This window comes from Solanum lycopersicum, chromosome 12 (genome assembly GCF_036512215.1).
Source record: "Solanum lycopersicum chromosome 12, SLM_r2.1".
Lineage (NCBI taxonomy): Eukaryota > Viridiplantae > Streptophyta > Magnoliopsida > Solanales > Solanaceae > Solanum > Solanum lycopersicum.
In genome coordinates this window covers 45,346,147-45,418,235 of record NC_090811.1, presented here as the reverse complement: position 1 = coordinate 45,418,235, position 72,089 = coordinate 45,346,147, and the positions used below count along the sequence as shown (strand labels likewise).

The window sequence follows — 72,089 nt, the reverse complement described above, 5'->3', positions numbered from 1 at the left end:
AAGAGTTTCCCTTGGTCTATGAACGGAAAGGATAAAAGCCAGTCAGTAGGCTAATTCCTCATCTGCAAATTAGCCCTTCCCATTGGTTCTTTTCTAAAAGAATATAGAATGGGAGTAGGGAAATCTTTATATAATTTGAAAAAGCAAACGATGAAATGTTCTACAGAAGCTAGACTAAGCAATAGCATACCTCGTATTTTTCCCTCTGCCTCAGGCTGTCTCATGATACCCTCTATAGCTTGACCCGCAATAGTAACTTGACCAACTCCAGGTCCAATAGAAGCAAGCCTTACGAACAATCCAGCAGCAATAACGGAAGCAGCAGAAATCAGTGGATTCACAACAAGTTCCTCGTACTAAAAAAAAATAATGATACAATCAACAAATGAATTATGACTTAAATGTTCCCTCACTACGACTCATCCTGTCGAAGTAGCTATGAAATTCGTATTGAAGTAATAAGATTATTGAATCATCAAAACAACTTTGATATATCTTTTTTGTTTTTTAGCCACAGAGTCTTTGTGAATCCATAGGACTATTGTTCTTCCATTTCTTGTTCTTGGTTCGAACTGATATTTTAATTATTTCTTGATTTCATCCATTTATTCATCAATTCACAATCACAAGGGGCTTGAAGGACTTCTAGTCTATTAGAATCCCCTAGAAAAATATATCTTTAGTTCATTTCATATATAACTTAGAACTAGGCAATATCTAAAATCACATATACATGTCTTTCTTCCATAACGTAAACCAAGCATTCATGTTAGATTCAATCCTATTCGAGAATCAAGTGTCAAAACATCTAGAAGGGTTCACTTTTAGTTATTCAAGTACGGATACTTCGCTCCCCTTTCTAAAATACTAAAAAAGCTTTTCAAAAATTCTTCTGAATCTTACCTTTTTTTATTATTCCACCTAGAGAAATCAAAATGCACAAATTTATTAAGACGACAAATTCCATAGGTATAGAAATACCATTATTTGATTGATCTAAGTTCATGAACTTTATTAATAAAAGTGAATAAAAAAATTATTCATTTTCATTATTTATTTGTTATTAATATTTTAGTGAATCAATGAATAAAATCCACTAAAAGGGAAATCATTTCGCCCTTATTTTCATTTAATTACACCTCATACAGCTATACAACAAGAACTATTGACAAAAATTCTTACAGGAAAAGCTCAAAATAGTTTCTTACCTTTGGGCTAAGGCTCAAAGTGATTCTTGAGTTTTCAAATGAAGCATTAATAGTCCCTCATGTTTGCAATATTAGTGCAAAGAAAAGGGACTAGTTTGATCCTTTCCTCAAAATTCTTATTTTCAAATTGTTTTAACAATGAACTAATAATTAGATGGACTAAGTAATCTAAAGTGAATATTCATTGAGACGAAGTATGATATTACGTGAAGGAAAGGGGAATGTTAGGAAAAAGATCTTTGTTTTTAAATCTTTTCCCTTACTCTTTAATATCATCGTAATGTTTTTGCTATCACTCTAGATTGTATATAGCATAGTTGTATATTTAGATTCCTCTATTCTATTCAATAAGTTAAGTAATTCGCTTGAGCCACCCACCATATACATTTATACACTATTATGGGCTAAGCTAAAAAAGACTATTTCAATTGTAGCCCTCCATGGATTCACGTATATTAGACGTGGCTAAAGTTGCAAAAATAAGAGCTTGAATACCACTTGTAAGTAATCCAAGGAGCATGACAGGTAAAGGAACTACTAAGGGTACTAAAGAAACAAGAACAACAACTACTAATTCATCAGCTAAGATATTCCCAAAATGTTGAAAACTAAGTGATAAAGGTTTTTTAAATCTTCTAAGATGTTAATGGGTAAAAGTATTGGAGTTAGTTGAATATATTTTCCAAAATAATCTAATGCCCTTTTTTGTAAGACCCGCATAGAAATATGCCACGGATGAGAGAAAAGACAAAGCAACATTAGTTTTTAAATCATTCGTGGGTGAGGCTAGTGCCAATAAAAGGAACCTATTGCCCAATTAGAAGCAAAAATAAATAAAACCATAGTGCCAATAAAAGGAAACTATTGCCCATATTCTCCTCCAATTTGACTTTTCGCGGGCGAATATTTACTCTATCAATCTCTATTTCATTTGTAAGGTTAACTCGTGACTTTTCAGATCTCAGAATACATGAATTAATAAATGGTTCGTTCCTTCATCCCAACTAGTGAATCATTTAGATTCCTTTTTCAATAGGATCTTTTGCATTCCCAAGTTCCGCCGTTCACATAACTTTTGACTTAATGGTTAGGTCTGAATTCTATAATGAAGCTCAGTATCAAATTGATTCTTCAGTGAATCTTCCCTGCCTTTATTGGAGCGAAGCTCTTGATTTTTTGTTCTAATTCTATAAGAAAATTATTTTTAGTATGTTATGAATGTGTATTGATACTTTATTACACTTCCTTTTATAAGATCACTCATAGACCTAAAATATTGGAATTTTATATCATTGGTATTCTTTTTCTCTCTTTCTCTCATTTCTGTTTATCCACATCTTTTTTTTGTCTATTTTGCTTTACAACTTAGAAACTTGAGCGGTTTGCTATCCTCAATTGGATGAAACTGTGGTTGACTTGGCTTTCTTGGTATCATACTGTAGCATTATCACCAGATTTGACCATTGAGCAACTATTTGATTTTCCTATGTCGGCCACTTCTTGAAAAATGATCAAACAAAGATTATGAATTATTCAAGTTTGGGTACATTTAGAAGTGTTACGATATGAGAGCAGGTTGGAACCTTTAAACTACACCTAGGTGGTTGTTTGGTCCTCAGACCATCTTGAGAGAATCAAATCAATGAAGCAAAAGACATAGATATAGGCATATAAAAAAATCACATAGTTATTTTTTTTCACATCCCCAAGAAGTAAACAATTGAGAGTAGTTCCACAGGTATCAAAAATCAAGAGTGAACCTCACTGATTTTTAAGGCATGAACCATGATATGAAATAAGTAAATAAAGTTTAAATCAAATTTCCAAAATTCGAAAGGTAAATGCACAAAATGTGATTCACCAGACGATCTTATTCTAAATAGTATCTCGTTAGACAACCACTATGTTTATATCCTTTCATTCTCATACAAAGTGAGTATACACTAAACAGTACCACTTCTTTTTTGAACTATAAAGAGAGAACCAAATAAAAAAGCTCGTCCCTCCTTGGTATCACCTAGGAAGAGGCCATTGATTGGAATAGAAAATTTAGTAAGAATTACGTTCGAATAAATTTCCTATGATCCTTTTCCTTTTGAACAACAAACATGGAAATCGTTGAAATAGATATTTGATTGAAAGAGGTTGATTCCAATAATACATTACTCCAGTCGAGTCCAATTGAATTTCAAAATGAAGATATCTTTATTTTTTTCCAAACGTGTTGCAGAACCATCTAGAAAGAAATTTATATTCATACAATTTGCTTCCTTAACTAAATTAGCAGAACCCCTAGAGTCCACTCCTGTCCCACACTACGAGTGAAAGGGAAAAAGTAAAGACTACAATTAAAACAACGCAAGCAAGACTTACTATATCCATATTAATTATGTTCCCTATCTCTATAAATATAAAGTAATTGTTCCTTTATTCCTCACTAATAATAGTAGAATCAATGGCGCAGAGTAAAAAACAACAAAGACTATTAAAAAACCAATCCAATAATTTCGCTCATTTTTTAAGAAATTTCAATATGATTTATAATCGGGAAAGATTAAACCCAAGCAAAATACGCAGTAACATCTCAAGGGAATGTTAATGGAACATGTAAGAATAATAGGTCCTATTCTTTTTTTGTTGACCCTCATTTGAATTGATTGGATGCTTGAGCACTGACATATTTTCGTGAGTTCCTCGTATATAATAAAGTATCTTCCGCCCCCTTCCACAACTATTTCCATTTCTTCTCGGGCTCTCCAAGGTCCAATCATTATATAATGGATAAATAATAGTCCATGGGTATAGAAATATCATTATTTGATTGATCTACGTTCATACACTTCATTAATAAAACTGAATAAAAAATTATTCATTTTTATTATTTATTTATTATTATTATTATTATTTTGGTGAATTGCTGAATATCATCAACTTAAAGGGAAATCATTTCGCCCTCTTTTTATTTAATTAAACATCGTAAACCTATACATCAAGAATTATTGACAAAAATTCTTATATTCAAATTGTTTTAATAGTGAATAAATAATGAGATCCTACCTTCTCTTCAAGGAGGAATACTATCATCCATGGCGAAGATATTGTATAATAAGAAAGGGCTTACTTTTGAGAGTTCATTTTCTCGATTTTTGAACGGAAAGGCTTGTTTGAAGGCAAAATTCGGTATAATTCGCCATTTTTTAAGAAAAGAAAGACAGGATAGAAAATATTGCTTACTCCATTACACCACAAAAGGCATCTTGAAAGTGAATCGTATTCCAAGAATATGATATCTATCTAGTGTGATGTATGGAATATATGACAAAGGTGGATCTATTGATTAGTCATGTCATATAGGCTCGAGTTGGATATCTAATTGCTTCAATTTGAATTTTCCGGAGAATGCAGCGTCTGGGAACTTGATGAGTCGATACACCTACACGTCTTGCTTTTACTTTTATATCGGGGTTACTCCACGTATTGCTTGACGTAAAATGGATAGTTGATTTGTTTCTGTCTTTTGTTGAATATTTTCACCGCTTAATCGATAATTTCTTAAGACAATGTTTTTTTTCCATGTTTCTGAATACGGTTAATCACCATGTTAGCTAATCGATTAAAATAAATTTGATCGGATTTTAGCATTTCTTTTCTGTTGTCAGCATGCTTTGATGACATAGAATCAATAGTCGACACACACAAACCAGAATACAAAGAAGGTGTCTTTGAACGACTCTGGTAATATCACATCCGCTGCTCTAGGTAATTGTCCCCCCTTTACAAGTGTGATTTCTATATTATGCATGGTCCTGCCTAAGGGCTAGATTCTTCTTTTGTTCGATTTCCAAATAGTTTTTTGAAATTCTACGAAAGCACAGGTCTTTCTTGATGTAGATGATGATATCTATAGAGATGGATCATATATATATCGTAGAATGAAGTAGCACATTTGTTGATATATATATATATATATATATATATATATATAGATAGATAGATAGATAGATAGATAGATAGATATCCAAATCTTGCGAATCACTCATGTTATGATCTTCTACATCCTGGGTCTTGCCATTTCATCATTTGACTTATTTTTATATCATCTAGCATTCAGACTGGATGACTCTATGAAATTAGGTCGATACTTCCACATATTATGGGTAAGGTAGGAGACATCTCTATTTTTCCCCATTGGAAACTTTTGAATTCCCACTGGTTAGCTTTCAGTTCGCCTGTGACCATCAAATGAAATGTGAATAACCCATCCTAACCTCTTTTATAGAAGGGTCGCTTCCGGTTTTGTCAGGGCTTGAAAGGATTTTATACTCTCCATATTACTATATATCGTCAATCAATATTTTTATGAGGAACTACTGAACTTAATCACTTTTTTCCCTTAGTCTTCAGTTTTCTATTGATGTCTATCCTACAGAGGTACTCAAAACGGATCACTGATCAATTTTTAGGTTTCATCTTAAACAAAAAATTTTATTTCAAATTACGTAAATCAATAGTTTAAAGCGCACTCTGAGGTAGGGCATTTCCTATTTTTATAGGAAATTTTGTACTAGAAAAAATGGTATCTCCAATTATAGCCCCTCTAGGATGTAAAATATTTCTCCTCTCACCATCACCATAGTGTATGAGACAAATTTATGCATTTCTATTAGGATCTTATTATATTCTTACGATTCTACCATATATATTTTTTTATTCCATCGAAAAGAGAATTTACGGTATAGACGCTTATGACCTCCCCCTTTATGCCTTGCAGTAATGATTCCTCTAGCATTACAACCTTCAGCACAACAATGTTGTCCATAGATGAAATTATTTTGTGGATTGGATTTGACTTGAATGTCTACGATTTCATTGCGTGTGCTCGGGGTAGAAATTTTGTATAAATGTATCGCCATGCTATTATGTATTTTGACTTAACTTATTTTTTTATAAGAGTTGGAATAGAATAACCCGGTTGAAGCTTAATGGTCATACATCTGTAATGGAATGTATGTCCCATAATAGGCCCTATTCTTCTACTCTTTCTCGGAAGTTGATCACTATTGATAGCTATTACCTTTACACCAAGAAGAGTTCGACCAAATGCTTTATTTCTATCCTCGTTGATCCTGATTAGACATTATAAGTCTATTTATTATTCCCCAATAAGTGAATACTTTTGTCTATAAATACCTCATATTTGATTCCATCTATAAATATATTTTCTTCCATATGAGTGAAAGTCTCAATAAGAATGATAGTTCTTACTGTTCATTATGATATGAATATACCGCATCAATTCGTTATGTATGGATGATGAGATTCCATTGATACAGAGCCAATTACAATAGACTTATTGGAGGGTCCCATTGCTGTGCATCCAGTATGAATTGAACCTATAAATTTGCCAATTATGAGTTGGGAGTTTTAGAATTTTTTTTATGAGTTGGGCGTTTTAACCATTCAGCCATGGATGCTAAGCGAGTGAACTAGGTTTTGGTTTTCTATTTATGAGTTGGGTCTTTTAACCCTTAAACCAGTGATGCTACGCGAGTGAAATAGGTTTTGGTATTCTTTCTCAAGCTTGTAATTTTTAAATTAAAGGAGATTCAAGAAAAGATGGAATAGGATGACATGTTTCGAGAAGGAACAAGATACGGGTTTAGAAGGGGGAGTTAGCAACGTTGGACAAGATTGAAATAAGCATAGGAATATGTATTGATGTACCAGATCGGCTAATGCTCCCAGGTTGATGCAATGTCTTCCACCAATTGACTGAAGACTTGATTATTGGTATATCGATTTGTCCAGCACGGATTGAAATAGGATCCAATTCGATAGAATGCTTTTGAAAACGCAGTGCACCCAGGTAAATAAGGAACAAGATAAATACAGAGGTTAAACAAGCAGCCCACACCCAAAATGTGCCCTACATGGGTTCCCCCAAAACCCTCCAGTAACTAAGGTAAACAATGTAGAAAAAGCACCTATTTCTGTACCAGTTCAGGAAGAGTTAAGAAAAAGGGGATGTTTTGTTAATAGGAAGAAAAAAATGTTTATAGTCGTAATGATATAAACAATAATACTCATCCGAGCTGCAGGAACATGTATATGGAATACGAGAATTTCCACCTTGTAAAAGACATAGTGGTACTACCCGAAAACTTAAAAATATAGCCATCGCTATTAAGAACAACCCTCATCCAATTAGAGTTTGCGTGTAGCTTCTGGTATTTGACATAAAAAAAGAAGGTTGGAATAACGAATGGGACACGTGAGAATTCGGTGTTAGCTAGTGGAACAAGAAAAACATGGATCTATATTCCATATGCAATCAAAGGATTTCTCCCCAAAAAAGAGAAAAATTTCCCTTGCTTTCTTTTTTGTCTGCTCGTGTTTGTCAATTCATGCTCGCAGAGCGGCATACCAAAAAACAGAAAAGATGACTTATGGAGACTACCTTAATTTTACTTTATATAGCTTTTCCCTTAATTCCCAATTCGAAAGCGCAACATGCAGTTTACAAAAGCAGTTATAATGAGTTTGTAGTGTGGGATCTGGAGTGTCCCAAACCTTTCAATTATATTTGTATAGCTCTCGTATGTCATGGCAGTGAGGGGTCTCCCATGCAGATTAAAAGTGATCCCTTGTAGTTTTCCCGTTTCATTAAGAATCGATTCTGGGCTAAAACCATTGGCCAGTAAAGCGCTCGACATTTGTTTTGCTAAAAAGATTTGTTGTTCCAATGTAGCATTTATTTGACCTTATGTCCAGTTTTTTCCGGTCAAGTGCAAGTGAAACGCCAGCCAGATATATAGCTCATGACGCCTTAGGGCATCCTGTACAATGGGAATGCTTGAATCTCCATCCCAACACCAACCGCTGCTTCTACAGGGGAATTTTGTGGGGCTTCGTTCAAACTCGATTAAGATTCCGAGTAAGAATTTACCCAATCTGTAAGTGCGGAAGCCTACAAAGACAATTGCGTTCGAGAAGTTCCCGAATCTGCAAGTGCGGAAGCCCACGAAGACGATTGTGTTTGATCATCAGAGGGAGAGGGGACGTGTACTTGCTGTTTGTTGGGGCTTTGTGGGATATATTGACTGAATACTCGATAGCCATTATCTTTCATAGGAAGAACTTCTACGATGATAGGTATAAATTCATGATTATTTCCACGAATCTCGCTGCATAGATCATACTCCTTCTCGTTGTACCATAATAGAGGTCTGATTTAAATGACTCGGTATAACATTACATTTGATACCTAAGGAAGGTACAACCCAACTATGAGATACATCATCAGATGTTACAATAAAACATATAGGGCTTTTTGCTGGTAGAACCACTCTATTGTCGACCTCTAATAAATGTGATTGACCCAATTCTTGATCATCTTCTTGAATCGTATAACTGCCAAAAGTGAGTGACTGTCCAATTGAACTTTTATAGTCCCAATACTCATAAGGTAGGGTCGACGCCCACCTCCCCCAAAATTATACTTGCAAGTTTCCCCGCAAAAAGCTCTCTACGCCTACTCTTAGAAAGAACATAATTTTTCTTTAGTTAGATAGTTCTCCCAACTGTAAGACCCTTTATGAGTAAGGTTAATCGGAGGCAGGGGAAATTTTATTGAAAAGAGGGAACAATTTCTCACCCAGCCCAACCTACCTTATGTATTCGAGGGAGAGGCTGGAACCAAAAAAGACCAGTTTCCTTACATATGAGACAGGCAGAAGGTATGGGACGAGAAGTTTCTTTAAAAGCAAATTCGATCCTAAGACCCAAAAAAATAGATCCACGGTGATTCCTTACCTATCCTGTCAGGAGCCAGTGGAATGCTCGAGTATAGATTCCCTAAGATCATGTAAATGGCCGGGGTCGGCTAGCCCGTAGATCTAAAAGGATCCAGCCATATGCCTGATCGAATATCATTTTTCCAGGAAAAAAAAGGGTTTGTTTTTAGTAGTAGTTCATGAGACCTCAAATTCCTATGTTCCAGCTTACGTTATGCCAATAGGTCCTACCACAAACTCTAGTTCAGAAGTTGAGTCACCCTTTTTTTTAGAAATAGAATAGATTAAAGAATGAGATAGACTATATCCTGTATCGATCATAGGATCACTCTAAGAATATGTCAATTATATGTGACCTCCCACCGTTCATGACATCCCTTGCTTCTCGCAAGAAAGGTTCCTCGGTGGAAGAGTAAAAGCGCTGGTCTCCTTCAGTCAACTTGCTTGTGCATGTTGTTACCTACCATAGCACCTCCGTCCGCGAAGCAAAGAAAGAGGAGAAGGAACAAGAGATTGTCCTCTCCTTACAGTAATGTAGCTTTCCTCTCCTCTCGCAGCCAAGTAGTTTCTCAACTACTACCGTGGTTGTTGCCAACGAGGATCCCTCATTCCGAAAGGTTACTAGGACGGCCATTAGGTCCAGAGTTGTATACCACTGCAATGGTGTCGATAGATTCACTACTTCAACATCATTATCGTACATTGGAGGCTGAGAATTTCTCGTATATCTTTCCACAGCGAGAAGAGGAATATGTACCTCCAAAAACAACAAGAATGGAACCATAGGCTCCTATGTTGGGGGAATTTCAACTCCCCGTTTCTAGAATGCTATAGTTATTAAAGTCTCATAACGGCAGGAATCAGAGATTACCGATAAGCCAGATGCTTCACGAACTCTATTCAACTTTAAGGCATTTCGTTGCACTTAAATCACCCTCTTGAAGAGGCACACTCTGATACTATTGATGTCCAATAGCTTTTATAGTAATGGCTGGATCTACTACTACCTCGTCCATTGAATATAACAGAGCAAATGATGGTATATCAATAAGCATTAAGATGATACTAGGAAATATGTTCCGATGAATCTCGATAGTAGTTCCATGAACAATCCTTTGCGGGATTGGATTTTTTTTAGTGGAAATGTGATGAAGCACGACCAAAGATCCATGATACGAAAACCAAAATAAGAATAATGAAGAAAAATACATTGTGATGTAACTCTGTTATTTTTACCATGTTTCTGCGTTTTGAGATCCTAATTACCATGGTTCCGCTGCATCACAAGCAGAAATTGTGAGGAATAGCAATTCTATAAAAATCATTTGGTTTGGTTCATTATTTGATTTCTCTTCTCCCCCCCCCCCCCCAAAAAAAAGATACTGAATTTCTTCCACCTTTCAGGTAGGAGTAGTGAAGAAGTATAGATTTAGTTGGTTGTTGACCAACGGAAAGCATGGGATCAAAAAAGGCAGATTTTACGCAATACTTCTTTTGTAAGAAAGAGATAATAATGATTGATGAATCTTTTAATTCGGCGAAATGGAATTGGCGTGTACGAATTCGGGTGTCACAACCAGAATCTAGACCCCAAACGAGACCGGCGTCGTTGATCTCTCAAAGGTTGCAGACAAGCCTATATACGTAATTCTTACTTCATCTACGTTAATTTTAGCGGCAAGTTTGAAAATTTTTATTTCCTAACACACTTATTTAACATTCTATTACATACATAATTGTTCACCATCAACCATCTAACATTAAGATCATCAAATGAAAGAAGATGTTTATTATAACGATAAAGATGTACTTGCCAAAATGGCACCAATACAATGTCTGAACAAAAAGGGGAAAGAAATGCTAGTGGAACATACTCCACTAGCTCAATCCTACAACCAAGCTAGAATATAAATGGGCAAGCATCCTCAAAAGCATGAGAGCCTACCAAGTCCGGATGAATACTCGACGTCCAGATAGCTGCAGCGTTGATCCTGTAGCTCTAGCGTCCACTTGTGCCTGCACCTAAAAGTTAAGAGTAGTGTAGGGTTAGTACACACTTATACTAAGTATGCGTATATGCAAGCCCACACAAAGTACATGCATGAGTAAGAATAGCTCTATCCAAGCAACATGATTATAGCATGTCAAGTCAGAGGACTTGCCAAATTGAGATTAGGAATGTGAGTGAACTTTCGAAATTTTGATTACAAAAATTATGAGCTTTCCCAATTTGGATCAGTAAAGTTTATGAACTTTACAAATTTGGATTAGGAAAGTTATGCCATGAGAGTAACATGCACCATCGTACTTAACATTGTGCACACAGCACACAACAACGTACACATAGAACATATCATAATTCATATAACACATAACGTTGTTCATCACACTTATTAATATGCCATGAGGCCTTGGAATCATGGACTTGACATTAAGACTTCCCAAAAATGAGGGCTCAACATATGGGACCTCAACTAGGGAGTCTTCATTAGCAAACGCAGAGCCTGCTTCATTCATTCATACGTACTTCATTTCATTTTGTTCATAGGCTAGTTTGAACACCAGCTATATCTAGGATGTAGTTTAGGACTTTCATCAGGTTCACTGTGCAATGACCAAAAATTACCTAATGTTATTGCTTGATTCTAACTCACCTCTTGATCATCCTGCCCAAACACAATTGGTACCATTCATTTCATTATGTGAATCATTTGAGGTTGGCCTCATTCATTCATTGCGAACTTTAACTTTAACCAACATAGATCATGTGAGCATTATTAAATACAGTGTCTTGAAACCATACATCAAAAAGGGGTGGAATCACCAGCCAAAGATACCCAAAAGATTATAGCATAAATGGGTATTTAACCCCGCTAGATCCTATATTGGCAGTATAGGTTCGAAGATTAGGAGATATAAAGAGACCCATACCCAGCATTTCCGTACAGTATCATCTCATGAGAGTTACGTGAACCTCCACCCTTCCTGAAAGAAGTCATCACCACTCATAGCTAGTCTTTCGGTCCTTAGTATAAAGTTTCACTATATTGAACCCATACGCCATGGAGGCTAGCTTCTAGTATGAGGACATCATAGCTCAAAATATGATTTCCCATCTCATCATTAGTATTAAGTGTGTTAATTTTAATTCATCCATTAGAGTGTTCATAGAGACAGTTCTCTACATTAACTTTACACTCTCATAGTTGAGTACTTTTTGGTAACATTTACTTAGTCTCATTTGAGATTGCTCTCATCTTTTACATTAGCCTCATATCATGTTCTCACCACATTCATTATCATTAGAACAATTTTTTTCATAGTTACTCACCCATTTTTACGTGAATGTTAATTTCATCTTATGCCAATGCACTTGTCATTTGGTGTGTTTCACGCTATTACTTAACCCTTCTAGGATTTTTTCTTTTCATTGTTGATTTCATCATTTCATTGTACACTTCAGCATATGCCCATGAACTTGGCCATTCAGTGTGTTTTACACTCTTTTTAACCCTTCTAGGGTTACATCATTTCATTACACACATCTTAGGTTCACATATTTTTAAACGTATTATAGACTTATGGGTCTATATATACAAGCCATGAGGCTTCATTAATAGTTCATTAAGTGATTCATATCTTCTTAAGATTATATAATACAAGACTTATGCATCTTGTATGTATGCCAAGATCTCAATTTCGATCTAAGTAGCATTATTCTTGAATATTTAATTCATGTATGACTTATGTATCAATAAGAAATTTGGGAAAGGGAACCCGGTTTTCAATTCTCTTGGACAACACTTACATTTTTTTATTCATATTGGTTTGATCAATACTGCTTGGGACCCAAGTTCGGGCCCTAATGCCTTCATTTTATTTTCCCCTTAATTTCACTCTTCATTTTTCGCTTAATGGAACTAAGAGGATGTGGGATCGAACCCCCATAACCTCATTTACTTTTTATTTTCATTGCCTTTAAATTTTCTCTTTTGGCCGAGGGGTTGTGGGTTCGAACCCTAACAGCCCCTCTTTAATTTCTTTTAATTTTTCCCCTTAAAGCTGCCAAGGAGGTTGTGGATTCGATTCCCACACCTCACATCTCTTTTCTTTCATTTCCTTTGACTCTCCTTCACTGCCTAGAGGTCGTGGGTTCGATTCCCACGTCTCACATTTCTTTTCCTTCATTTTCTCTACCCTCCTTCATTTGCTAGAGGTCGTGGGTTTGATCCGAACTCCTCACTCTTCTTTTCTTTTACACTTGATTAAATCTGATTGATAGATGGTGGGTTCGAATCCCACTCCTCTCATTTCCTATTTTTTCTTTTAAGTTACATTTTCCATCCAATACCATGGTTCAAATCCCCTTCACCACATTTCTTTTTACTTCTTCATTTTCATGGTTTTTAACATGGTGAGGTCACGGGTTCAATCCTTCATGACATCACTTGTTTTAATTCAATTTTTTTAACATTTTGAACCCTCTTTTCTGACCGAAATTCATCAAGAAGATGGAAATTTTCTTTTAATTTTTCAGCATTCTTTCATCAACTTACACCTTAGCTCATAGGGGAATTTAGTAGTGCATTGACAACGTTTTAGGTGCGTTTTCATGGATTGGTTTATTCAAGATATTATCACTCAAAACAGCCACATTTCTACTTATAACAGCATCACATTTACATCAACATGTGTTCATGTAATATAAAGAACTATCATTCAATTTCAAGTCCTAAACCATGAACAATAGTCACGACAACACACACATACACACGTAGTTACATTCTTGGAAACATCAACATGAGTCATATAATTCCAAACATACATATAAACACATAATCATCACCAAAACACGTTTCATCCCTAGTTTTCTACCATCAAATATAACCAACCTATGATTCAATTGGAGCTAGTGACAGGGACATGCAACTGGGAATAATCCTAGCTTTCAGAATTAATATTCTGAATCTTAAGGGGTCTCTTGTGAAAGGTACTAAGAGAGAATCAAACCCATAACTTTTTGACTTTCAAACCTCTACTTTCTGACAAAAGAACCCCTCCAAACACATGTCCAAATCCAAGAGCTTCAACACCAACTTGACGGAAAAACCCTCTATTTGCCGAACGTGTTTTATTAGTGTTAGTTTATAATTTTTGTTGTGAGTTCTTAAAGTATGAAGAACATTCGTTTACCTAATGTTTTTTTACGTTATTTGGCAGAGAAATACGTGAGAGTGATAGAGATGTCAGAGCGAGAGATGAGCGTGAGAGAGAGGAGTTTTCTTATGCTTAGAGTCTAGTTTAGGACTTAGTCAAATAAGGTTTTATTTAATTATTAAAAATCAGATTTCCTTATATTTTAAATCAGATAATAAATAATAAATATAAATTAATTACACTAATTTATCAACTTAAATTAAAAACAATTTAATTCATTCCTTCCAACTAGGTTCGCACCCGGGTGGAGAAAGACTCACTTCAAGAGCCCAATTTCGGCCCTCTCTCCCAAAAATGCCCCAACACCTTATTCATTAAATAATTAATTATATATTTAGGACGATACTAACCTTTTCCTAGAAAAAGACAATTTTACCTCTAGACCCTCCAAACCTAAGATTTACTCTTCTTCAGTCCGGTAAACACTCATTCGAGTAAATCTTCGTATTCAAGAGTCGTACATTGTTGGACCCAACCTTTCCAAGTCAACTAACTCCGCAAGTTAGTTGTCTTGGCTGTAGCAAGGGTTCCAAGGTCTGGTTCTACGCGCATCAATCCGTGTGAACCCTGGTCTAATCATAGGCATTCTTGACACATTAAGCATTTCTTATTTTATCCATTTTTAGGGTTGTTACATTGGGTCAGATAAATAAGATTACGACCATTGAACAAACTTTGTTAACGAACATAGTTTTTGCGTCTCTAATGTAGAGGCTTGTCAAGCATTTGACAAACTCACACCATCCATTTCAAATTGTATTTGTCCCCTGGACACACGAGAAATCTAACTCGTAGAATTTCCTTTTGCTCTTCCCATTATTACTTATGTAGGTTTCTCGGTAATAGGGATATCTTCGAGAACTCTGACACATATCTTACAATTTCTTCGGAATTTTTCGCTCATAAAACAATCAAAGTGTCCAATTATAGCATGACGTGGTGCTTCAATGGCTCGATTGACAGACAACAATTAGATACTTCCGTAGGAGCATAATCTATTTTCTAGTTAAATACATTACGAGATGTTTTTCCATACTTTCTCATTCAGTTATAGCTATTGCTTCACCTTCTAATTGATCTAAACAACATATACGGATCCACTCCACACCCTTTTCATTACTAATGAAATATTATTCACTATTTGACTAAAACTGGAATGAAATGATCTTGTTTTGTTCCTCGGTTAAAAAGACATGTCTTGAGCAATCGGAGAAGCACTATGATAAACAGATTTGATCTTGTCCGATTCAATTATGGGTATTAGTGTTTTTTTATTATACAACAAAGATCGCATTTTTTGCACTTCGTTCAAATAATAGTTAAACCTATAAAAAATTCTTCTATTTCTCAGTATGATCTCTATCATCATCTCTATTCTCCTTATCAATTCGCCTATCCTATTAAGGTCTATGAATTTCTCTTTCAATTCCATTACCTTATCCTTACCCATGATGTTCCAACATTTTCTCATTAATTGACCTAGGAGTTCTTCTCGGGCAACCTAATAAAAGGTTATTATACACTCCAACACCATCCCTTGAAAAAAAAGGTAGCAGCGAAGAAAGGAAACAACGAGATGGTGGTTTTTCTTGTTCCCGCGAAGCGAAGATCATTCGCTTGAGAACCAAAAGGGGTCAACCTCATTTTCTTTGGCCAAACACTTTTTCTCACTGGTCAATATTTCTACAAAATAATCGATGCAAGAACGTATTCTTTCATTTAAGCTTCTTACCTGTGCATTAGCTCCCCCAATCGTAGACGGCTCAGCCACGCCCGGTGCCATGAAATGATTGAGAACTACAATGGAATCAAAATGCATTTTCTTATTTTTATTTAATCATTATTGCATGACCAAATAATTCAAGGAAGGATGGAATGAGGGGAGGGTCCTTTTAAGTAGATGACTAGTTGGGCGGTTGGAGCGGGTCTTTTTGGGAAAAAGAACTTGAATAAGTTTGTTTTGCTTAAGGAGTCATCATTTCTATCAAGAACTCTATGTAATTTTCAATCTTGGCGTATTTTGGATACTTGAATGCCCCGCTGACAGGAACAAATTTAGAAAAATTCTTCTTTATCGATAGTGATCGGTCATGGTATCCATAGCCATGCTTTTTTTCAGCAAAATCCTTATTTGGTTTTGCTTCTCCCGATCGTGGAACCTGATTGACTAGACTCTTTTCCCTACCCCCCGACCTCTAAATTTATTTCGTTCTTCTTCTCTACCGTTGCTTGAATGAATACACTCGATCGGCCCGACTTTCCCAAATTCCCCCTACCGGCCCTTCTCTATTATGGGTCTGGATTTTTTGCGTCGTTTCAGTCGTCTTGGTTGACGGGGAAGAAAAAAATGAATGATTGTTCTTTTGGGAAAATGTATAATAATACACCTTCCGAGACAAAAGCCAAAGGTTACTCTCATAGGTGGACATATCAAACCGAAAAATGGGAAGATCCGCTTCCTTCTTGCTTGATAGGGGGCTTCCATTCACAAGCATAGACTAAAACTACTCTCCGAACCGTGCTAGATAGTCACCCATCATACGACTCTCAAACCCAACCTTTGGTGTATCCTGGGAGACGAAATCAAAACGCAACATCCTTTGCCCCATACTTTGAGATGATTTTCTCCTGTTTTACGAATCCTACAACTCTCTTTACTAGCGAGAATCCATCCATATCCCTACTAGTGTTTTTTCTTTCATTCAATCATCACTTGTTTGACATCTTAATCTAAGCTCCACTTTAGAGATATGTATTTTGGTCTTAACCAAAATAGGTCAAGGGAGCGTCAGAACAGTCGGTAGTTGCTTAGTCTAATCTGAAAGTATAATCTCTTTACTCATTACTGATTTTTTAAAAGAAAAAAAAAGGGGTCGATTTGGGCTTCTTTCCTTCAACAACGTACCCGCGCTAGCAGGTATTACGAGCCCTCTGTCCCACACATTTAACCAGCTCCTGTGGTTCACCGGTTCCACCAAAAACTCTCATTTGTTAAAGCGGAGCATAGTGCTCTTTAGGCACTGAGTGAGACAGGTCTCTTCTTACCTTTTGGTTTATCTGAAACTTAGAACTTTTTTTCTTAATGATTATCAAGGTGTTTTCATTCTTGAATGAATTCTATCTGAAACGAATTAGCACTTCTCATATCTGGCTAGGCCTCTCCAGCTGATCTGGGCGTCAAGGCCTTGGATGCGCTAGAGATTGGCACAAAAGGGAATGGTTGCTCGGGTGTCTCGGCCTAGTATTCCGCACCTCGAGTTCATGATATCTACATTCAACTCTGCCCCGGAGACACGGTCGAAGCATGCCTGTATAGTGTGGTTCTTTCAAGACATGCTATAGTCCTGGGTGTCTACCAATGGTCTTCTAGCCTTAGAAGAAATTGTGTCCTCTCCCGGCATCTGCAACGTCCTCCTTTGATACTCTAATCTTGGAGAACTAAAGACTAATCCATTCTGTGACTTTTGTGGTAGCCTACACTAAACCAACTTGAATCTGAACTATGATTCAAATCAAGTTTTACCAAAATTTGATTTCCCTTCATGCCATATGTGCTTAGACTTTACTTCTTCCCCCCTTTTTCTTCCCAGTCCAATATTTTTTCTCGAAGGTATTCGTTTCTTTGTAGAAGGAAACTCTCCAAATTTATGACCAACCTTTCCTCCAGTAATCTTACCACGAACATGAGTTTTTCCATTGTAAATTTGTACGGAGCAATCAATGAATTCTTGCAAAATAGAAGTTCTACGTGACAAAATTTTACTGTTAAAAAGAAGATATCTCTTCTTTTTTATTCTCAAGAGGAATGCATAGACAAAACTACCCTTAAATATAAATCGTAGTGGCATGGACAAATTCCTTCGCTTCGATTCTTCCCCTAAAGCTAGATCCTACTCGTCCTCATTGTCCTTTAGGATAGGATCCTCCTTGGTCATTTTTACATAACACTCTCGGCCGCCCAAGAAGACTGACTATCTTTCTCTTTATATGCAATATCTTTCAAGGCAATGAAAAAGATCTACCATGGATTTATGTTGGCATGGGATTTTGGTTAAAAGCAGGTCATTCTTGAAATAGATTTTGAATATTGTTTGCATGTTAAGATTCATTTGATTTCCTCTAATCAGCCTCAAGCACAATAGATCCAAGCTTGCAAGAATCTTGTTCAAAGTGATTGGCATTGCTTTTGTAAGAATACTCATAGAGAAGAGAGAAGGTAAGATCACAGACAATTGGTTGGCATCTGAATCTCTGATGTATCTGTCGGGTTATTAACAACTTTTGACATGTCTGCTTGGAACTACGATACCTAAAAAAGAAAAAAGAAAGGAAAACATTATTGTAAATTGCACGAGAAACGGACTCACCCTAAAAATAATTGTGTAAATTTTAGGAATTTTATTAAAGATTACTTGGACAGAGGTTTTTTCCGGATAGAAGACTGACCAATGGAAATTAAGACATCACTATTTGCGGGAGCAGTAGAGAGATCAATATGATGTTTTCTGACTTAAGAAAGTTGTCTGACCCACAGAAAGAGTTGGCGGCAGCTGAGCACATCCCATCCCACAATAGTCAAGCCATTGAACAGGTTAAACGTGCCATAAATGGGCTTTTAGTGGACTGAAAAATGAAATCTTTATATAATAGATATCCCGGTAAGATGAGGATAAAAAACTTATATGATGAGCCCATCACAGCGATACACAGAGGAAGAGAATGAACATTAGTCTCTTGAGTGATTGATCAAGAAATGCAGAGATAAGTGGAATGGCTAGTGATTAGGGAATAGGACAGAGAAAGTTCCTTCTCACTCTTTTGAATCCTAGGGATTGCCTTAGGGAAGCTGTCAGTCCCTAAAAAAGCCATCAGGAATGGTATCATTCAAATGTGAATATAGGACTTATAGAAGCATAAATGTGAAATAATAATAACGAGAGGCTTTTTCCCATTGATGGTCATTTTACCTGTCTCCTACGCTACGCTCTCAACTAGATCAATAACTTTGTCCTGAGTTATTGAAGAGGTACCCTGTGGAAAATGTTTTATGGAATTGAACTCTTTATTCCACATTTCTTTTCTTAGTGATTGAATGAAACTTATGTAGTCGATCATGATGGGAAGATCCCGCTAGGATCTCGGCACCCCTCCTTTAAACTTATTCCATCCATTTAGTCAATTACTAAGCCTTTAGTCTGCTTTGAATGATCCTCTATTCACTTATTCTATCTTTTTAGTCAATGAAAGTGATTTCATACGTCAAAGTCTAATGAGAAGATATTAAGAGTCAATGTAAAAAGTTTCATACTCCACAAATATCAACTAGAATAGTTGGCAAAGAAAATCTTTCGTTGAAAGTCATTACAGTTAGTATATACTATAGATTCTCTTCGTTATATCACTTTTCTATCTCATCTATGTTACTTCTTGATTAAGAAGCCTTGGAATAACTTCACTTCGGGCGACAAGCCTACTCATCATCAAATCAAGTCCAAGCCCATGCAAAAGTGAACTCATTATCATAGGAGCCCTTTCCTTACTCCTCAATATAGTCGTTCTATACATTAAGATTTGCAGCACCAGTTCAAGAGATGGGCTTGCGAGCAAAATCTTGATTGATATTCCATATCTTTCTAATTTTCTCTATCTCCGGCTAGAAAAGAATGTATGCGTCAAACTTTGATGTCTCACTTGTTTAGATACGACAAGATAATCATAAATGTTCTGGAATCTTAATGGGAATAACTCACTGCACTGATACCACCTATGAGCCACATTCGACGAAGAGTTTCTGGTCTTTGTCCCCTTAATGCATTTTTAAATACAATGAAAAATGAAAAAGAGTTAAATTCTAGAGGTTTAGCTAAGACGATTTCGGAAATAAGAAACTTATTCCTTTTTTGTTTGGTGCAAACTCAACGTAAGTTATACATTGCCCGACAAGAGCGGTTTGGGTGCACCTAAACCGCTCTTCAACCCCTTGCAGCAGAATTTCCAAATGTATTTAATTTGGAGATGTTCGCACAAGAAGGCGAACTCTCATTATATATCAATCTTTTGTTCTGGATGCTATTGACTTGACTACATTGTCTCACTAAGTAGTGTTTTCTCATGGAGAAAAGAAAGATGAGCCAAATCATCGAGATAAGTTCCCGAGAAATTTCATATGAGCTACTATCACTACTTTGACCTCTAAGTATTGCATTATTTGTGAAAGTTCAGCCATTTGAAGAAAAGACATTGGATTATACAAAGTTCTCTAATGCTATGATGTTGACACAATCTGGTTGGTGACATTTTCAAATGAAAAACATAAAATATTATTTGGATCATTCTTCCAATGTATCTATGCCTTTATGCAAGTTCCAATTTAGAAAGCTGAAATTGACCATTAGAAAACAAAACAATGGCCAATAAAAGGAATTATCCTTTGAAGTTTATTTTAATGAGCATAAAATCAGGTGAAGAGTCTAATTACTTCGTTTTGTTTCACTTTATATTGTAGGGTCACCGTGCCGATGTGGATCATAGAAATGAAAATACATAAAGCCTAAAAAGTGAGCCATGCTTCCTTGAAATTTCCCAGAATTGTCATCACCTTTTGTTGACTAAGAAAAAAAACTGGAAACAAGATACCTGAGTTTTTTTCCAGTTTCTGATTCCTGATTTCTGCATCTATTGTTCTTATCATAGATGAATGTTTAGATGAAATATACCTCCTGAATTACATCCCTCATTGCATACATTTGTTGATTCACTTCCCTTGACAACGAGAAGTTAGAGTATATGTATGACCGAACGGTAAAAGGAATGAGGGAAGCTCCAATGTGTAATGTGTTGCCTGGTGAAAAATCACCAACTCAGTAGTCCTTGAAAGCCTTCATTTACAAAATTTATATTTAGTTGTCCCCAATGCATGAATCACAGAAGTGGCACAAAATATTCTCATCACTGAGGCTACACAAATTGAACATTCTAGAAGCTTCTAGAGACTGGCGCCTGGGTACGGAAATTGAGGTTGCTATTGCTATAATCAAGGGCCATCAGCTGAAATGTCTCAAGGAGTAGTTAAATGGGCAGGAGATAATAGAAGAATAATTGTGTGCACTGGTGGACCTAATACTTATGTAACCGGGCTAGCACCCTCTCTCTTCCGTTCCCTCTCTCTCTAGCAGAATGCTATCTATTCTTATTCATATCTTACCTTCCATTAGAAAAAAATGAAAAATGTAAAGATATTCATAATAATATTCGGGCTTCTACCCAGAAGATTCATCCATCGCTTATCGACCGGTGAAAGGATAGTCGTACCCATTGAAAGGCGCAAGTAACTAATGGCTTGGAATGAAAGTTGGTCTAAGTCTTCTTCCCTTAGAGAGGCTTATTCTTCTTTCCCAAGTTTTCAAATATTTACATTTGTCTCTGTTTATTCTATTATTAGTTCTATTGTTCCTATCCGCTTGTGTTGTAGGAAATCAAACCAAAGCCAATTCATTCAAAAAGATCTGTTCGGATGAGATCTACAAGTGACCGGTTTACGTAACAGGGAGTTAAGCAAGGGCCAAGAGATTGATAAAAGAGCTTGGCCTAAGTAAATCTTGTGTTATGTTACGCGGTTGGAAGGATTTTTTTCTATGATTTTTCTTTCCCTTCTCTCTCTTCTCTTAGCAAAGGTAGGTGAAAGTCAAATATTTGGCTTAGGAGCTCAAGGACTGCAATCAACTGCTTCACCTATAGTCGTCACCTCGTTGTTTGATAGATATGATCAGGTGTTCATAATATAAAGTAAAAAGATTTGAACCTTTGCATGCCGGTACCATAAATCGATGCCTTACAACTTGGATATTCTCCATAGGACTCTTTTGGATAGTAGGAATGGGGAGAGGGGGAAGGGAGAAGAAGGGCTCGAAGAACAATCCGATCCGTGCAAGGACACGGGGATATAGCAAGTAAGCGTCAAGTTTTTATCCTTAGGACCGACTACAACAAGCTTGCGACTCTGATAGAAATAAATGGTAAGCTCTCTGCTCTATTTGCTTGCAATGTTATGCCTATAAATGTTGGCGAACGATTCTGTAACCTTAGAATCGTTACGACGTTCAAGCAAACTTGGTGACTCCACGTCCACCGAAAGTTGATAACCTTCGTCACCGTCAGCATTTGGTACTCTCTCGATAGCTTTAATAGTTCACTGAAAGCCTTTGGTGTAATAAACCGCAAGCCATTCAAAATAAAAAGACAAGATATAATAATGAATCAATTAATAAACATTAATAATTCAAAAAAGAAAGGATTATTTAAGAACTATTGTTTGTAAATCGTAACAGTTATAGTCACTTATTAGAGATGTTCGCCTTTGATTGGAATAAAGATGGATGAACACTCACTTGAGCCTGGAATTGATTATATTTGGGTAAAATATGGAAGCGTTCACTATACTTGGGGGGAGGGGAAGACATGACCGCGAGTTAAGAAAAAAGTACCCTTCAAAAGACTAAAGAAACGAGGGATGCCTCCTAAGATCCAAGGGGTCAATAGTCATATTCTCAATCGGCTTTGCCTCGCTGCATACTTTCTTTTAGTATTCTTTACATCTTTTATCCAATCACCCAAAAGTAGAGGCGAGGCGGACATTGATTTTTGCAGAAAGAATGGCTGCCTTGTAGGGTCGCTTGCCTCATTGAATGAGCATTCTCCTGGAATTGGAAGAAATTCGGCATCGGATCACGAAATCCTTGTAATCTTCCCTATCTAATGAATGGGGAGTCCTCTTTAAAATCGTCCACCCGTAAACTAGCAGGTTTTCCGCTCCTGAACTCTGCGGTGATTTCAGCCACCATCTCCGAGTTTGGGCTTTGCTCGAGTATGGTCAGCTAGCTTAGTGAGTTTCCTTGGCTTCCAGCCTTACCCAATCGTGATATTACTTGTTGAATGTCCGATGGCACCTTGATCCGACCTGAGCTACGCAACAACGAAATTTTCCTTTGTCCTTTCCATATGTGCTTGACGGCCCCGCATAAGCCGCTCACTTAGGAGAATTTCATATTTTCGTATGTAAAAAGAAGTATAAATATCTTCATATACCAAACTCTCGCTAATAAGTATTGCATCTTCATAATTGTAACCCTCCCACAACATATAAGCTACTAATACGTTTTTGCCCAAAGCAAGTTTGCCACCAACCGTAGCAACAACATCCGCTAAAATTTGTCCATTTTTAATGCATTTACCCCGAGGAACCCGGAATTTTCAATGCATACAAGTATTTTTATTGGAACATAAATATATATCTAATGGAATACTTAGAATATCTCCATTACATGCTAAAAGAATCTTGTGAGTATTGGTATAAACGATCCTTCCCTTGCGTTCGGCTATAGAAAGATCTCCCGAATCTAGAGTTGCTTGTCGTTCAAACCTAGTTACAACAATCCATTTCTCAGAGCTAGAAAGAGGAACTGCGTGATGTTGCTTATTAGAAATCATTAAAGGTTGATTCACATCATTATGTTTGATAAAAGGAATGAGGTAAGCTCCAATGGGAAAAATATAAAAAATGAAAAATACTTCGAAGATGAACCTGTCCTATGAAATAGTCAAGAATTCTTGATGGTATCTAGCTAGAACAACATGTTCTTCCTCAATATTCCGACTTAAGTCTAAAGAATTTCCTGTTGTTACCATATAGTATTCATCGCTACCTGGTGATAACTAATGTATCCGTACCATGATTGACCTCTTAGAATTTTCATAAAAAGGGCTTTCAAGAGATCCCCAATGACCAATCTTCGCATGAATTGATAAAGTTCCAATAAGTCAAACACTGATTCCTTCAGATGTGTCAATTGGGAACATACGTCCATAGTGTTTGTGATGGATATCTCGTATCCAAAAACTAGCAGTGTGGCCTGTCAGTCCTCCCGGGCCTAACTAACTTAACTTTCTCCCATGAACTATTTGGGTCAATGTATTAGTTCGATCTAAAACTTGAGATAATGGGTGTAAGCCGAAAAAGGATTCAAAAGTAGTTGTTAATGAAGGTGAGGTTCCCAAATCCTCAGGTGTCGGTATCAATTTATGCTGAATTACTCCACATATAGTCCCCCGAACCACATTTTATAAATGAACCAGAACCAATCCGAATTGAATTTGTAAAAGATCTGCTCCAAAATGAATACGTTTATTTTTCACATGATTCATATCGTCAAGTGCACCCATTAAAAGTTTCAGTCCAATGTAATGATCGGCGGCTACCAATATATCTCATGGTAACAAATATGTATTGTTTAAGGGTATATCAAGGTTAAGTTTTTGGTTCATATTTTGTCGACCAATCCTTCCTATTCAGATCTTCAATGAAAGAATTTCTTTTGTAATTCCTTACATAAGGATTTAGAAAATACCGGATCGCCACTTACACAAGCAAATTGTTGATAAAACTCCAAAATGGAAATTTCTTTCGACCCATTTTTTCTCTCTCTTTATCATTTATAAAAGATAAAAAATCAGGATAGCAAACATTCTCTAGGATTTCTCTTAGATTCAATCCAATAGCTGATGATAGAACTAGAATACTTAGTTCTTGTTTCCAACTTACATGAGCCCATATCCTTGCTTTCCTATCAATTTCTAATTCTGATCTTCTCCCCAATCTATATTATTGTGCCGGTATAATCCGAAATTTAGTTATGGTCCAATTCTAATTGGTAAATAATGGGACTTTGCAATTTTTGATTGATTACGATTCTATATATTCCGTTGACTACAGATGTTCCCAGGGAATTCATTAGAGGAATGTTTCCAATAAAAAAATTGTTCTTTTCAGAAATGTCTGTGATCAAGTAAATAGCTTTACGAATGAATGGATCGGATCGACTTGGGAAATTGAAAGACTTGTACAAGGTATACGTTTCGTCACCACTTTGTTGAAAATTTTTAGGTCTGAATATGTTAGATACCTGTGACTCGATTGGTGAAATAGTATCTATCCCCCAAAAAGCATGTTTTTGTACCGACTCACAAAGAAAATATTTTGTTGCGAATGAACAAGATATTGAGAAGTTTTCCATATGTAAAATCCAAATTATTGATATGGGCCTTTTCCATATAAAAGGGGAATCTTGTGTTCCAATAGAAACTAAAGTTATGTTGATTATTCAAGAATCGAAGTTGATTTGCTTTATAAAAAGAAGATATCAATGAACTTCTATGAAATGGTTTCATGGGATTCAGCCAATTCTCTTGATCGTGGAATATCATTGAGAAATACGAATCTGTGTCATTAAAGGATTTTCTACGATTATTTCTAGTATGGAATGAGTCAATCACCCACATTGGTATCTTATTGAACAAAAATGGTGATATTGTTCCTCCATTGATCACGAATTTTGATTTTTGGGAAGTATCACGATCGTCCAATAATAAGGGTTTCAATTTTTTCAAATGAACAATTTGAAGACCTATTGATTCTAAAAACTTTGCAAAGTTGATCATTCGTACCTTTAAATTCTTCATAGATGTAGATGTCGGACCTATGAATGGGGATATTTCCGAAACTCACACAGAAAAAAGGAAGTAAGTTAGAAAAAAATAAAAGAAACTTGAACAAAAAAGAAGTGACTTGGACAAAAAGAAACGAAGTGACTTAGACAAAAAATTGTCGATAACCTCAGACCAATCATTTGAATATTAATTAATACGTAATCGATCGAACACTACTTGAAAATGGCCTGTCTGCTTCAAAATTAACTGTTCCAAATGTTCCTTGAAACTCTTTCTCCCATTGGACCATTTTTACCATCATGCATCAGGATCCAAATTCATGGATCTCTAGGTTCGAGAAATAAAAAATAAGAGGCTCAAACCATTTCGTTTGACTCTTTTTCAAATTCGATAAATATTGGTTAATCTTATAATTCATTATAGTTCTATGATTCAGAGAATCCTTTCCTATTTGATCCCTTTGAATTCAATATTCAAAGTTACCATCGGATCTATTCATTAACAAGAATCGATTCATTACATTTCCTATACACCCATAGGTACTATATTGGATTTGAATAAGATTTCGAATCAATATATATTGATTGACTTCCTCCATTATGTTGTTGCTTGCAAATACCACTATTTTTTGTTTTGGATCATCCAAATCATTCCCGCAGGAGATCCAAACACATTTTTTCATATCCTTCAAGTAAAAGATTCATTCTCTTCATACAAAATAGGAGGTAGAACCAATAAAAATTCTTTTTTCAATTCATCCCTTGCCTCATTCAAGAATTGTTTTTTATCCAATCCACATGAATCAATAGAAAAGACAAATCACTTGTGATAGAACAAATCCGGATCGGTTATTGATAGAGTGAATAGATCTGCCATTTCTTGAAATCTCTCTTCTGATGCAAAATCGTAGTAGTGTATCCTCCCCTGTTCTGGTCATGGAATAGATGAAATAAATCAAAATATGGATTTCTATTCAAGAATGAAATTTTATTGGAACTTTCCATATCTGGTTCATTCTTTGAACCATATCACATCCCGGAATAGGGTGAATTGAGACGGTATCTTTTAAATACATAATTATCTTGAATATATCAACCATTTCTTTCTTTTCCGATCGCCTGGAAGGGACAAAGGAAAGATGTTGTTGTTTCTTCAACAATTTCTGATCTCTAGATGACCATTCAGTAGGATTCATCGAGCCCAGATGAAGTTTTGACCATCTATCAAAGAAAAAAGAACGAGCGGATCTTGTAGGATTCCTAAGTAATTCTTCGATTTCTTCCGGAAATAGATGATTAATCATCTATTTCTCACATTCCATGAATAGCTGAGACATTGAGGAATATCCAAAAAGACATTTAGTGAATATCAAAAAAGAAATAGATGATTAATCATCTATTTCGTTTCGTTTGAAGAAAGGAAGCATCCCAAAGAATCTATCTTCATTTTCATTATTGAATCTCTATTTGTTTAATCAATGTGTGATATTCCAAATCCTCATTACTAATGGAATCCAAATAATCTCTGGATTGATCAGAAGATCCTTTTAGTTGGCTAGAATTTGTTACATGAATGAAACTAGATCTTGTGGAATCATATTGAATATTTGACGATACATTTTGTACCTTGCTAAAAAACTGATCCTTGTTTACCAACCACACGTTGTCTAACCAAATCCAATTCTCTCTCGATACGTTCCTAAAAAATTTTATTTAAGCGATTCTTCCCCCCACAAACGAAGAGATCTTGGTGGAATTGCCACATATGAAATTGAGCACAGTTTTGTAAAGAAATAGCCCACTTGTTTCTGGATAAGAGATGGGAAACATGCTCAATATCATTTGATTGAATAGTTGACCAAGCCCCTTGTTGTTTGAAGAAACCCTCCACTTCAATTGGTATTTTTTCACGAAAATTAGACATGAGATAAGAACTCCAATGTTTCACTAAGATTTCGAAAAGATGTCCCGAATTCAAGTTGATTCTATTTTGACTCTTCCTGAGAGAAAGACGATCAAACAATTCCCAATCATGGTCCCTACGGATCGGATCATTCATTTAATATACAAAAAGAAACTCCAGATATTTGAGATCTTTCTCGTTGAATAAGATCCTAATTCTAGCGAAGGTTTCTTTAGGTATTTTACAACTAAAATCCCTCTTTTTTCGATCAAGTTCTCCACTAATGCGAACCCAGTTAGATTCAGGCATGCTATACTTTTTATTTATTATGAGAAGCCAAGTACTCTCTTTCGTTCGGGATGTTTATGCTCCCATAATAAAGAAATGTTAAGATACCTCTTTAATATCGGGGGAAACATGACCCCTTCCGATATTATATTTGACAACCTTATTTTCCCTTGGCCTTAGATGAGTCAAAGGGGGGGGGTTTGCAAAATCCCTCATTAAAAGAATAAATGAACTTCAATTATTTTATTACAATAGAGGGGATCACATTCCCTTTTAGATCTCCTCAAAAAAGGAGAAAGGAAGACTCATTTCTATTTTCTGGAAATACGCGAACAAAATACCCGATGAATAATAATTATCCGCACCCCAGGCAGAGTTAGTAAGTTGTGTAATCGGCGATAATTTCGCGCGGTTTGGGGGGAACTTGAGTCAGCCGCCGGCGCCCAATAGTCTCTTGACCCCCATACTATTTTTGGGCCAATTTCCCCTTCGTACTACATAAAAATTAGATTTTTGACGAATTCGAGTTTGCTGCTGTTACTTTGACTTTGACTTGAAAGAGTAGGTTTTTTCATCTGTTATTGAAAAGTCAGGACCCATTGGGGAATCTATTCTAGACCCGACTGCCGGACCTAAATCTATCTTACTCTTCCTTGGTCTCTTCCACGGATAAGTGGATATGAAATAGAATGAATTCAAGGACAAATTCGCTGGTATTACTGTGATCCAGACCCAGGAAGGGCCAGACATGAATCAGAAAGAGGAACTTTTCACTTAGGTGAAAGGGTTCTCTCTAAAGCTAGTGTGACAGCCTGTATTATCTATATGCTAATTCTATTCATATTATATTTTACATAGACTTATAGCGTAGGTGAGGGATCATGTTTCTTAAATGTTTAGTGTTGGTTTAAACTAGCTCACAAGGTGATGTAATGCCTTACACATTTCAGCATGTATATTGCAAGTTAACTCTGACGGAAAGTATTTAAGTATATATAGTAAGGTGGTAATTGAGCTTAAAGTTAAAATTGAAGTACCAAATTGATGAACAAGGGATTAACATTCAGAAATTGAAATAAAATAATTAAGCTGCTTGCTTGGCTTAATGTGAGGTAGAAGCTGCATCACCTACTCAAGCTTTAATATAGTTAAAGGGACAAGTTTGACGGACCAGATTTTGGCTTATATTAATGAGCTTTCACTTGAAGGACAAACCTATTAAATGAAATTAATATTTGAAAGAAATCCCAGCAGCCAAATCTGCCAAGGCCCAATATGGATAAAGCCCAAGTGAAGGCAACTAGCTGCCTCACCTAGTTTGACCTTCTGAGCTACTTGATGTGCACAAGTAGGTGCATCACCTACTTGATCAATTAGTGGCTGAATATGAACCCCAAAAAAAGGAGATTCTAGAGGTTATTTTTGTGGTCAATAAAACTATATGTATATCCAATATGAGCAGATACTCTCCACCCATTTTAACCCCAAAAAATAAAATTTAGCTCCAGCTCTCTCTCTCCCTTTTCCCTCAAGGATTAAACCAGCAGCCTTAATGTTTTTTGGGTCTTGAAGAAACACTTATATTTGCAAAACAAAGTAAGTGAAACTCATGGTTTTAGCTTAGTTTTCCCATGGATGATTAGGAAAACATGTTATTAATACTTTAATAAAACTACATAGGATGAATATTTCCAGAAACTCTTGTTCACTTCCTTAGTTATCAAAATACCTTTCTTTCTTATTTGGTTCAAGTGTGAAAGGGAAGCTGAAGTTCAAAAACAATTCAAGTTATAAGGAGAAGTTGAAGATATCGAGTTAAGGTAACTGCTCCATTTTTGTCTTCATTATGTATGAGTTTGAGTGAGGAATTAGTGGTGTGCTTTCATGAAGAAGTTAACGGGTTGGTGAGTTCAATACTTTGTTGTATGATAAAGAATATTTGGGGCTGTTCTATGAATATTAGTGTTGGCGCAGATTGGTTGAATTTGGGAAAAGGATGTAAATATATGTGATTGACAGAGAATGAGGGTGTGGTGATACACATTATGCTAAGGGATGTATGGTCTTATTATCAGTCAAAGTTAGCTACTGTTTTACAAGGCTCACCATGTGATAGCTTCTAATTTTAGTTAACCATGACTTAAATTGTAGATTAAAACAAATAAGGTGAGGCTTAATCGTGATAGTTTATCAGTTAGAGGATAAAGTATGTAAGGCTATTCGATTCTATATCCCTTTGGAATCAAATCTGACACGTGAAATTAATATCAATGAAGTGATCTCATAAGTTCTATTCCTCGAAAAGGAAACATAGAGGCACAGTACTATCTCCAAATAGCTAACAATATTTCTCCCTCTCCGTAGTGCATAGAACTACTTTATTATTAATTCACTGTATTATACTAGTGTAATTATCCCCCATCTACTGGTATAGAATTGGTAATTGCAAAAGCAATTCTGTGAATCCTTGTCTTTATTGTTTGAAGTCAATTGTGTCATTAATGCCTTATAGTAATGTATTGATGTTATGTAGCTCCTTATGTCATTAATATTTTCTTGAAGTATTATTTTCTTGTCTTCCATTACTGGTTCGTACTTCCATATCTCCAAAATGATTATGACACCAAAATAAGATCTCAAAAGAGTTATGAACTTATAAACAACAATCTCAAAGATTAAAAAATCTAAGTGAAGAATCTATATTATAACGGGTGGCCTCCCAAGGCGAAAGCGTAGCATAGTTCGATACCAACTAATACATAAGGTTGGCAGCTCAGGGGCGAAAGATTATCATTGGCCGATCCCTATTGGTATAGAAAGGTGGTAGCTCAGGGGCAAAATACTAGCATGACCCGACCCAAGTTATGTAATTATGAGGAGCGCATCCCGGGGGTTAATACGCCTAGCATGGGTTATCCTCTTCTACCACTGATCAGCTGATCACTTGTATCACATGTCCTACAAAGATTATAACATACAGAAAATTAAAGAAAAGAATGTAACTTACTTGATCCCGCGAGAGTAAGCAAAGGTGGTCTTCTCTTCTAATCTATGCACTCATATGTTGCTATTTGATTTCATTTGAGCTCTCGTATTACATATGATATTGCCTTACATTTTAAGTAGATTTTTGGTACTGACGTCCCTCACGAGGGATGATGGATTCATTTTGCAGGCACAGGTACTCCAGCTAGTAGACCTCCTCAGTAGGAGCACACAAATTCTTCTACTTTTGGGTGAGCTCCAAGTTGATTCGGAGCTTTATTGTGTCTTTGGTAAATTAATTTTGGTATTTTATTGTAGTCAAGGGTAAGGCGTGGTCTGTCCTGACCTACTCTAGTCTTCTATCTTTTTGAGGCTATGTAGACGTTACTTACATGGTTTAGTTGTGTCTTACGGGGTTGTGGCCTCAAAGGCCAAGTCTTGTATATAACTTTTGGACCTACTTATGTTGTTTTGTATCGTTATATCGTAGGTGAACTTGCCACAGTTGTTATAGTTTTATGCACAGTAGAGCAGGTTTCATGTTGGTTCTCTTGGGATTTCAGGGCATCGGGTGCATGTCCGTCTTAATAAGTTTTGAGGCGTGAAAAAAAGTAGTATCGGAGTAGGTTATCCTAGGGAATCTACAAAGACGTGTCTGTGCAAATCTTGTTTATGGATGCGTTGTGCACCACATCTATAAACAGGAGGCTACGAGAAACGTAGGAGTCGTCTCATTTCTTTAATTTCTTATATCGTGCGATAGAACCAGTGTTTTAGGTGAATCATATCTAATTTCTCAATTGTTTTATTATAGAAAAGATGCCGGTAACGAGAAAGAGTAAAAATACTTGTAAACAAGTAGATGTGGCTGCCCAAGAACGGACCAACCAACCACTACCAGGTCAAGATGTTCATAGTGGGGCACATGATGAGTCTCTATTGCACACTTCCCTGACACCTCCTTATCCTAAAGAACTAAGGAGGGAAATGAACCTAATGAACCCCCTATTAATGCTACCGAGCACGATTTGAGAAATACAGTCCTATTATTGACTTGTATAGTTGCTGGTCATATCCAAAGACAAGAAGGTCTAGTTGCAAGTACTAGTGGTGTAGATAGATCATCTAGAACACGGATACGTGATTTTCTTAACTTGTATCCTCCATCATTTACCGGGTAAGATCCTTATGAAGATCTGCAAGACTTTATTGATCAAATCAAATGCACTTTTGATATTATGCATGTAAGTGGTGAAAAAGCACTTGAGCTAGTTGCATACATATTAAAGGGTGTGGCTATATTGTGGTATGAAGCTTGGAAGAAATCTAGGGGAACAAATTCACCTTCAGCTACGTGGAAAGAGTTCAAAAAGGCATTGCTTGTTCATTATCCACCATTGGAGATCCGAGAGGCCCTTGCGGATTAGTTTTTTGATCTCCACCAAAGAAATATAAGTGTAAGAGAGTATAGTCTCAAATTTAATTCCTTGGCCTGGTATGATTCTAATGTAGTAGCTTCTATTCAGGATATAGTTCATCGATTTGTGGATAGATTAGATTCATATCTGGTTAGAGATTGTACAATTGCTTCGTTGAATAAAGAAATGGATATAGCAAGGATGAAGAGTTTTGCACAAAAGTTGGAGGATCAAAGGCAAAGAAGAAGGACGCAAGAGTCAAAAATAGGGCATTCTAAGAGGGCAAGATCCATGGGGCAGTTTACACCATCCCAAGGTGAGTTTAGGCCTCGATTTTCTAACACACCACCTAGGCCATAATCTTTCTAAACTACAACTAGTGATCCACCACGATTCCAAGGGTTTAGGGGAAATCATTTTGTGCAAAGAAGTGAAAGCCAAGGCTCATAAATAGCGAGTCATCAAGAGCACAGAAGTACGATCCAATCAAGGCCTCCACGACTTCCTTGTAGATAGTGTTGGAAGAATCATCTAGGTGTATGTAGGTTTGGGACAGATTCTTGTTTTTTCTGTGGCACACTAGGGCATAGGACGAGAAACTACACTATGGGGGAGTAGGTGGCGTTGCACAACCAACTAGATCAGTTGTTACGTGGACCTCATTAACCCGTTCTTTAGGTAGGGGAATACATATGCCTACAGGTCATGGTAGAGGATCTAGGAGAGAATCTAGTTTTAGTGGAGGTCAGAATCCCATATATGCACTAGGGGATCGAAAAAATTCAAGAGCCTCACCGGATGTGGTTACAAGTACATTGTCCATCTTTCACGTATTGTAGATGCATTAATTAATCCGGGGTCTACACTATCATATGTTACACCATTGATTGCTGCAAAGTTAAAAAGAACACCAGAATAATTAGTGAAGCCATTTGATGTATCTACACCAATCGATGAGTCTATTATGGGTAAAAGGGTCCATCATAATTGCAATGTAGATACTTATGGTCGCGATGCATTGGCTGACCTTGTTGAGCTAGACATGGTAGATTTTGATGTTATTATGGGTATGGATTGGTTAGCTTCTTTTTATGCCATGGTAGATTGCCGAATTAAGATAGTGCATTTCCAATTTCCAAAAGAGGTAGTCCTCAAATGGAAAAGTAATATTGGGGCACCAAGAGGTAAATTTATTTCATATCTTAAGGAAAAGAAGATGATGTCCAAAGGATTCATGTGCAATTTGGTTTGAGTGAAAAATTTAAATGCGGAACCACCAACCCTTGAATCAATTCCTATGGTAAAAGAATTTCCAGATGTGCTTCTAGACGATATTCGAGGTTCATCCCCAGAACGAGAAGTAAAGTACGGTATTGATGTGTTTCCATATTCTAAACCTATCCCAATTCCTCTATATAGAATGGCTCCAACATAATTACGAGACTTCAAGGAGAAATTAAAAGACATTATAAAAAGGATTCATAAGCCCTTGTATGTCCCTATGGGGAGAACCAGTTTTATTTGTACGCAAAAAGATAGCTCGTTAAGAATGTGTGTCGACTACCGGCATTTGAATAAGGTAACTATTAAGAACAAATATCCCCTCCCTATAATTGATGATTTGTTTGATCAATAACAAGGTGCTAGGTGTTTTTTAAAGAACGACCTGAGGTCAGGTTATCACCAAGTGAGGCTGGAGGACAAAGATCGACCTGAGGTCAAGTTATCACCATGTACTTTGGGCTAACAAATGCACCAGCAGCTTTTATGGATTTAATTAATATGGTGTTCAAGCCATTTTTTGATGTGTTAATGATAGTGTTCATAGATGAAATTTGGTGTATTCAAGATCGAAAGATGATCATGCTAATCACTTGCGGTATGTTTTACGAATTCTTCGTGATCGTAAATTGTATGAAAAGTTCTCTAGATGTGAGTTATGGTTAAAATCTGTGGCATTCCTATGTCATATTGTATCTGAGGAAGGAAAAAGGGTTGATAACCAGAAAATAGAAGCCGTGACAAACTGCCTAATACCTACAACGCCTACGGAGATCCGTACTTTTCTTTGATTGGTAGGTTATTATAGAAGGTTTGTTGAAGGATTCTCTTCCATGGCTTCAACCTTAACAAGCTAACACACAAAGAAACCAAGTTTTTGTGGAGCTATGTGTGTGAAAGAAGCTTCCAAGAGCTGAAGAGTAAATTAACTTCTACACATGTGTTGGTACTTCCAAAAGGTAAAGAAGGCTATGTAGCGTACTGTGATACTACGGGAGTGGGATTAGGTTTTGTATTGATGCAGAATGGTAAAGTTATAGCTTATGGCTCAATCCAGCTGCGGCCACATGAGAAAATGATCTAAGCCATGATCAAGAGCTAGCATCAGTTGTGTTTGCTTTGCTGATGGCGCCACTGCTTGTATAGAGTTCATGTTAAGATATACACTGATCAGAAAATTTTGCAATATAGATTTAAGCAAAAGAACTTAAATCTGAGGCAGCGAAGGTGGCTAGAGCTATTAAAAGATTATGACATTGACATCTTCTATCAGTTCTGTAAAGCTAATGTAGTTGCTGATGCTTCAAGAAGTAAAATAATGGTAATCACTTATGAGAAGTCTGTGGAAAGACAAGGAATGACTAAAGATCTGTGCCAACTAGTGAACTTGGGTGTTCGCCTTCTTGAATCTCAAGACAAAGAGTAGTAGTGGAAGTGAAACAGAAGCCGTACACTGATCCAATACTTTTATACCTAAACATAATGTACTACATGATATAATAAAGGCATTTGAGCTTAAGAAAGACGGAGTACTTCGATGTCCAAATAGATTGTCTGTACCTAATATATATGAACTAAGAAAGAGGATCATCATGGAAGCACATAATTCAAGATATTCTATTCATCCGGGGTCAACTAAAATGTATCATGACTAGAGAGAAATGTATTGGTGGAGGGACACAAATAAGAACATTGCAAAATTCGTGGCTCAATGTCTAAATTGTCAACATGTAAAAGTAGAATAACCAAATCCCGGAGGTTACATGCAATGTATAGAACTTCCAATTTTGAAATAGGACTTAATCAACATAGATTTTGTCACTGGTTACCCTCGCTCATTTCGGAAGTTTTACTCCATGTGGGTAATAGTTGATAGACTTACCAAAGCAGTGCAATTTTTGCCAGTGAAGACTACTTATACAACAGAACAGTATGAAAGGTTGTATATTAAAAAGATAGTTCGACTACATGGAGTGCCAATCTCTATAGTACCTAATAGATGATCTCAATTCACTACAAATATTTGGAAGTCGTTTCAAAAGAGTTTGGGAACACAAGTGAATTAAGTACAACTTTTCATCCTCTAACGGATATCCACGCAAAACGTACCATTCAGACACTTGAGGATATGCTGCGAGGTTGTATATTAGATTTCAAGGGTAGCTGGGATTATCAACTACCACTTATTAAATTTACTTATAATAATAGCTACCATTCGAGCATTAAAATGGAACCTTATGAATCTTTATATGGTCAAAATTGTACCAATTAGCTTGTTCAAAACGGTAATAATGACGTATTTGGGCTAGATCTTGTTCTTGAAGGTATGGAAAAGTCAAAGTTATACCGCAGCTTCTAGAAATAGCTCAAAGTTGACATAAATCATTAGCTTGTTCAAAAAAGGTAAGACTGCCGTATTTGGGCTAGATCTTGTTCTTGAAGGTATGGAAAAGTCAAAGTTATACCGCAGCTTCTAGAAATAGCTCAAAGTTGACATAAATCATATGCAGATAATAGAAGGAGAGGAATAGAATTTTCTATTGGGGATTGGGTGTTCTTGAAGGTGTCTCCGATTAAAGGGGTAATGAGGTTTGGTAAAGTGGGAAAGTTGAGTCCACATTATATAGGTCCATATAAGATTATGCAAAAAATTGTCCAAGTAGCCTATGAGTTAGATTGCCACAAGAGCTTTTATCAGTTTATTTGATGTTTCATGTATCAATGCTACAAAAATAAGTAGGTGACCCATCTCGTATTACTCCTAATGAAGATGTATTGGTGACGGGAGATCTCACTTATGAAGAAGTACCCATTACTATTCCGAATCGACAAATTAGGGAGTTAAGAAATAAAGAATTAGCTTTTGTAAAAGTTTTATGGAGAAACCAACAAGTAGAAGAAGTTACATGAGAAGAGGGAAGATCAAAATGTTAGTGGAGGCGTTGAAAAGTAAGTGTATGTTTATATGTTCAATGTGATTAATTTTAATACTTACTTAGGCTTGAACTTGTTTGAGTTGGACAACATTGCTAATATTTGAGGAAGAATTTTTTAATGGGGAAGGATGTGACCGCCTGAATTATGTATATCCTAGTTCTATTCATGTGATACTTGACATAGACTTATAGTGTTGGTGAGTGATCATGTTCCTTATATGGTTAGTGTTGGCTTAAACTAGCTCAAAAGGCGATGTAACGCCTTGAACGTTTAAGCATGTGTATTGCAAGTCAACACTGACGAAAAGTATTTAAGTAGATATAGTAAGGTGGTAATTGATCTTAAAGTTAGAAGTTAAGTTCTAAGTTGAAGAACAAGGAATTATCATTCAGAAATTGAAATAAAATAATTGAGGTGCTTGCTAGGCTTAATTTAAGCTAGCAGCTGCATCACCTATTTAAGCTATAATATAGTTAAAGGGCCAAGTTTGATGGACCATATTTAGGCTTATATTAATGAGTTGTCGCTTGAAGGCCAAACCCATCAAATGAATTTAAAATATGAAAGAAATCGCAGCAGCCAAATCTGCCAAGTCCCAATATGGATAAAGCCCAAGTGAAGGCAACTAGGTTCATCACCTAGTTTGACCTTTTGAGCTGCTTGATGTTCACAAGAAGGTGCATCACCTACTTGACCAATTAGTAGCTGAAAATGGACCCCAAAAACTATATATATATATATATATATATATATATATATATATATATATATATATATATATATATATATATATATATAGGTGATGCACCTTCTTGTGAACATCAAGCAGGTGTATATATATATATATATATATATATATATATATATATATGAGAAGATATTATTCACCCATTTTCACATATAAAAATAAAATTTAACTCCAACTCTCTCTCTCTCTCTCTCTCTCTTTCTCTCAAGGATTAAACCCCCAGCCTTAAAACTCATGGTTTTAGCTTAATTCTCTCATGGATGATTAATAAAACATGTTATGCATACTCTAATATAATTGCATAGGCAGAATATACCCAGCAGCTACTGCTCAATATCTTTGTTATTAAAATAGATTTCTTTGTTCTTTGGTTCAAGTGAAAGGGAAAGCTGAAGTTCTAAAAGAATTCAAGTTACAAAGAGAAGTTGCAGAAATTAAGGTAAGGTGACTGTTCCATTTTTTTCATCCTTATGTATGAGTTCGAGTGACGAATTAGTGGTGTGCTTTCATGAAGAACTTAACGGGGGTGAGTTCAATCCATGGTTGTATGATAAAGAATATTTGGGGTTGTTCTATGTATATTACTGTTGGCGCAGATTGGTTGATCTTGGGAAAATGATGTATAATGTATATGATGGACAGAGAATGAGGGTGTGGTGATATACATTATGTTAAGGGCTGTATGGGCTCTTTATCAGTCAAAGTTAGCTACTACTGTATAAGGATCACGGTGTGATAGCTGCTAATTTTTGTTTACCATGACATAAATTGTAGATTTAAACCAGAAAGGGGAGGTTGAATCTTGATAGTATATCAGTCCGAGGTTAAAGTATGTAAGGCTATTCGATTCTATATCCCTTTAGCATGAAATATGACACTTGTAATTAATATCAATGAAGTGAATCTCATAAGTTATATTCCTTGAAAAGGAAACATAGTGCAGTTTACTATCTCAAAATAGCTAATAATATTTCACCCTCTTCGTAGTGCATAGAACTAATTTATTATTTGTTCACTATTTTATACTAGTGTTATTATCCCCATCTACTGGTATAGAAATGTTAATTGCAAAAGCAAGTGTGTGAATCCTCCTCTTTGTTGTTTGAAGTCAATTTTGTCATTAATCCCTTAAAGTAGTGCGTTGATGTTACAAAGCTCCTTATGTCATTGTTATTTCCTTAAAGTATTATTTTCATGTCTTCTATTACTGGTCCGTACTTCCATATCTCCAAAATGATTATGACACCAAAATAATATCTCAAATGAGTTATGAACTGATAAGCAACAATCTCAATGATTAAAAAATCTAAGTGAATAAATCTATATAATTACGGGTGACAGCCCAGGGAAAAAGCCTAGCATGGGTCGACCCCAACCGGTACATAATGGTGCAGCTCCAGGGTAAAAGCCTATCATGGGCCGATCCCTATTCGTATAGAAGGGTGGCAGTTCAGGGGTGAAAGCCTTGCATAGGCCGACCCCGAGTTGTGTAATTATGAGGAACGCATCTCAGGGGTTAATACGCCTAGCATGGGTCATCCTCTTCTACCACTAATAAGTTGATCACTTGTATCACATGCCCTACAAAGATTATAACATACAGAAAAGTAACGAAAAGAATGTAACATACTTGATCCCACAAGAGTAAGCAAAGGTGGTCTTCTCTCCTAATCTATGCACTCATATGTTGCTATTTGATTTCATTTGAGTTCTTGTATTACATATGCTATAACCTTACATATTCAATACATTTTTTCGTATGGACGTCCCTCACAGGGGATGCTGCATTTCATGATGCAGGCAAATGGACTCCAGTAGAAGACCTCTTTAGTAGGAACACACGAATTCTTCTACTTTTTGGTGAGCTCCAAGTTGATTCAGAGCTTTATTGGGTATCTGGTAATTCATTTTGGTATTGTATCGTAGTTAAGGGTAAGGTGGGTATGTCCCGACCTACTCTAATCTTCTATCTTTTAGAGGCTTTGTAGACGTATGTACATGGTTCAGTTTTATCTTAAGGAGTTGTGGCCTCAACGGCCAAGTCTTGTATATAACTTTTAGACCTACTTATGTTGTTCTGTATCGTTGCATCCTAGGTGAACTTTCCAAAATTGATATAGTTATATTCACAGTAGGAGCAGGTTGCAACTCTTTTTCACGATATAGGTGTAATTTCATTAATTCAGTATTCATAAGGTAAAGCGTTGCGGTTCTCTCCATCCGATCGATAGTAAGAGCCAATACCTTCATGTACCTTTAATATTCGTTCTTGAGGAGCACTGAAGAACTTTCTTTCATCCCAGAGCATCAACTGATCCTTAAATGACTAATCCCTGGCTATGAAAGACAGGGCCGCTTGGCCAACTAGAAAAAAGACATCTTCCCTTCTCATCAACTTCACGCGGCCGTTCGCTTTCTACTAAGGTCGGGGTTATTTTGAAGAACAATTCATCAATGAAGGTCTAGAGGCCAGATCGCTTACTCAACATTTTCTTCGTCTCCAAATGGGACCCTTTACTAGTAAGGGTGCATGGAGCCGGGGAGGCGGATGAGACTCTATTTACAGGCATCAGGTCGAGCCCCCTCCCTTCAATAATGTTGAAGGATCATGAATGATATATAGCACAATAACTTGACTTAGTAGTCCGTCTCTTAGTGTCGACCTCGTATGTTCTAAGTATTAAATTTCCCATTTCTTGCTAAGTAAGGCGAATCCCTTTTCTTGCTCCTGCGCATTAAGGACAATACAACTAGATACACTCAGAAAAAGCTTCTTTTTCACAACCTTGAACATTGGGTATGTTCTTCTGGTCCCTTGGAGGCAAGTGAGAGCACTAGATCGAATACATATGATTGTCCACAATTTTTACCTTTGATCTACTTCTCTATCTTTCCTTTTTACGATTGTTTGCTTCCAAAGGCTTATGCGGGACAACAGTTCCTTCATCATCATAAAAGAGGAACGAAAATTCCCAATTGGGAGGCCTTGCCGCGTGCTTCTTTTCCATTATTGAATTTCTATTAATAATTTTTCCTTCACCATCAGAAAGATAGACTGATACGAAAGAAGACCAAATAGAGGTCAGGCTCAGAAGTAGAATCTGAATCTAGGGAAATATATGCTCATTGAATGAAAATCCATGCTTTTCCAAACACAGAAAACAAACGGAACTCTAGGATTCCACTTGGAGACATATACTTTTAAGAATATCTTTCCTTCATTCTTCTAAGGTTCTACCTCCCTTTAGTTTGCAAGTAAAAGTTGATTTCTATTATATAACTAGGCCCAAGTTACGGCGGTCTCTTCTCATTCTGAAATTTTTTATACATGTTTTATTCTTATTCAGTTTTGTATATAAGATCTATCATCACGTCTTTGATGGGATTCTACTTTATTTCCTATTTGGTATTGTTCCATTCGATATCCTACTCCTGGACGCTATATAAATAAACCTGATAAGGACCCTGAATGGGTAGAATTCGTACGACAAGGCCTACCAACCCAGGGACTTTCACCTAGGGAGTATGAGGTCATGGTGCGTAATTTCCTAGAAAAAGAACTTTGTTTTCAACTCATGACCATATTTCATCTCTCTATCAACTAATTTATTTTGGTCGGAGGATCCCCAATTCTTCCTTTATCCACAAGACCTTGATTCCATATAAAGGGTAAACCTTGAACCCTTAGAATTCAATAAGTAGGCTCTATGCCATGTCTTGGAAAGCTTGTGTGGGGATAGAGAAGAATCCCCATTCAATGGGGAAGTCAAAAGGACCCAGGCAGATCATTCCTAGGGCTATTTAAAACAAAAGCACATATCCCAATTGGAAATGCACCATCACCGAGAGTTAGTTGAGTTATGGATTCCTTGAGACGAGGAACGGTTTTCTAAGCGAACAAAACGCCACTCTAAGAGAAAAACTTTTTCTTCTCGATAGGGAAGACCCATAACATTATTTTTTCATTGTTTCAAGTTTTGATTCCTGTAGTGATTCAGTTGCCATTTGTGTAGTTATTCCGTTCTGATACATAATCAATCCAATTATTTTTGTTCATTACTAAAATGAATCAAATGCTATCAAATATTTTTTTATTCCTACTTTGAATTACTCATATATATCCTATGAATTGCATTTTGCACTGGAAACTATTCTAGGAGAAGTTCGAATCCGTTCTGCTCGGGTATTGATTGGATAGGTTTGACATGGTTTATGCATTACTGTTTCTCGAAAGAGTTAATATCTGTATTAGTTAAACGCTTTATTACCCTGCCATTCGATTCGTATTTGTTTCTACATAACAAATGGAGGCCTTCCCGATATATTTTGCAACGTCTCCAATAGCATGCTCTTACTTTGTCTTTCCCTTAATAAGTCATCAAATTTGGTTCTTTTTGATCCACAGTTTTTATTGGAAACAAAGGATGAAATACAATCGATTCCTCCATTTTAGAAGTACTTGCTTCTCCTTTTTCCTTCTCCTAACTCCTCCCTGGGTAGTTTCCAATGTTTTGCACTTTCCATACTTTATGGGTACAACATCAACATATTCGCTCGTGATCAAGTTACAACCTAAGATCTATGACCATATTACGTTAACTATTTGTAATTCCTTCATTCCATCAGTATGCTCCGAGATACTTGTAATTGTGATCCGTTTGCCAGAACTAAGGGATCTTTCTGTAGAAACCTCTATGAACAATCATCATTTTTTTGATGGTTTTTCTACTTCTCACAGCTACTTTTTCCACACCTCCATATATCTGGTGCCAAATTGTTGCCCCTTTCCTTGTTTGTTTGATAATAGAGTTGGTTCTCTTTGTGTCATCCATTGTATAAGTTCGTGAAGAGGGATAGACGACTGGAATGAGGGAAAGCGGCCCGATCAACAAAAATGAAGAGTAGCCTCCCTAGAACCTGGCCAAGTCATTATCAATAAATTCCTGAGAAATTCTCAACCAACATATGCGACTCATTCCCTTAAATATTATAACACACAAGAAGACTCCTTACCGCTCCATGGGGAGCGGGATGAGTGATATATCTAACGAGCGCCGGTGAAGAACACAAGCAAGTCTAGAGCTCGGGTATTGATATATTCTATCAAGAGAAAGGAGGCAGACTGGAAAGAAGGCTAACAACATAGGGGGCGAACTGAAAAACTCAGCTTTTTGGAGCGGACCAATCATCTGTGCCCCCCCCCTTTACTCTCTCTCTATTAAAAAGCCTGCAAGAAGCATGAAGAGCTAAGCCGTTAATGTCGTGGCGAAGGTTAGACCTCATAAAGTAAGAGAAGCTAAGGTTTTGTATGTGTTATATACTTCCGATCGAGCGAGAACTTATAAGGAAGGCCTTCATTGCCCTTTGAAAAAAGTTTTTAAAAAATAGTGCTAGAGAAGAGAGGAAGTTGCAGAATTGCTCCTATAGATCTCATGGAATAAGACAGAATTTCTAACTAAACTTTCCACCTCTTGCTTTCATAGAAAATAGAAATTAGGAGATGAAATCCCGATTACATTAAATGCAGGCCAAAATTTGATTTGAAAGACCAAGCTAGAGAAAAGAGGTGTTGAGGTAACACGTTTCATCCTAATCTCATCTACTGAAAAAAGCGAGCCCCCTTGATCGCTTGAAGAGATTTTAAGGCAGAATTTGCATAATTATTACCGTGAGGATTGACATGCCAAAAGGGATTATCCTCCTGTGGGCTGGAATGTAAGATTTATGCAGTCCATACAAAAAGCAAAACAAAAAAGTATTCTGAATCCAAATGCGCTAGGATGGGTAGTTACGGGGATAACTCCTTTTTTTATCCTTTATATTTAATGTAGTCAATCATTTTGAGGTCATGAGAACAAAGAGTAATAGAGATTTGAGAAGTTTTTCTTGCTCAATCGACTGACCGTCCTTTTGGCAGTATTGTTTGGGGAGTCGATAAGCTAATTCCTGTAGATGTATATTTGCCAGGTTGTCCACCTAAACAGGAAGCGGTTATAGATGCTATATCAAAACTTCTTAAGAAAATATCTCGAGAACTCTACGAATATCGAATTAGGTCTCAACAAGCAAATTGGTGTTTTACTAACAATCACAAGTTCCATGTTCGAAGAAGTATTCGTATGGGAGATTATGATCAAAGAGTTCATTATCAACCACCATCTACTTTAGATATCCCTATGGAAAGAGTTTTTAAATAAAAAAATTGGTATGTTCCGCCGAATTAATGAATTAGACAGGATTCCTTTTCCAGAATAAGAAGTGGTAGGTAAATTTTCAAAAATTTCATCGTAAATGTGAAATACTTATACAAATAAAAATGCGGGAGATATAAAAAAGATGCAGGGTCGTTTGTCTTCTCGGCTAGTCAAGCATGGGCTAATCATAGATCTTTGGGCTTTGATTACCAAGGAATAGATACTTAACAAATAATGCCCGACGATTGGCACTCCATGAGCAAAAGCTCTTGTCATGATGAATCCTGTGATATATTGGTGGTGGGTATGTAATGCAGCTTGAGTAATAAAGTCTTGTGCTACGAATGCATAAGCAGGTAAAAAGTACATGGGTTGAGCTACCAAAGAAGTAATAATCCCTAAAGAAGCTATATCAAGGCCTAATTTAAAATGAAGCGAATTTTTTATTGTGTCATAAAAACTTTTATGTCCATGCACAAATCGTCTCCCGTGAGGAATATGTGCATCTAAAAGATCTTTCAGATTGTGCCCAATCCTCAAATTGGTTCTATACATATGACCATCAATAAGAAAAATAAACTCAATAGCTAAATAGTGATGGGCAATATCAATCAGTAATAAATTTTGTGTTTGAGGGTGGAATCCCTGAGAAGAGTTAGAATGGCCATCTCCGCCCCTACGGTAGTACCAAATAAATGACTACTTGAATCGGGGTTTTGAGCATAAATATTCCATTGACCTATAAAAAGTGGGCCTAACCCTTTACTCCTATGTTTTTGGATAGTATAACCGATTATATGATGTTCTTTTCTCACTTGGAGTAAGAAAAATATGTTTGAAAGGTGCATAGTGGTGAAGTCAAGAGATTTTGAAATTTCTCTTTCCTGTGCTATCAAGAATAAGGAATATCCACCAATGGAAATGAAACTATTAAAGTAAGATGCTGGAATTATTCCTTTCTTCTTGTCTTTGCTCTTCCCCCATCCTCCCATCCCCTCTCCGCTCAACTCTGTACCCAAATCTCCTTTTTGTTTAAAGTTTATTGGACATGAATAAACCTAACAGACGTACCCGCCCGCTTTTACTTTCTGCCATATGGGTTCAGTTTCATAATATTATTACCGGACTCCATTTATTGACTTTGGTCTAGCTATATTACAAGCTTTTGTTTTTACGATCAACATATAATTATAGTATAGAACCTACTTTCTTAATAAAGAAAAGTTGGAAACATAGTAAACCTCCTACTATAAGAGTGATTCCCTGGGACCGGAAGGGGAAAAATTTAATCTTGAAAGACTGAGCCCCCAGTTAGGATGATCGGGAGGGTTAATGTCCTCGTAAGAAGGAATACCCATCTTCTGGGGTCAGCTTCGATCATGAAGAGAGAAGAGCGGACCATTTAAAGACTCAATTCCTATCCGCCCAAGGTAGAGAGTTCAATTTCAAATCCAACGATTTATTTACCTACGAATCTGTTGTTACACAACTCAACCCTTCTCCACAAGCTCTTCTAGTTGTTGGATGTGCAAAACCACCTATTCCCCATTACGACGACTCGGTGTCCTTTGACACATTACACCTGGTTGCACGTAATCTTGACTTTCTCCCTTCACTCATAAAGTTGGACTGACTAGTGACTTTAAATTCAACCTTGACACCGAGACCTGCCTCTCACCTTTTCGTTCATTGCAAGAAAAGAGTAAAAAGAAAAAAGGAAGCTTTCGGCAGACACAAGCCCTCGGGACTTGACACTTTGACATGGGGAAGCTTGCCACAGGGTTCTTCGTTTGGAACTGCCCTTTTCCTTTCCAAAGTGAAATTCCTCCTTGCTTTCCCCTTTGACCTATACAAAACTCCACTTTTGTTGTTTCCAGGTGGAATGATTCATTCAACCTCGATATCGGCAACCAAGGCACCCTTCTCTGTCGAATGAATCTTTAAATCATCATCTTCAAACCAAGACTCCGATCATGATTTCTAGTTGACTTTATCTAAGTTGACACGGGCAGGAGAACACTTCACAAAATGTGCATTCACAGAGAGCGGGATCTTTAAAATTCAATCAGAACAGCACTGGATGGTTAAGATATAGGATTCTTGTCGGAGTCACGTGGATCACAAAATTGATTTATGATTTTAAGTCCACTCGTTGATATTGAGAAAACTCAATAAATTGGCTTTTTTCCCAGCGATGCCTCCAACTCGAGATTTTTATTCATATAACTGGCCATCAAATGTATATTCATCCATATATCAGCTGCATCTTCTTTAGTGAATGAAAGAGGGACCCGTTTCATAGGTACCAAGGATAGGAAGATGGGGTTCAATGAAGGTTGTTGTTGAGGTTTTTACTCCAACTATAAGGGAAAGGACTTATTTTGGTCCTGTAGAATGAATGTGAAAAGAAAAATCCTCAGAATCTTATGATTCAGATACAAGACTAAATGAACAGATAATAGATCGGGATAGCCAGGATGATGTATTTGAAGATCAGATGATCTAGCCCTTTGTCCGCTTGGGAGGGCTGACTCGGATAGGTCAGATACGAGGGAAAGATCCCATAAAAGAGAGATCATATACGTCAGATACGTCCTCCTTTGATATTCTAATATAGGAGAACTAAAAGACTGACCCATTCGGTGACTTTTGCGGTCACCCTGACTAAACCAACTTCAATATGAACTATGATTCATATCAATTCTTACCGAAATAGGAGTTCCTTTTCGTGCCATGCGTGCTTTCACTTTACTTCTTTCCCCTTTTTCATCCTGGTCCAATATTTGTTCTGGAAGGTTTTCATTTTTGTGTAGAATAAAACACTCCAAATTTATGACCAACCTTTCCTTTAGTAATCTTACAATGAACAAGGGTTTTTCAATTGTAAATTTGTACGTAGCTATCAATGAATTCCAGTGAAATAGAGGATCTACGTGACCAAATTTTCCTGTTAAAAAGAAGATATTTGTTCTTCTTCATCCTCAAAAGGAATGCATCAACAAAACTACCATTCCACATAGATCGTCGTGGTATGAACAAATTTCTTTGCTTCAATTCCGCTCCTAAAGGTAGCTCCTACTCCTACTCATACTCCTTCTCCTTAAGGATAGGATCCTCCTTGATCCTTTTTACTAAACACTCTCGGCCGCGCAAGAGGACTGGCTATCTTTCTCTTTATACACAATATCTTGGAAGGAAAATAAAAAGATCTATTGTGGCCTTATGTTGGTATGGGATTTGGGTTACAAGAAGGTCATTCTTGAAACTGATTCTGAATATTGTTTGCACGCTGTGATTCATTTGATTTCCTCTAATCACCCTCAAGAATAATTGATCCAAGCTTGCAGGAATCTTGTTCAAAGGGATTGGCAGTGCTTTTGTAAGCATACTCAGAGAGAAGAAGGTAAGATCGCGGCAGACTGGTTGGCATCTATATCTCTGAGTAGCCGTCGGGTTATCAATAGCTTTTGACCTGTCTGCCTGGACATAAGATACCTAAAAAGGAAGAAAGAAAAGGAAAACTTTACTGTAAATGGCACCAAAAATGGACTCACTCTAAAAATAATTGTGTAAATTTCAGGAATCTGGTTCAAGATTACTTGGACAAAGGTTTGTTCCGGATAGCAAACCGACAAATGGGAATCGAGACATCACCATTTGCGGGAGAAGTAGAGAGATCAATATGATGTCTGCTGACTCAAGGATGTTGTCTCACCCACAGAAAGAGTGGGAGGCGACTGAGCATATCCCATCACACAAGATTCAAGCCCTTCAACGGCTTAGACGTGCCATAAATGGTCTTTTAGTGGACTCAAAAAAGGAATCTTGATATAATATATATCCCGATAAGAAGAGGATAAAAAAAAGCTTATGATCAGCCCATCAAAGAGATGCACAGAGGAAGTGAACGAACGTCAGTCTCTTGAGGGACCGATCAAGAAATGTAAAGATAAGGTGAATGGTTAGTGATGAGGGCATAGAACAAAAAAAGTTCCTTCTCAGTCTTTTGAATCCCAGGTATTTCCTCATTGAAGAGGCCAGTCCCACAAAAAGTCATCTCTATTGGTATCCTTCAAATGTGAATATAGGCCTTATTGAAGCATAAAAGTGAAATAAGAATAATGAGAGCCTTTGTCCTTTTATGGTCATCTTACCTTTCTCCTACGCTACGCTCTCAACTCGATAAGTCGCTTTGTCCTTATTTATTGAAGAGGTGCCCTGTGGAACATGTTTTATGGAATTGAACTTTGTATTCGATATTTCTTTTATTATTGATTGAATGAAACTTATGTTGTCGATCATGAAGGTAATATCCCGCTAAAATCTCAGCGCCTCTCCTCTGCACTTATTCCATCAATTTAGTCAATGACTCAGCCTTTAGCCTGCTTTGAATGAACCTATCTGCACTTATTCCATCGATTTAGTCAATGTAAGTGATATCTTACGTCAAAGTCTAATGAGAAGATATTAAGAGTCAATGTAAGTGATTTCATACTCCACAAATATAAACTAGAATAGTTGGCAAAGGCAATCTTTCATTGAAAGTAATTTCAATGCATATACACTATTGATTCTCTTCGTTATATCACTTTTGTATCTCATCTATCTTACTTCTTGATTCAGCAACCCTGGCATCACTTCACTTCGGGCGAAATTCCTACTCATCATCAAAGCAAGTCCAAGACCATGCAAAAATGGCCGCATTTTCATGGGAGCCCTTTCCTTACTCCTCAATATAGTCGTTCTGTACATTAAGATTTGCAGCACCTATTCATAATGTATGCATCTAGAATGTACACTAATCGTAAGATTTGCAGCACCTATGTGTCAAACTTTGATGTCTCACTTATTTAGATACGACGAGATAATCATCAATGTTCGTGAATCTCAACGGGAATACCTCACTGCACTGGTACCGGTTATGAGCCACATTCATCGAAGAGTTTCTGGTCTTTATCCACTTAACCCATTATAAATTGCAAGGAGAAATGCAAGAAAAGTGGAATTCTATAGGTTTAGCTAAGACGATTTCAGAAATTCGAAACTTATTCCTTTTTTGTTTGGTGCGAGCTCAACTTTAGTTATACATTGCCCAGAAAGAGTGGTTTGCACCCAAACCGCTCTTCAACCACATGCAGCAGAATTCCCAAATATATTTAATATGAAGATGTTGGCAAAAGAAGGTGAACTCTCATTATATATCAATCTTTTGCTCTGGTTGCTATTGACTTGATTACATTGTCTCATTGAGCAGTGTTTTCTCATGGAGGAAAGAAAGATGGGCCAAATCATGCGGGTAAGTGCCCAAGAAAGTTCATACAACCTACTTCCACTACTTTCACCCCTAAGTATTGTATAATTAGTGAGAGTTCGGCAATTTGAAGAAAAGACATCGGATTATACAAAGTGCCCCTAATGCTATGATGTTGACACAATCTGGTTGGTGGCATTTTCATATGAAAAACATAAAAGATTTTTTGGATCATTGTTCTAAAGTATCTTAGCTTTTCTGCAAGTTCCAATTAAGAAGGCTGAAATTGACCATTAGAAAACAAAATAATGGCCAATTAAAAGAGTTCTCCTTCGAAGTTAATTTTAATGAGCATAAAACAAGGCGAAGAGTCTAATTACTGCTTTTTTGTTTCACTTTATAGGGTAGGGTCACTGTGCCTATGTAGGTCATAGAAAAAAAATACATAAATCTTAACAAGCGAGCCATGCTTCTTTGAAATTTGTTAGAATTGTCATCACCTATGGTTCATTATGGAAAAAAAAATTGGAAACAAGAGACCTAGTTTTTTTTTTTCAGTTTCTGATTCAAGAATGTATGCATCTATTGTTCTTGTTAGGGAGAAGGGTCTGATATACCCCTTAACTTTCTCATTTAGAGCTGATATACCCCTTGTTATGAAAGTGGTTCATATATACCCCTATTTGTAAACAAATGGCTCACATATACCCTTTTCCTCTAACGGAAATAAATAATAATAATTTTAATCTATATTTTTATTATTTTTTTCTAAAAAATATAATCCCATATGAGTAAATTTAATCATCGTCAAACATATTGTTTTTTACTTTTTTTTTGTTTCAATGACTAATTTATAATTATTATTTTGATACTCAAATTTATTTATGTTTCACTAATATTCTTGTAAAACTTATTGTAGATGACAAAAATTTTTCTTCGAAAACGAAATTAAATTACAATACACAGTAAAAAAATAGTTTAATTTTTTTCTTTAAACTAAGGAATGAAAGAAAAAAACAAAATAAGAACAAGAAACTCAAATAATTATAATAAAAGAAGTCAAAAAATAATTTATGTATGAAAAAAATTAAAATATACCTTGAACTTTGATAGAAGAATCATATATATCCCTAAATAATTTTTTAAAAAAAGTTAGAAATAATAAATATAAATTTAAAATAAATTTTTTAACTAGCGTTAAATGAAGAGTATATGTGAGCCATTTTATAACGGCAGGGGTATATGTGAGTCGTTTGTATAACGGTAAGGGCATATATGAGCCACTTTTATAACGAGGGGTATATCAGCTCCAAATGACAAAGTTGAGGGGTATATCAGACCCTTTTCCCTTCTTGTTATATTAGTGTATAATATTTTCAAAGAGTTCACGCTGAAGGAGACACATCTCCGTCAATATTCCTAGTTCAGCATGTTTCGGAAAAAAATATTCTAAAATCTATTTCTTTTGTTCTACTTTAATTTAATTGGTGTATAATATTCTTTAGTTATAGCTTTATTATTTTTATTGTCGATAATATTTGATTATATCTTGTAACTACTTTGAGTGAAAAATCAACGATCATTTTACGAAAAATACATAAATTATGGACATCTTCATGGACCTCCTCACACTAAATTTAAGCAAACAAAGTAATAAACAAGTTAAAAAATCTAAAAAATATATTAAATTAATTAATTTTCTAAATTATATCTATATCACATTAATTAAAATTTAAAAAATATACAGATATTGGGTCTGTGCAGCACGGGAACCTAAAATACATCTTAGAGTAAAGGAGATGAACAATTCAAAGAGAATTTTATAAGGGGAATATGCTAGACTGAAGAATTTATCCTTAGAGAAATGAGAAACCTCGCTTTTCCCTCAAAAGAAATAGTTTAACTTGAACTTAGGAATACAGTTGATAAACTCATCCCACAATTGTAGTTCCTAGCTAGTTTTACTGTGACAAATGCAAAAACATAGTACAACATCAAAGATAGTATAGAAAGATGTCTTCTGATACAAATATTGTTCAATTAATGAGATGAGTAAACGAATGATTATGAGAAGCGAAAAGTGGTGAATATAATGAATAAGAGGAACATTGTAAGTAGTAGTACATTTTACGGACAATGAGGTAGTTTTGCATAAAAGAAATATGTTGTCACAATTGAATTGGGAGAACATTATAATACTCTGTGCTCTGAAGTAGGCGTCGATCCATTTATCTCTTGTTTTCCAGTAGAGGCTCGTCAATGCTCCCTTGTATTCTTCTTGATGAGCTGGAAACGTCCTCACTCGACTTCTTAGGTGCCTGTCCTTGTTTACTTTGGCCTCCCTGTCGAATCCACAAGAAGAGATAAAACTACTATTTTACTAGCTTTATGGTTGAATCAAGTGCAGTCGAGAATGTCTTAACAATATCAAATTGTGCATTTCAAGAAATAATAATACAGACTCTTCAAGAATTTTACATCATCTATCAGGGGAGTCCTATTCTATTAATGTGTACTTACAGCTGCCTTTTGAGCTGTCAACCTCCGGATTGAAGGTGCTCGTGCTACTGATGAAGCAGCAGCTGCTGCAGCCACACGTATCCTGTCAACATTGGAAAGAACATTAACATATGCTCTTCAACATCAATAATACTAATCAGGTTAAACTAAGGTTCCCAATTCTCAAGCACCTGTTATGTACATCAACATACTCATCGGTCTCATCCACAATTTCCTCCTGCACCAATGTCAAGTTTCTAAAATGTAAGTTATAGCCAAGTGTACATGGACAGAGTTAGAAATTAAAAAAAAATTACCTGTAACAGTTCTTCAAATACATCTTCCAAGGTGATAATACCGATTACTTCAGCATCCTCAATATCATCTGATGAATGCGGCACACTTTTTGTCACTGCATCACCTGACGCTGATACTGCTGGCAGTATAGCGTTGTCAATATCAACGACGACATTATCTGATTTCCCATCCTTTTTCGTCAGAAGAGTAGTTTCTAGAGAATTTTCACTGTTGGCTTCAGGTTTCAGTAAGGGAGGCTTTTTGTTTTTCCCTTTGGCCTTCACCACTGCAGCCATATGACTGCTACCTTTTTGAAACTCGTTAAGTATGTCGTATAGAGGCATATCAGCAGGAACACTGACGACACAATGCGGTTAGGATATAAATATAACTGTAGTTCGTAGTATATGTAGATGCAAAACATTAATACCGTGGAATTCTGCGAATAGAAACTGCACTAACTGGTGTCTCTGTCTCGGCCCTTACAGTAAGAAGACTTTTCACCTAAAATCATTTCGAAAATTGAATAGTCAGGGAAATAAGATTTAAAAGTTGCTGTGACTATGAGAATTCAGAGGTCACCAGTAGAAGTCCAATAACATTCTTTGGATTTGCAGAGTAGACAGGAACACGACTATGACCCCGTGCAAGAATTTTTCCCATTGCTTCCCTTCAATGAGAAAAAGAAAATGTGTAACTTGAGTAATAATAACATATATATGTTGAGAAGTAAAAAAAAGTTACCAGTCGAGCTTTGAATTGACATCCAATGAAAATGCTGACTCGATGGGTGTCATAGCCTCCTCAGCAGTCTAAAAGGAAAAAGGTGTGTGTGAGAGAGAGAGGATGTAGGTGGGAGAATGAGAATATTGACATGAGTACCTTCTCAGTCAAATCGAGTGCTCCGCTAATGATTGTTGTCTCATCATGTGTGAGATCACCTCCCTTGCCAGCCTGAAACAAACATGGTATTTACAAATACTCGCATCCCAAAGGAAAATGCACACGCACACACACTAACCTCTCGACTGTGGATTGAAACAAGGGCTTTCAACTGAGCTCTTCTAAATAGTACTTCATTATGTCCCAATACACAGTCTAGGATCTGCAGACACACAATGAACATGGACACCATATTTTACTCTAATAAACTCCATGGCCACTCAATTGTAAAATACTACACTCATTACCTTTCCGATGGGGTAAGCAATAGGATAGCATAGGAACATCAAAATACGAACAAGCCAAACAAAGTTAGAACCTACTGCAAGTCCATATCTTGTGCATATTGCTTGAGGAATAACCTGAAAACACAAACATGTTATAGCATATATATATATATATATATATATATATATATATATATATATATATATATAAATAGATAGATATAGATAGATAGATATGTGTGTATGTATATGTATAGATAGATTTCAAATGGTGTGAAATCCAGATTTCTATCCAATTTACCTCTCCAAAAAACAAAACGAAAGTTACTGATAGTATAATGGCGAGATATTGGTTGAAAAGCTTATCCAGGTATAAAGGCAGGGCCTGAAAAAGAAATATTCGAGAAATTACTATATATTAAGAGAGCATAAAGTAAATGAAACAGAGAGAGTTTACCTCCATTGCAGCAGCATTACAAAGAAGTAGTGTGACAAGAAGCTGATGTTGTTTCTGAACAACAGGAAGGATTGTAGCTGAAAAATATAAAAAATTAGTATTTGTTTAACAATGTACATTCATTTTATATATGCGTACCTGCTTGGTTTTTCTCAGAGCGGGTGCCACTTCGTTGAAGGATCTCAAGTTCAACGAGACCCAAAGACATGAGACCCAATGTTAATCCGGACATAATTCCAGCAAAGAGTACTAAGAGACATGAGATCCCAGCGTAGACGAACCATGATACTGTCCCAAATGCTATTTCTGCCTCCAGAGCAGCTGGGACAGCTCCGTTCCTCATTGCCATTCGAACCACTGCAACTGAATTCAACGGATGCATTCTTCTGATCTCCTTCTCCTTCTCCTCCTCAAGGTTAGCTACACTCGTTAATAGGGCAGGAGATGCTCAAAACACAACTACAAAATGTCCACAACACCGTTACTCTTACTTTCGTGTTCCTTCCACAAATTACCTAAAAATCTGTTTCTCTTCCTTTTTTTCTGTCAAGTCAAGACTATGTCACACAACTATATATTGGATTCATTTGCTTTTTGCTTTTTTCACTTAGTTACCATACTTCTAATAAAAATAAATACATACTTAGTATATCGGTTTTGGTTCCATAATATATAAACGAAAAATAATTGTTGATTTTACTGATATATCTTATTTCTTATAATTTATAGTCATACATAGTAATACTACCATATATATGCAATATGTATTAAAAGTTAATTATACATGACTATAAATATATTATAAGTGTTTTAAAATATATTATACTTGTTTGATAAGAAATTGACAATATACTATAAGTGTATTAAAATGTGTGATAAATGTATTATCCATCAATAAGGTTTATATGTTTTTATAAATTGTTCTTTGTAATATGTATTAAAATTGTATTATAATTACCCTAGTAAAAAAAATATGTTGTTGCTATAAATGATAAATATTTTGTATAGTACAATATATTTTTTTTGTAAGTTTCATGATCTAATAAAGGATGGAAATGGTTCTTGCAAAAAATGATTAATTTAGTTCTAAGTCACGTAAATAAAGAAATCCATATTTTTGTAGTCAAAATACATTTAGGCGCTCGACATATATTGTTTTTCGTACACAACCTATTTTTTAAGGGGAACTTTCACATATATCCACTTAAAAATAGCTTAATTACTCTCCATAGCTATAGTTTGATAATTACAATTCGTAGTTACATGATATAGGCAGGTGTAAGGGCCCTGACCAAGTTACTCGACCTAGGCAAGATGGTGGCAAAGAGTTGACATGAATGACTTTATCAAGAGTCAAAGTACTGGTGGAATCAATCATGTGTTGTGTAAGAAAAGTGTTGGCATGGTCTAACATACAAAATAATGTTGGAATGCCAGTGTCAAAACATAAGATGGATGTTGGAAAGGTAACAGGCCATGAAATGGCTTGAACATTGACCGACATTGATTACGGGTCAAGTTTGCATGCGAAAAACACATGGTCTGGTCAACTAGGGACAATCGAGCTGAGCTAAATTGAAGCATAGTCAAATGTGAATAAAACGCAGCAAGAAAACAAGGAATGAAATGAGTAGATTAAAATTTAACATGACCAAAGAAAGGCAGCGAGACGCAGAGACAGGGCGTCCGTGGTGTGCAGGCATGGAAAATGGGTAGATGGATTCGGATGGACTATGATGAAGCAATGAATATACAATGTATAGACATTGTATTGGAGCCAAAAATATGGAGGGAAAATGCAGCAAAGGACCGAAATTCAGTCAGCCAGGTCACATGCCAAGCGCATATGTGGCGGTTACCTTTTTGTAACTACTTGTGTCCAGATTCATTTGTATCTTGTAATAGCTTTTGAATTCGAAATTTGAAATGTCTTATCAGTTGGGGATGTCAACTGAAGTTTAATTTAGTGGGATAAATATTTGACAAGTGTTATACATGTGTTACAACACTATGCAATGTAAAATACAAGGCTGCAAGATGTTCTATAAATGGACAGTCTTGTATGTTGGATGAATTAGAGGGTAAAAGAGAGAAGATCTAGTATTGAATTTCACTAAGACACTTAAAATAAGTGTGAGGGTTTTAAGAAGTGTCTAAGACAGCAATTGACTTGTGATCGTGCCTTAAGTCAAAGTCGAAGTTGAAGTTGAAGTTGGTCCGGATCGTTGTTCCAACGAGTGAGTCTTTTGTATTGGTTTTTATTATTAATATAAAGGTTAGGTTTTCTCGTATGTTTATGTGTTCATTTACTTGTTAAAGTCTTGAAAAATAATCTAAGGGAGAAAAAGAAGAAAATATCCTTGAACGTTAGGCAGAATAGGATGCGAAAGGGGCTGAGTTGAGTGGGACTTGACTTCCATCATGTTGGGCTAACCTCTTGCATGAAATTTACGTGAAGTAATATAACCTTGTGACAGCAAGAGAGTGGCAAGCGAGAATAGGAGAGGGCAAAAAGTGGGAGAGAGGTGAATTGTAATGCATATTGGTTAGATAATTGTATATTATACATATGCATTTATATATATGGCAAATGATACTGAAAGAGAGAGATGAGAGATGCGAGAAAGATTGGGAGAAGGAGAGAGGCGAGTGAGATTGGGAGAGACACAAGCGATAGAGGGCAGAGAGTGGGAGAGAAGTGAATTGTATATGTAAATTGATTAAATAGTTGTATATTATACATATGTATTTGTATATTCTGGCGAATTATAAACATAAAAATGTAGCTAATTATACAAATTCGAAGTCATCCCACATAATTAATGTATTATGTTAGTCATGAGTGGTAATTATAGAAAACTATAGCTATGATGAGTAATTAAGTACTATAAGTTTGCTTAATGATAATATGCTCAAACTATACTTTCCTAAAGAAGTATAAGCGGTCATATCAAGTAAAGAACCAAATGTTAGGTTGGGGTCTGATACGTTCAAACTTATTTCTCAAATAAGAAGTAAAGCGGTCGTGTCAAGTAAATAACACAACTAGTGAGGTTGGGATCGTTCCCACGAGGAAAATAGTTTAGACTTAAATTTAACCTATTATTACTATTGTTCGGTCAATTACTTCCTTGGAAAGCAAAAACAATAAAAGGGGGGGGGGTTTCTATTTCTAAATGAATAAAAATAACTAACGAAATTGAAAGAGACACTTAAAAGCTTTGAATGTTGGAGTTTAATCAGTTAATCAAAGTAACTAGGGTTTACGTGTTCCCCACAAGTTCATAACTTGATAATTCTAACTATAACAATTCTTTCCTAGTATCTTGCATGCAAAGTGATAAGTTATGTATTTATAAATCCTAGGTCTGGCATCTAGAAAACCTCACACCGCACCTTTGTCCGGCTACGTGTGTTGCTATCCTAACCCTTATCTTTACCTCATATTAAGCATCGTATTCGATATTTGACTAAGTTATTACCTCGTACGAATCAATACTAGCCTATTGATAGTATACACTAAATCTATGTTGATAATTCTTTTCCTATTATCTACCTCCTTGGTCCGGCAAGTAGCGTTAAGGCGAGTTCTAATGTTGTCCATCCGTTAAAAAGACTTCTAAGCGAAAGAATTATTAATACAAGCCAGACACTATTCTAGAATTGTTATTTTTGTTAGGTTTTATCTCATTATTTGCCTATGGTTCCCACAACCCTAGTTATGGAGTTTAGTTACCCGTAGTCATAATCACAATATTCAAATATATTATATAAGAATTCGTGTACTTACTTCAATGAGAAAGCGTAAAATCTGAAAGTTTTCTTGATTAATCACCAAAAATCACCAATAATCACTTGCAAGAATCTCTAAGTAATCAAAAATCTCACAAAAAGTCTAATGATAATCAAAAGTCTAACTCTAATAAATAGAGTCTAATAATTATCAAGAGTCTACTCTCAAAATGAGGTTTTTTGAACTATTTATAGAAAATAAAAACCTAATTAAACAAGGACTCGATTTGCTGGAAATCTGGCAAAACGCGGCTGGGTCGACGGACCTCGCGACGGGTCGTCGTGGTCACGATGGACCGTCATGGACTCCGTCGTCCCATACTTGATGAAATTTTTTCTGCTTCTCTCTTCATTACCCTCGATGGCAAGTATGACAAACTGTCATAGGCACAACGGTCCGTCGAGGGTCTTCGTTCCAAAACACTTACACTCTTGGAATATGGGTACTGGGATTACTTCTCTGAACTTCATGACGAACCTGCAGGATAGACCGTCATATACACGATAGACCGTCATGGACTCCGTAACCCCACACTTGGTAAGACTTCCCCATCTTACTTCAGCAGCTGCACTAGGCTGCCACCTACGGACCGTCACAAGCATGACGGACCGTCAAAAGCTCCGTAGGTGGTCTTTTCTGCATTTTTTCGCTCAAAAACCTCTGCATACCTCTTTGAACAGATTTTCTGCAAATAAAATGAAACTTATATAAAAATTAGCACAAAAAGGCTTTTGGACACACTAAACTTAAGGAAAAAGTATTAATAATACCGTGAAACCACGGTATATCAACACCCTCAACTTAAATTCGTTGTTTGTCCTCAAGAGACGCACTATGACTCAATACAAAATCTTTGTACAATAGTATCCAGTTTTATCCTTTGCAATCATTTTGCTATCAATCCATATTAATCTCATCATATTTATGCATGCTTTCACTATTAAGCTTGAATTATGTGGGATCAGAACATGACACAGACTCACCATGCACTAACACCTATCATCTTCAATTTCTCACCGCGATACTAATATTTCGGGTATTGCAACTAGTGTCCTCACTTTGAAATAAAATCCTCATTTTTCACACAATGATTTCAGTTTGAGTATAAGGATAACTTTTCAACACTCGCTCTCGGAACAAATTCAAGCTCATTCATACATATTGCCATAAGCTTGCCCTTATTTTCACTGCCTTAAGTTCACTATACAACCCTTAGGATCAAGATAGGACTTTTTTAGCTTGTAACATAGGCTCAGGGTCAGGTAGGGTATATTTAGGTATACTTTAGTGACTTTTTGCCCTCCTTGACATATCGGCTAAACATAGCATTTTCTATCATTTTATTTTGCCCAGTTACTCATATTCTTTCACCTTTGCTATTTTCTCTTCTTTCTTCATTTGTGTAAGTGACTCTCTTCTTTTCTTGCTTGTATTTCTTGTATATTTTTCTTTTTTTCTTTACTTTTCTTTCAACTAATTCTTGAGTCACTTTACTTTTGTTCTTTCTCTCTTTGTTCTTTCAACTCCACTTTCCAGAGCATTCTTCATAATAGCCACCCTCAACTCATGGCTTTGCCATGAGTCAGAGTACACATCACCCAAAAATGGGTCAGGGCCATAACGAAGGTTGTTTACTGCATAAGCCACCCTCAACTTATGCTTTTTGCATAAGTTGAGGTGCACATGTCCAAGGAGGGACCAGGGCCAACACATTATTCCCAGAAAAGATCAGTTGGAGTGATAAAGAAAGGTCTAATTTAAGCTCAGTTCATTTAGATCAAAGAAGGATAAATTTCATTTGGTTTTCTTTTATTTAGGCTAAAAATGAGCTATATTGAATAAGGGCCTATGATCCTTTCCTAATTGTCTATTACAGCTTACTTTTAGCAGGACTAACCAGGCAAGTTCTAGCTCAGTACAAATAGTGGACTATTCAAATCTTCCTCACACTCACTTGACATCTCATCACTATACCAGATTATCAGACACCTAGTTCGAATTTTAGACTTAGGGTAATGCAATGGTGTACCTCTATGTCATGCTTAGAGCCACATATTTATCAATTACTATGCCTAGTCGTGCATCATTTTCCAATTTATCAAGATATCATTTTCGCCATCATGCTCCAGAATTAAACTATGTACAAAATATATAGACATGCCAATTCAACAGAAAAAGTAATCAATCTTTTGGGGAAAAAGAACACAGGCAAGAAAATCCCAAAAGAGGATAGTGAATTGGGCTACTCAGACTTCACCCTAGCACTCACTTTCCATTTACCCTACCCCCAACAAAAGATATAGACATGCCGGTTGAACAGAAAAAGTAATCAGTCTTTTGGGGAAAAAGAACACGGGCAAGAAAACCCCAAAAGAGGATAGTGAATTGGGCTACTCATACTTCACCCTAGCACTCACTTTCCATTTACCCCACCCCCAACAAAAAAACATGCAATTGTCCCCAATGCATAAAAAATTTAAATACTAGAGTGGCAGGTGAAGAAAACCTGTGACACAAAGCACCGTCGATCAGCAAGCTGGTGGGTCCGGTTCCCCGGAACCCACGTCCTCTGCAATCAGGACACTCTCAGTGGTGTCCTCAACAACAACCGCACTATCAGCAGTGACTCCCGCTATCTCCACCGTTCGGGGGCTAGATGCCCCAGCCGCTAACTCTCCTACTCTCATCTGGTGCACCACCTCCTCAGCAAGTGAGGCTCTCATCGCAGCCTCTATCTTACGACGCTCCTTCTTCAGTGCTCGCGCCCTCGACCTCTGCTCGACCCCTACGCCTCTTGGCATGCTCTCGAGGGGGAGGTGGTGGAATCTCTAAGGTGGCGAATAGGGCCGCCAACACTGTGTCTTCAGCAGGCTCCACAGAAGTGGCCTCAGACTCCGGCACCCTAGCCTTTAAGATCGTGTCGATATCTGCGCGAAGACTGTCGACCGCAGCCTGAAGAGTTGACACATCCACCGGAGGGGCTGGACAAGCTAGCACCCGCAACTCAAAGACATCCAAGCGCTGGTGAACCTCAGCGATCTTCCACTCTGTATACTGGACCATTTTCCGCTCCAGGCGCTCTTCTGCCTCGGTAATAGACCTCTAGTGCATGACTGCCTGTAGAAGCATGGGAAAGGGTATGTAGTTGTGACCTTGAAAGCCATCTAGTGCATGACTGCCTGTAGAAGCCACGCGAAATCCACCTCGAACCCGGAAATCATCGCCGCCATCAATATTGCTCGATCCCATGTAACGATATTATCAGCGCCTGTGGGGGAAAGGCAGTGGCGGACAATCAGCCACAAGAACTTCGCCGTGAAAGTTAGGTTGGCCTTGTTGATGGCCCCCTTTGGCTCGGTCACCCCGTCGGCACCCTCTCCATCAACTGACAGGTGCAAGGCCATCCACCTCTTGGTGATCTCTCTCAGCGATGGCTCGCGTAGGAACTGGCCATCTTTAACAAGCTTCTATCGGTAGTAAAACTCAGCAGTGAGAGGGGTCCGAGTAGCATCAACACCCTCGCCGTATAGAAACCGGCGGATGGCAAGCAGGGAAATATCGACGTGAACGCCCCGTACTCGGACCTGCTCAAGTGGGTCCTGTTTGGCGGGGGCAGCCCGCCTATCAATCACGGACTGGAGAGTCGCTACGTAGGATGCATAGAACTCTAGGACCACTTCTTCACTATAATGTCCCAACGGACGTGCTATCCACTCCAGGCGATGTCTGGTGAAGAGATTGTGGAACTCAGGCATCGTCGGGAGACTCCTTGTAAGGACCCGCCACTCCAATGTGAGTGTTTGAGTTTCGAGTCATAACTCCTTTGTAAATCAGGAACTTGGTGTCGGAGTAGACTTGAAATTGCCCGTCGACACACCACCGATTGGGCTGGTCAGTAGCCGGGGTGAGGGCCTGAGCTGGTGAACCTGATGTGGATTCTGAACTGTTAGCCTCATCAGACGAGGCTGACACTGTAGCGGTGGCGGGTGCGGGAACCTCAACAGAGCCGGAGGCTTCCTCCGACCACGGAACTCCTAAGGAGCCAGACACTCCTTCTTCGTTAGTTGCTGACCTAGAAGGTGTACCGGTAAGTGTGAGCTCCTCATCAGATTGGGAGGCAGTGACTACGCCGGACGCCATCTTTTTAGATGCGGCTCTGGTAGTACGTGAAGCACGAGAAGGGGTGGAAGTGCCTGGGGGCACGTACTCGGGGTCACGCTCATCATCAAAGCCAATGACCATGCGGGCAGACGGGGCGACAGACTTCGATCACCCGCGTGCATAAATTCGATCTGTCGTGGGTACGACGGTCCGTCATCGGGGTCTTGTTCTGTAGATCAGTGACAGAGCTGGGGGTACCCCATTCATCCCCGATGACCCAAATCGAATTTGTAGTATTATGGACCTACATTTGTCTAACCCAAATACCGAGTAAACTAGTAATTGAAAAAGCACCTATGTCTAGGGTTGTAAACACGTCAATTTCGGAGATTTCTAGGTTAGACAGAATTTTATATAAAAGAAATGAACATATTAATAAAAACTAGGCTAAAATTAATTGATAAGCAAAAATGCAAGATAAATGAGTAGAAATTAGAGACACATACCTGAGAATTGGAGAAAAGCAAGATGGAAACAGTACTTGGTGACCGAGAAGACCCACAACAGCAACTCCGACTAGTAGATGATAACTTTTAGGGCTTTGGAGGATTTTGGGGGAACAATGATCGGTTGACAGAGGGAGAGAGTTTGGAAGTTGAAAAGGGAGGGAAATAGGAGGAATAGTGAGGGAATGGGGGTGAAATGAGGGGTTGGAGAGTTTAAACGGTAACATTTTGTAAAAAAAACTCCAGCCGGGTCGGGTCGGGTATGCCTTATTAATGACGCGATGATTGCCCGACGACGGTCCGTCGCAGTTGTGACGATCCGTCGTTGGTTCCATCGTCTGTGCTGTAGTTTAAAAATAACAGAAAGACGTACCTGGCACGACAGATTCATGCGACGGTCCGTCACTGTCTCCGTCAGTGACTGCTGCAGAGTAATTTTCTGTAGAATCTCCTGGTGATGTGCCTGCAAATTTAAAACTCATTAGTCGAAAAATGCTACCATTACTAAAAATAAAAACTATAAGTATTGGGTTTCCTCCCACCAAGCTCCTGATTTAACGTCGCGGAACGAATGAGGACACTTGATTACTCAGCCTTCATCAAGATTGTATGCCTCTATCACTTCATTCACCAATTCTTTATGCCCAAAATAGAGTTTTATTCATTCTCTATTCACCTTAAACCGCAATGCCTCCTTGGATTTTAACTCAACTGCTCCATGAGGGAATACTTGGGTAATCAAGTAAGGGCCAGTCCGTTTGGACTTGAGCTTGCCCGGAAGACTAGGCGACCCAGAACTGTCTAAAAGCACCAAATCCCTAACCATAAACTCTTGTTTTGAACTTTTTTATTCATTCTCATTCTTCATCTTTTCTTTATAGGGTATGGCGGATACCGATTGGAGCTCACCACTCTGCCTCATGGTCTTACAAACGTTTAAGGTTGCTTCATCATTGTTCAACCGAAATTTCATCTGCCCCTTTTCCATATCAACTAAGGCTCTACCTGTAGCAAGAAATGTCCTCCCAAGAATAATATGCACTTCAAAATCGACTTCACAATCAAGAACAACAAAATCTGCCGGATATATGAATGACGCCACTTTTACTAGGACATGATGGAGTATCCCTAGAGGCCTTTTCACTGTTCGATCAACCATTAGTAGCCGCATCGTAGTGAGTTTTGGGTCACCCAAACCCAACTTCTTGTAAATCGAGAGGGTCATGAGATTTATACTTGCCCCCAGATCAAATAATGCTTTCGCAAAATGTAATGACCCGACTGTACAAGGAATAGTGAACATACCCGGATCTTCTTTCTTTTGCACGACAGATATTGTAGCAATAGCACTACAATGTTGCAGTCTATCATCATCCTCAAAAGTGACAGATCTTTTCTTTGTAACCAGATCTTTCATAAACTTGGCATAACCGGGCATTTGTTCAAGAGCTTCTACCAAAGGGACATTGATAGAAAGCTGCTTTAGCATTGTTATAAAACACCGATATTTACCATCCTTGGTCTTTTTCACTAATCTCTGAGGGAAGGGTGGTGGTGGTTTAGGCATGGGAATTACCTTCATAGGGACTTCTGTATCTTTTCCAGTGTTTTCTTCTTCTTCACCACTACCCTTTACCACCTTATCATCATCCTTTCTCACATTTTCCTGATTAGACGGCATAGGTGGGTCAATGGTTTGCTTACCACCCCAAGTAGTGATTGCCATACAGGGCGCATCATTTTTGGATTTTGGATGGTGTTGCTAGGAAGAGTGCTCGATTGCCGTGTGTTCACTGTCGCAGATAATTGGGCCATTTGCAACTCGATTTGCTTAATCGATATTGCATGTGTATCGACTTTTTGCACAATACCTGCTAAATCACACTTTAACTCTTTAATGTGCTCATCACTTGCATCGAACCTCCTCATCATTTTGTGCAACATATCCTCAACTCGCGCCATACTATCTCTACCATCCCTAGGAGTAAATTCACGATTTTGAGGAGGGACAAATGGTCCATTCCTATCATTTCTGTTACCATAGTTACCCCTGTTGAAGTTGTTGTCGCGGTTCTAGTTTCCATCTCGGACAAAATGACCCTCACGGTTGTAGTTACTATAGATCCGACCTTGGTTCCCTTGACCTTGGCGCTAATTATCCTGTTTTGAGCCTTGGGCGCTCTGTCGGAAACCCCCCGTCTGCTCATTTAATGGATAGGTGTCCTCCACATAATAGCATTCATCATTAGGTGGCGATGGTTTCGACAAGTAGTTGACTGCATTTATCTTTTCTGTACCCTCAACACATGTTTTAGTACCAACCCAAGCTCAGTTCTCATCTGAGCCATTTCTTCATGAATCTCATCTGTGGCTGGGTTCTGAGTGGACTGTACTGCGAAGATATTTCTCCCGGTATCTGTTTTCCTAGTACTCCAAGCTTTATTGTTCTGGGAGATTTTCTCTAATTTTTCAGCAATCTCAGCATAAGGACACTCCCCAGAAGATCCACCTACTATAGTGTCCAACACCACTTTATTATTATCATCCTGTCCTCGATAGAAGTATTCCTTCAGTGACTCATCATATATGCGGTGATTAGGGACACTTCTAAAGAACGAGGTGAATCTATCCCAAGAGCTACTAACTGACTCTCCTGGTAGTGCCACAAAGTTGTTCACTCTGTCTTTGTGGTTTAGTTTCTTGGAGACCGGATAGTAGCGTGCTAAGAAGACATCCCTTAGTTGGTTCCAAGTGAAAATTGAGTTATAAGAGAGCTCAGTGAACCATATAGCAACCTCTCCTGTCAGTGAGAGAGGAAACACTCTGAGCCTTATTACATCTAAGTCCAAGTCAAGCCTCCCTACACAGCTTTTACACACTACCCTTACATTAGCTATATGGGCATGTGGATCCTCAGAAGGTAGCCCTGAAAACAAACCTCTGGCAGTGAGCATTTGCATCACGCTACTAGTTACCACAAAGGTGTGGCCTGTGGGTAGAGGAGGCAAGACAAGTGGCCCATCGGAGTCTGCTATGTTATCATAGCCTCTATAGTATGCTTGGGGCGGGATTTTGTCCCCTCTGTTGGTGTTTACCCGGAGCATCAGGTAACAACTGACCATGAACATCAACCGGAGCTGGGATGTTCTGGTTTAGATCATCATCATTGATTCCCAAGTTTCGAATCATGTTGCGTAGTGTACGCTCTAATTCGTGATCGTAGGGAAACAAGGGTTCTCTTCCTCTTCGTGTATTTGGCATACTACGAGGTTGGTTCTGCACAAATCAAAAACAATAAAACAAAGTAAAATCAAGAAAATATCAACTAAACTAGAGTAATAAGTTTAAGTTAATCTAAAAGCTATAATCCCGGCAACGGCGCCAAAATTTGATACGCTCAAACTTACTTCTCAAATAAGAAGTAAAGCGGTCGTGTCAAGTAAATAACCCAACTATTGAGGTTGGGATTGTTCCCACGAGGAAAATAGTTTAGACTTAACTTTAACCTATTATTACAATTGTTCGGTCAATTACTTCCTTGGAAAGCAAAAAAAAATAGGGGCGGGGGTTCTATTTCTAAATGAATGAAAATAACTAACAAAATTGAAAGAGACACTTAACAACTTTGAATGTTGGAGTTTAACCATTAATCAAAGTAACTAGGGTTTACGTGTTCCCCACAGGTTTATAACTTGATAATTCTAACTATAACAATTCTTTCCTAGTATTTTGCATGCAAAGTGATAAGTTATGTATTTCTAAATCCTTGGTCCGACATCTAGAAAATCTCACTCCGCACCTTGGTCCGGCTACGTGTGTTGCTATCTTAACCCTTATTTTTACCTCATATTAAGCATCGTATTCGATATTTGACTAAGTTATTACCTCGTACCAATCAATACTAGCCTATTAGATAGTATACACTAAATCTATGTTGATAATTTTTTTCCTATTATCTACCTCCTTGGTCCGACAAGTAGCATCAAGGCGAGTTCTAATGTTTGCCATCCGTTACAAAGACTTCTAAGCAAAAGAATTATTAATACATGCAAGACACTATTCTAGAATTGTTATTTTCGTTAAGTTTTATCTCATTATTTGCCTATGGTTCCCACAACCCTAGTTATGGAGTTTAGTTACCCATAGTCATAATCACAATAGTCAAATATATTATATAAGAATTCATGTACTTACATCAATGAGAATGAGTAAAATTTGAAAGTTTTATTGATTAATCACCAAAAATCACCAACAATCACTTGCAAGAATCTTAAAGTAATCAAAAATCTTACAAAAAGTCTAATGATAATCAAAAGTCTAACACTAATACACAAAGTCTAATAATGATCCAGAGTCTACTCTCAAAAATGAGGTTTTTTGAACTATTTATAGAAAATAAAACCTAATTAAACAAGGACTCTATTTGCTTGAAATCTGTCAAAACGCAGCTGGGTTGACGAACCTCGCCACGGATCGTCATGGTCACGACGGACCATCATAGACTTCGTCGTCCCATACTTGATGAAATTTCTTCTGCTGCTCTCTTCATTACCCTCGACGGCAAGTATGACAGACTGTCATAGGAACAACGGTCCGTCAAGAGTCTTCATTCCAAAACACTTAAACTCTTGGAATATGGGTATTGGGATTACTTCTCTTAACTTGATGACGAACCTGCAGGACAGACCGTCATAGACACGGCGGACCGTCATGGACTCCGTAACCCCACACTTTGTCAGACTTCCCCATCTTCCTTCAGCAGCTGCACTATGCTGCCACTTACGGACCGTCACAAGCATGACGGACCATCACAAGCTCCGTAGGTGGTCTCTTCTGCATTTCTTCGCTCAGAAACCTCTGTATACATCTTTGAATAGATTTCCTACAAAGAAGGAGAAACTTATATAAAAATTAGCACAAAAAGGCTTTTGGACACACTAAACTTAAGGAAAAAGTATTAATAATATCGTGAAACCACGGTATATCAGGGTTGTTTTCTTGATGGTTATCCGAGGGACAATCAAATTTCTATTGCAATAGAAGATCAAGAGAAAACCACTTTTACTTTTTCTTATGGAACTTTGGCGTTCAAGAGGATGCCTTTCGGATTGTGTAATGCACTGGCTACTTTTCAGAGATGTATGATGTCCATATTCTCCGATATGGTTGATGACACCATTGAGATATATATGGATGATTTTCTGTTGGTGGTGACTTGTTTGATAATTGTTTGAATCACTTTTCCGAAGTTATCAAAAGATGTGAAGATTGTAACCTTGTGCTAAATTGGGAAGAATATTACTTCATGGTGAAAGAAAGTATGTTTGGGCCACGCATCTCAGAGAAGGGTGTAGATGTTGATCGAGCTAAGGTTGAGGTGATAGTGAGACTTCCTCCACCCATCTCTGTAAAAGGTGCAAGGAGATTCCTCGGGCATGCGGGTTTCTATCGGAGGTTCATCAAGGATTTTTCAAAAATTGCACATCCTCTATGCAAGTTACGTGATAAAAAAGTGTAAATTTTTTTGATGAATCTTGTCTTAAGGCTTTTGGTGAGTTGAAGGACACATTGGTGTCTGCACCCATTATTATTTCCCCTGATTGGAGTAAACGATTTGAGGTGATGTGTGATGCTAGTGAGGTTGCGTTTGGTGTAGTTTTGGGTCAAAGAAGGGATAAAACCCTTCACCCTATTTACTATTCCAGTAAAGCCCTTAATGAAGCCCAAAAGAACAACATCTTGACTGAACAAGAGCTCCTTGTGGTGGTCTTTGCTTTCGAGAAATTTCGCTCCTGTTTGTTTGGCACAAGAGTTATAGTGCATACTGATCATTCTTCCTTGAGATATTTTTATGGAAACAAAGGATGCAAAACCGAGGTTGATTCGTTGGGTATTACTGCTGCAAGAATTGGACTTTGAAGTGAAAGATATAAAAGGGACCGAAAATCAAGTTGTCGATCACTTGTCCCGACTAGAGGATAGAGCTATGTAAGAATTTGGTGAAGAGGTTGAAATTGATGATACTTTACCTGATGAGCATGTATTTGCCACTTCTCAAGACTTGATTTCATAATTCCCTGATTTTGCGAATTACTTGGCTAGTGATATTGTCCAATCGGACTTGTCTTTTTATCAAAGGAAAAAGTTCATGCATGATGTAAAAAAATTCTTTTGGGATGAGCCATATTTATATAAGAGTTGTGCCAATGGGCTTATTCAGAGTTGTGTGCCGGAAGTAGAGATGTTGAATGTTTTTGAGGCATACCACTCCTCTCCTATGGGTGGGCATCATAGTGGTATCCGGACAGCCCAAAAAATCATGAAATGTGGCTACTATTGGCCAACCATCAACCAAGATGCTCATGAGTTCGCCAAGGCATGTGATAGGTTCCAAAGATATGGAGGTGTTTCTAGACGACAAGAACTCCCTTTAAATCTCATTCTTGTAATTGAGTTTTTTGACATGTGGGTTGTTGACTTTATGGGGACCTTTGTGAGTTCTCATGGAATGAAGCATATTCTTGTGGCGGTTGATTATGTGTCAAAATGGGTGGAAGCCATAGCACTTTCAAATAATAAAGGGAAGAGTGTCATTGCGTTCTTGAAAAAGAACATATTTTCCAGATTTTGCACCCCAAGGGCCATTATTAGTGATGGGGGATCCCACTTTTGCAACAAATTGTTGAAAGGATTGTTGAAGAAATAAAGGGTTCGCCACATTGTGGCCACGCCGTACATCCTCAGACTAGTGGGCAAGTTAAGGCGTCAAATAGAGAAATCAAGCAGATTCTGGCAAAAATGGTGAATGTGAATAGAACGGATTGGTCAAGGAGGCTTGATGATGCTCTTTGGGCCTACCGGACAACATACAAGACACCCATAGGTAAGTCCCTATACCAACTTGCATATGGGAAAACTTGTAACTTGCCGGTTGAGTTAGATCATAAGGCCACGTGGGCAATGAAGAAACTGAAAATGGATTGGAATGAGGTTGTGAAACAGAGGTTAAATGGGTTCAATGAGCTTGATGAATTTCTCTTAAAGGCATATGAATGTTCAGCGCTTTACAAACAAAAGATGAAGAAGTACATGACCTAAAGATTGAGAAGCGCGAATTTGTGGTTGGGGATTTAATGCTTTTATTAACTGTAGGTTACACTTATTTCTGGGCAAACTCAAATCCAAATGGACTGGTTTATTCTTGATCACCTAAATTTTACCTCATGGAGCGGTTTAGATGGAGAATAAGGAGGGTGTATGGCTTAAGGTGAACGGGCAACAAATCAAAATCTACCTTGGGCGTGATGAAAGGCAAATGAATTTATCGAGGCATACCATCATTATCAAGTCTGACTAATCAAGAGTCATGCGTCGTGCCGCAAAGTTAAATCAAGAGTTGATTGGGAGGTAACCAATATGTATCCTCTCAACAACAATAGTTTTGTCTTTTTCGTGATTTTATAGGCATAGTTGCATTATTTCTGTTTTTCTCTCTTAATGTCATATATTAATTTTCATTACACTAGGGTCTTTGTCTAAAAATAGTCCATAAAATACAAAAAGATTAGCCTATTGGATGTTCAATGTACAGGGACCAAATCCTCAGAAATCGATAGAAAATTAGTTTGGTGCACTGATCGACGGACCAATCGACAGACCACAGCAGGGTCCGTAGATCCAGGCTTGTTTAGTTAATTATTTTCTAAGTTAGGGCACATTCGATGGATCAATCGACAACCGTCGACATACTTGTGGTCCTTCAATCCAATAACCCGACCCGACCCGACTGGTTATATATTAAAATTTTAAACTTTTTAGCTACCCATCCTTTCAAAACCTTCCCCAAAACCGTTTCCCTCCTCATTCCCCTTTTACTTCTCCACTTCCTCACCCATTAACTCCCATTTCTATTAGTCAGATTCTTCTCTTCCCCAAATCTCCATCAGTTTCCCAAATCCCTTCTCTTCTCTAATTTTCCATCTTGATTTGTCTTCTTCTCGGTCGGTGTTCGAGGTTGCTCTTTGGTGTTTTGTACGTGGAGGAATTCATCTCCTCATTCCCTAAACTACAATATACAGGTATATATTTATGATCTTTTATATTTACTCTCATAACTTTACATGTTTAATTGATGGAATATGATAGTGTCTCTTCAACTTGGGACACCGTTGCATGCTTAAAATCGTCAAACTTAACTCCTAGTCCTTTAGAACAATGAAAGTGAATGCGATGGGGATGTATTGTCTAATAATTGTTTCGTTTTGAGTGTTGTTGTTTCCGACTTATGGTTTGATAGTCTGTGAGACTCTATGTTTTAAACTACGAGAATTCATGCCCTAGGAATGAAAAAATGATTTGTTAAATGCTAGAGGAACTTAATTTTTCTTAGATTTCTCTAAAATTGTTCTTTGGGGGTAAAAATGGTTGCCGAAATTTTGTCCCTGAAAGACAAAGCGAGACCCTGTCACGGACCGTCAGTCCTTCGACGGACCTTCGTTAGGGTCCGTCAACAAAACCTCCCCTGATTTTTCTAAGTATCTACCAACGAGGGTAGACGACGGTCCATCAACCCATCCACGGAGCGCTCTTCCTGACCGTACTCTATCAGAACCCTTATTTCTAAAGTTCCTCAAAACTTTTCTAAGGGTCCATCGATTGACCCCCACTGACGGACCGTGGTTTAGTCGACGGTCTGTCCTGCAGTTCGTCCTTAATAGAAACTATGTTTTTTAAAAATCCAAAAAGGTTTCTAAGGGTCCATCAACGGACCCCCACTGATGGACCGTCGTTCTGTCAATGATCTGTCCTGCACTTCTATCGTCCTTAAAAGAAACTATGTTTTTTAAGAATCTAAAAAAGTTTCTAAGGGTCCATCGACGGACCCCCACTAACGGATTGTCGTTCCGTCGACGGTCCGTCCTACACTTCCGTCGTCTTTAACAGAATCTTTGTTTCTGCAATGTCTAAATAGATTCTCTAAGTGTCCAACAATGTACCCACACTAACGGACCATCGATGTGGTTCGTCAGTCAGTCTTGTAGTTCTGCATCACCACTCTATTTGTGTTTCCTCCTCTGTGTTTGATTTTTTTGAGTCTGTTGCACGCTTAAATTGGAACTAATAACCCCCTTCTAGCAGGTAACCATGGCATCCAAGCAAGGTTTAGTCTACTCTTGAGGACGTTCAAAGTCTGTCGCCTCTTCCCGCCAGATGGTGATTGGGTCATCCGACGATGAATGCGAACCCGCATACGTGCCCCCAGGCCACCAACCACTGTCACTTGCTTCCAGGACCTCTCGTAGCATGCCCATGAGGGTGGTGTCCGGCGAAGTCACTGCCTCCCAGTTTGATGAGGAGCGCACACTGACCGGCACGTAATCTGGGTTTGCTACAGTTTTTGAGGGAGCGTCTGGCTCTGTCGAGGTTTCTGAGTCTTAGGAAGATTCATCTTCAAAGGGGGACAAAGCTCCAGCTACATCTGTCCCCTCTGCCTCGTCTGAGGAGGATGATAGTGCAGATTTTACTTTTGTACCCCTGACCGACGTCTCCGCAATGGTTGCTGATCAGGCCAACCGATTGTGTGTCTAGGGCCAATATCAGATATACAGATATGCGAAGCTGCTCAATAACTAGGGGGTCATGAGTCGGACTATGACAGTCGAGCGGTGAGTTCTTACCGAGAGTCTTCACACGATGCCAGATATGCATGACCTTTTCACCCGCCATCGGCTAGAGAGAAAGCTAGGAGTTTTGGAAGTTACAACGAGAAGATTGTTTGATAGTTCTACGCCACTTATGTGGCGACTCTAAGGGCTAATTTGGACAAGCGGACTAACCCCTTCAAACACGCACCACTTGAGCATATTCGTGTCCGTTGCAAGCGGGTGGATATCTCTTTTCCCACCATTCACTGATTTTTATATGGTGCTGACACTGATGCCACTAGGACCCCCCTCACTCCCGAGTTTGACTATCAGCAGAATCTTGTAAAGGACGACCATTTCCAGCGTAAGAGAGTGCTAAGAGAGACCACCAAGAGGTGGATAGCCCAGACATCTCCATGGATGGCGAGGTTGCTGATTAGGTAATGGAGCCCAAATGAGGTATAAAGAAGGCGAACCTCACATTCACGACAAAATTCATATGGCTCTTGGTCCGTCATTGCCTCTCCACCACTACTGTTGATAATATTGTTACATGGGATAGATTAGTGCTGATAGCTGCCATGGTTGATGGTTTTGAAGTGGATCTTGCGTGGCTGTTACAGGCGTTCATTCATGAGCGGGCCTTTAAGGCCACCACTACTTACCCCTTCCATTGCATGATTTATTAGTTGTACAAGTCTGCTGGAGTGCCCATGTGGCACATTGATGTGCTCAAGTCCCCGACTGGCATAGTTGATATTGGTCTCATTTGGGATGAGGCCAATAAGTTAGCTCCCAATAGAGGGCCCCGAGCAGAGGTGCAACCACTAGGTGAGAGCTTGGCAGCTACAGTAGAGCAAGCCCAAGGGGTTGATCAGGGTACATCAGAGCCTACTGGC

General features: G+C 37.5%; 1 protein-coding gene and 2 pseudogenes across 2 annotated transcripts; 1 reads left to right on the top strand and 2 right to left on the bottom strand.

Annotated features, from left to right (window-relative positions):
• Positions 1-6,750: 6,750 nt before the first annotated feature.
• Positions 6,751-9,785, bottom strand: LOC112940530 (putative cytochrome c biosynthesis ccmC-like mitochondrial protein; annotated as a pseudogene).
• A 31,587-nt stretch (positions 9,786-41,372) lies between these two features.
• LOC112940529 (uncharacterized tatC-like protein ymf16) lies at positions 41,373-42,184 on the top strand (annotated as a pseudogene).
• An 8,524-nt stretch (positions 42,185-50,708) lies between these two features.
• Positions 50,709-53,694, bottom strand: LOC101254174 (DUF21 domain-containing protein At4g14240). Of its 2 annotated transcripts, none has more exons than XM_004252175.5 (13): positions 53,285-53,694; positions 53,147-53,223; positions 52,991-53,074; positions 52,711-52,824; positions 52,542-52,625; positions 52,403-52,474; positions 52,265-52,332; positions 52,103-52,190; positions 51,951-52,024; positions 51,541-51,877; positions 51,415-51,461; positions 51,245-51,326; positions 50,709-51,066 (listed from the first exon to the last, which is right to left on the bottom strand). In XM_004252175.5, exons 1-13 carry the CDS (start codon positions 53,526-53,528, stop codon positions 50,953-50,955), a joined length of 1,485 nt encoding a protein of 494 aa, XP_004252223.1. In that variant the 5' UTR covers positions 53,529-53,694; the 3' UTR covers positions 50,709-50,952. The 2 variants fall into 2 exon arrangements, 1 of the variants encoding a protein (XP_004252223.1); XR_003244714.2 differs by having other exon boundaries at positions 51,012-51,066; positions 51,415-51,480.
• Between the last annotated feature and the right edge of the window lie 18,395 nt (positions 53,695-72,089).

Bases quoted from the DNA above. Each gene is read 5' to 3' on its own strand.
- LOC101254174 (XM_004252175.5), bottom strand. From the start codon at position 53,528: ATGCATCCGTTGAATTCAGTTGCAGTGGTTCGAATGGCAATGAGGAAC. The intron at 53,075-53,146 runs GTAAACTCTCTC...TTTCTTTTTCAG, and splicing joins GTAATGCTGCTGCAATGGAG to GCCCTGCCTTTATACCTGGA. The intron at 52,626-52,710 runs GTAATGAGTGTA...GTGTGTCTGCAG, and splicing joins TTGCTTACCCCATCGGAAAG to ATCCTAGACTGTGTATTGGG.